We start from the raw sequence: 62653 nt of genomic DNA on the forward strand, positions 1-62653 counted from the left end.
ATGGGACAGGGCATAGCTATGGCTAGGAAATGCTCTTTCTATATCACTTCTTTAATCATGAAGGATGTCATTAATGCACTATTCTTATTCTTATTCTTATTCTTATTAACTCATTTGGAGTATCGTTCAATCAATTGGTCAGCAGTTAATAAGACAGAACTTAACAGACTTCAGTTAGTCCAAATAAGGCGGCTAGATTAGTGTTACGATGATCATACTATACCAGTATCGATAAAATGCATAATAAGCTTTTTTTGGCTTTCTGTACAAGCTAAATTACACTATGGCTTACTTTTATTTATAAAGAAAGCAATACTGTTAAACACACCACATTTGTTCTCTGCTCAGCTGCAGTATCCAGATGAAATACATAATCATGCTACATGATTTGCAACAAACCGAAAAATCTGTAACTCCTCAGGTTAAAAACAACTTTTAGAAAAACTGTTATACTAAGAGCATCTTTTAAGTGGAATAAATTGCCTTATGCAATTAGAGAACTAACTATTCCTAATTAAAAAAACATTTAAAAGCCTATTTAAAAAGTTTTTAATTATTGTAAATATTGTAAGAGGGTAATGTTGTGATTTGTTACTGATTTTTGTGTACTGTGCCTCAATGCTATTGATATTTGTATGCTTATATTTTAACAATTGTAAAACCTCACTGTGGATTTAAGAGCCAAATTATGTGGATATTTTCACATCTAATTTTGCCTCTCTTTCTCTCTCTCTCTCTCTCTCTCTCTCTCTCTATATATATATATATATATATATATATGTGTGTGTGTGTGTGTGTGTGTGTGTGTGTGTATATGTATATATGTTGTGCAGCACAAACTCACAGCCATTGAGGGAAAATACAAAATGCTGAGAGTAAGCTTGGATGTACGGAGCCCCGCAGGGGACATGAGAGAAAAAAAAATTAAGACGGACTTTTGCGAGATCTCGCAAAACTAACTCGGGATCTCACAAAACTTTTGCGAGATCTCGCAAAAGTTTTAGCCGCATTCTTCCCGTTAGCTCGAAGCTAACGGGAGGTCGAGACCTACTACAGCCGGGAGGAACACCGCTTTCCCGGCACATTGTGCCTCGACCTCCCGGTCAGCTTCGAGCCGGCGTCTGAAGAATGCGGCTAAAACTTTTGCGAGATCTCGCAAAACTTTTGCGAGATCCCGAGTTTGTTTTGCGAGATCTCGCAAAAGTTTTGCGAGATCCCGAGTTTGTTTTGCGAGATCTTGCAAAACTTTTGCGAGATCCCGAGTTAGTTTTGCGAGATCTCGCAAAACTTTTGCGAGATCTCGCAAGAGTCCGTCTTAATTTTTTTTTCTCCCATGTCCCCTGCGGGGCTCCGTATGGATGAAACAGTGCGCAAAAATAAAGATCTTCTCCAAGAGAAAGAGCAACAGCAAGAAAGATTGAATGAAGACAAAGTTATTCTCCAGGACTTTGAGAAAAAAAATCAAAAATTGTAAGAATTTTGTAATGAAATGAAGTCCAAAACAAGTGAACTGGAAGGAGAAAAGGAAAAACTAGAAAAACGGTGCTCAGAGATGCAGCGTGCGATGAATCTGAGGGCAAGAAACAACGCAGAGTTCATTAGGGGGATGTTGTTGGAATTCAACAACTTGAGGCGCAAAAACACTGAAACTGAGGCGCAAAAGGAACAACAAGAGAAAATACATGAAGACCTGCAGTGTAAGCTTCAAGAAATCCAGAAAAAAAATCAGCAGTTAGAAGACATACACAACAAAGCACAAGAGAGAAACGCAGACAAATCTAATGCAGGAGGCAACATCCAAGGAACTGAAAGAAAAGCTTGACGAAAAACAAGCAACATTAGAAGAAGTGGAGAAAAAATACCAGAAACTTGGGAAGCAAAATGCAGAAATAATCGATGAGCTGAAAACCCTGATCCTGGAGAAAAAAGCGTTGGTGGAAAAATGCCTGAAAAAGAAGAAAAAAGGCTTCTGCTAGTTCCGGAGGAGGGACACCTGATGTAGCCTCGTCTTTCTCCACCTCTGTTCACCCCTCAACCAGTCCCGGCAGTCGACTGCCCCCTCCTGAGCCTGGTTCTGCCGGAGGTTTCTGCCCGGTTAAAGGCAATTTTTCCTTCACACTGTCGCCTAGTGCTTGCTCAGAGGGGATTGTTGGGGTTTTCTTTCCTCTGTGTCTTTCTTTTGTTTTTAACTTGTTTCTTTAATTACTTGTTTAACTTTTTTTTCAACTTATCTAACAAAATAAACCAACCTTTATTGATCAGTACTGGAATGTATAGCAGTTGAAATTTTTAACAAATAAAGTTTTGTTGTTTTCTGGACATGTGCTGTGTTGGTTTAGTGTCACCAGTTTAGTCTTATAATTTTATAATCATAAGATCACATGGATGCACCCACCATCACGTCAGCTCCACCCAGGATTTGGATGGTTGATCCCAGATGTCTAAACTAATCTATCTTCATTATCTCTGCTCCATGCAGCTTCACTGCTACACCTGTCTCCCCATCTTTCACACATTTGTATTCTGTCTTCCTTCTAGTGACTGTCATTCATCTTCTCTCCAGTGCACACCTCTACATCTCTAATTTCACCTGCTCCACCAACCTAGACCCCCTTCAGATCCTCCCGTGCCACCTGTTCTTGGATCAATGGCTTCCTAACCAACCGGACTCAATCGGTCCGACCCCCCACCTCAGATCACTCAGGTCCCACACCCCCAGACTCACAAACAGCCTCTTCCCCCAGGCCATTTTGAACCCCCATACCCCACCCATGCCCAATCACCTTACCAATCTGAGCCATGGTCTAAGTAACCCTGATCACTCAGGCCACTCACACACAGACTCTATACTCAGACCAAGTCTTTTGCACTACTTCCAGGTGCTTTGTTGTCCAATATGTGTCTTTTCTATTGTGTGCCTTTTTCCTGTTGTGTATATTTCCCCAGTTTGTTATTTATTCCTGCTGTCTTACTATATATATTTTGCACTGCACTGTTGGCGTGGAGCACCCTCAATTTCGTTGTACATGTACAATGACAAAATGGGCTATTCTATTCTATTCTATTCTATTCTATTCTATTCTATCTACTCTCACTACAGATCACAATGCTGTCTGCAAACATAATAGTAAATAGAAATTCCTGCCCAACACCACCTGTCTGTCCATTATAATTGCAAACAAGAAGGGGTTTAGAGCTGTAGTAATCCAACCAAAACATGAAACCTGTCTGTCACTTCTCATGCACACTTACTATCTTTCTATCTACATACATGTCCTGCACCGCGCTCACATACTTCTCTGCCACTCCTGACTTCCTAATGCAAAACCACAGTTCCTCTCTTGGTACCCAATCATTTGCTGAGTGATGACTTTCTCTAAACTTCTCCATCAACACTTTCCTTCACTGCTGGCTTGGTGCTTGCTCTCTTTCTCACTTTCCACCTTTTCTCTCTCAGTGTGTTTGTGAGGAGGGGCTTATCGCCTACAGATTCCTGTCTGGCACACTTGGTTGTCCTCATCTAATCACCTACCTGCAGTTTTTAAAGCTAGACTCTTCCACCCCCTTCCTGCTACTTGTTAAATGAGTTATAATGGCAACAATGTTCATGCTTCTCAAATTTTCTACTTTTTTTGTGATTTACTTTACTTTTTGATTACTTACCTGTCTGCTTTCTCACCAGTGGCATCCCACTCAGTAGGGTTAGGGTTAGGTTCAACAGAATTTGCATTTGTGTAGCCTTCAACCAACGCAGAGGCTGCAGAGACACACTTGTGTAGCCTTCCAAAAAACCAGCAGCAGGTCACCTGATGGCAGTGGTGTGAAGCGTAGGTTGAATGCTGTTCAGTTGAACAGTTAGACTGTACTGGAAAGGGAACCAAAATTAATCACAAAAAGGAAGAAGCACAAAGTTTAAGGACCTAAAAAGAGAAGAGAAGCACAGATTACAGCTACAGCAGACAATGTTTGTATTCTTTTTAACACCAGGCTTTGCTGCATGATGAAGTTCTTTGACCATTATGAGCAGTTGCCTCTAAATAACAAAGAAATTCTTAATAAAAAGTCTTAAAAAAAACCCTTCATGTCCTAAAATGTACCAGTTTTAAGAAAAATATTACCTTTTTGAATTTGTTGGCAGAAAAACTGTGACAGGGCACTCTGCTCAAGGCCATCTTGACCCCAGCTGAAAGAAGTAAATGTATCTTCCTCTGTCAGCACCCCGCTACCTCACCCCCAGTCTACGACACTACTGCAGTTTCTTGTTCCTTTCAGCCCACGGCAGGCTCGGCTGTCAGCTTTTCTCATTTGAACTCATGTTCATTTCCATTTTGATTCAAGTGAATGTTTCAGGTCTTATTCAGCTAATTCATCCAGATCTCTATCTGACAGCAGTGTCTCATTTCCCATCAACCTACCAACCAACCTAAGGCAGGTTTGAAAATCTGTGCGCACAAATCCTAGAAGGGATGATTACCTGAGATCCTATAAAAAAAAACAGGTGTATGATTGACCTGAATTTGACAATAAAATTGTTTATAGCTGCAAACTCAAAGATAAATACGCTCTTATGCAGACATAGGAATTAGGGTGATTTAAAACCTTCATTTTCTGGTGCACCTTCTGCATGATAACTGCAATTGAGTTTCCATTTTCATCTAAGCAAAATAATACAGAAGGGACACTGTGTCAGGAACGTAATTCGGTGAAGTGCATGTGTGTTGAGTTAACTAAAACTTTGTTAAAAAGTTGTTAAATTTCACTTTTCACTGTTGCTAATATTATGAGATGCTGTAATCAGTAACCACTTATTCCAGTTCTGTAAAGTCCTTTATAAAGTGCGCCTTCAGGTGAAGTACAATTTGTTACTAAATTAAAGTAAGACTTTAAAGACCAAACTTGCAATAGAAAAGCATATTAAAAGTTAATATACATAATAAGCAAACAAAGATATTTTTGATTGGTATGTTAGCGGAGGTCTTTGGATGGTCAGCACCCAGAAAAGAGCCAGCAGTTCTTTTAGTTACTATTTTGAGTTTCGTTTGATTAGTGCATTTCAGACCCAGAGTTTGAACCTGTGAGTTCAATGTTAACTCTGAGCTACATTTTAATAGTCTTTTTGCACAGAGTGGGAATATGCTGAAAATATTGAGCACTTTAGTGCAGATTAGTAGGAGTGAGAAGAGCTTTTTTGTGAAGCTTAAACTTTGTGGCTAGCAGGATTAGGACCAAGATGCAGGACTCAGGAGAAAAGGAATAAACTCAAAACTCAGCTTTATTGCCAGTAATTCACAGGAAACAAACCGAAGCATACGCGGAGTAGAGCAGGAGTAAACAAACTGGAAACACACAAACTTAAGAGAGGACACGACAAAGGGCAATGGGAGACGCAGACAGTCTGTACACAAGGTAATGACGCTAGGAGAAAACAGGTGGGAAACACAGTGGGCAGAAATTAGGGGGTATGAGACAAAGGAAGTTAAATTCAATAAAAGGAATGCAAGAGAAAATAAATTAGGAGATAGCTTGCACTGAGACAAAGACTCTAACATATGAACTCCAGGCACAAATAACACATAGACACAAAAATACAAGAATAACATAACAAACAGAAGCCCGTCACTAATAAAGAACCAGAACACAAAGCCTTGACAAAACCCACAAAACTCAAGACATAGAAACCGTGACGATTTTGGTTGAACAACTATTCATCATGTTTTCTTGGTTAGGGGTAGAGAATTATCTGGTCCCCTTCTTTTTTTGTTAGAGAAACTATGATTAGAAGCTTTTGTTAGCGGTTCCATTTCTTGAATTTGTGTGTGCTGCTTGTCCTTTCTTATGTGGGAATAATGGGGAGTCGCAAAGTATGTCATATCTAGGTCCCAATCAGGCTGGGGACATAACGTAAGGATCGCCACACTTGAAATGTCACTTGTAGAGGCCTACACTAGATTTAAATTGATATGTTTCATTGATAAATACAGAGAACAGTGTTGGAAAGAGCTGCGATGAAGTAATACTGGTTATTTTTGATACTGCTGTCTCTATGCAACAAAGAAGGAGGGCGATGTGTGCGTGTGTGACTCTGACAGCCCATCTCACAGCTGGGATACCCAGTCCTCAGGAGTGTGGCGTTCAAGCCGTGGGGGCGCTGGTTATTTTGGGAACCACCGAGGAGGAAGTGCTTATTTTTGCCGCCATCCAAGCCCCCCACCACAATCACAGCCCACCTTCCCCTCACCCTTTCCCCTGCCTCCCGCCGTCTGACAGCTCCCCTTGTTAATTTGTGCTACCTCAATTAGCCTTCAGCGGGGAGAATAAAGGAAGTGGTCAGACAAAATCCCTTTAAAGGGTCTATTCATTGTAGACAAGGAGAGTGAGTGGGTTGGGAGGGTGGTGGTGGTGGTGGTGTGTGGATGGGATAAAAATACATCTGAGACTGAACGTGTGTTTGATGTTTGCACCATGCAGCAGCGAGGCGGTTCAACCTCTAAACGGGGAACTGGTCTTTGAAATGAGACCTGTGATGTCAAACGCCACTATCATTGAAAAAATCTATTATATATGTATATACACTATATACACACTACCTGAAAGTATTCATTCTTCTCAGAGAAAAATTATAACCCGGTGAATGAGCATTAGGTGACTTCAGGTTTACAAGCCAGGGTCCCTTGAGGATTTCACCTATTAGGGAGGGCAGGAAAGCAAGGTCAAAGTTGGATATTCATTATCAAAGTTGTAGACGTATACACTGTGTAAATTGGTGTGAGTCTCACCGTCTCATCTGCATGAAGTTTTGAAAAAAACAAAAAACAAACAATTTTTATATATTTGGAAAGTAATCAGTTTGGGACTAAAGAAAGGATGTGGAAGGAACTTAGAACTTAACTCACTGCCAGTTCTGGTTCATACGATTTGTTGAAACATTTGTTCTTATGCAAAAAAATTGCCATTAATGTGAGCAATCATAATTGTAACTATGGCTTACCCTCTGTAAAATGTAAGTTGATTGATAGAACTAGTATCTAGTACATAAAGCAGCCAAATTTCAGTCTTCCTGAGTCACATATCACAATTTTGTCAGGTTATGCTGTGCGAGGTGTGGTGGAAGATTGAGGACCTGAGTGGGGGATGTGTTAGACGAAGGTTAAATATAAAATCGAGTGTTTATTCCAGAAAAAGAACAAGTACAGTTGGTCCAGAAGGAGTAACAAAAATCCATAAGGCACAAGGAAGCACAGGGAAAAACACTGGGAACAGCACAGCTAGTGGGACGGCCTGACAAAGGGCGAGGGGAAACAATGACAATAAATACATGAAGTAGTGAGGAAGAGAAAACAGGAGAGGGACACAGCTGAACCTGATCACAGCAAAACAGACAAGGGAAGGGACTTAAGGGGACTTAAACATGCTATACACTGGTTACCAAAAAAACAGGAAATAACCAGGGGGAAAGTGACTGATGGAGACTTCACACAAAAGGGTGAACACTATATACAAAACCAGGGATCTTTGATGACAGCACAACAACTAATGCAGTGACCATAAATAAGACTTGCATATATATTAATCTTTTAATACCTGTGAATACTCACTTTCGGGCTGCTGTTTTGGATAAAACTGATTTCACAAAGTGGTTTTGGATACTACGCATGCCCAAAGAAACTTTCAGTTTAGTCATTTAGCTGCTGGTCATCCAGATCATGTTAGTCTTCAGTGTTTGAAATGAAGGCAGATGGACTTTTTTTTGGGTTCACCTCTTAACCAAGAGTCCCAGGTATTTAAACCCTAATGGGGTGGTCCCCTGAGATGTGGTCCTGAGAGCTAATCATGTGAGTCATTAATGGTCACATGAGCCAATGTGTAGCTCATTACCATCACAGGGGCCAAGTTGTGAGTCCTTTATGAAACACTGTCCTACCCATATGAAGGTCACATGGGTCAAGCTGTTAGTGGGAATTGAATCACATGGGAAGGAATCTTAAGACCCCAATGGATAGCTGATAGCTGGTGTCCTTGGTTCAGTAATGGTCATTCACTATGGACGTACATGACCTTCTTTACTCATGAGTAGTAATTGATATCCTTTAATGGTCACAGAGCGCTTTATTAGGAACAGCATATTAGTGTCTTAATGCCATGTATACTACAATCTTCTCATGATTAAATCACATCATTTTTGCAGTCCCCTAAAACATTAACCAGCAGTGGCAGCAGCAGCCTGGTAAACACAAACAGGTTGGGTCAGTGGATTCACTCTGCTGATGGCAGACTGTGACCTACCGTCTGCAGTATCAGACAGGAGCAAAGTTCAGAGTGGTTGGACTCTGCATTCTGTTCGGTGCAGGTAAAAAACAAAACAAACAAACAAACAAACAAACAAAAAAGAGGTTACAGGTGCCTTAGCTTTTCTGTCAGCTCTTTTCTGACCATTCTACTTTGACCTCTCTCATTCACACACGCATGCTCTGGAGCTCTGGTAATGAAAATCCCAGGAGGTCCTACAATCTGAGCCAAAGTACTGAGATCACATTTTCACCATTCTAATGTTTGATGTAAACATTAAGTGAAGCTTTTGCAGCTGTTTCTGCTTTGCACTGGTGCTTCATGATGGGCTTTAATTGCAGAAATACTACTACTAATACTACTGTACCTAATAAAGTGCTCAGTGGATACCCACATACTGTTCATCTTTCTTACACCCATGCACTTAATAACAAGACATTGCAGGTAACAGCTTATCTCCACGTTTTAACTTCTAAAGTCTTTTTTTGCCTTCCTGAGGTGAAGCACAATCACACACACACACAGACACACATCCGCACAGCAGACATCATTAAACACAAGTGACTGACAACTTGCTAATGTGTTACATAATGCATGTTCTTTGCTTTGCACTTCCATCTAAATCTGTTTTTACTGACAAGACTTTATGTTGCAACATGGAGCAACTCATGACAGGAACTCATGTTCACATTCATTTAGTGCCTTGAAAAGACAGACGCTGTTGTGGAGTGTGTGTTTGGGGAGTGCACGGTGGTGTAGATGAAGATAGAGGTTGATAGCTTTGTGATTGGGGCATTAGTAGCCATCTGTGACCTTACTTTGTGAAGAAGGCCCACAGCTGTGGATTATTTTGAGGTTGCTCTTTGTTGTATGTTTTTGGTATGACCATGCCTACAACAGTTTTGCCACAATGCTTTTTTGATGACAAATGAACAATAGCGGGACTGTTTATCACCACAAACTACTCTTTTTACTTTTTTCTTTCGTTTGTGCTTTCAGTTAAATCAACAAATCCCGGTCGAGTCTCTTAATTAGTCTGATAAGTGCGTATTGCTGCTTTTATCAAGCGTTAGACCAAATTGTGTTTATTCTAAATGTGTCTTCGGACCCAACTATAACGGCATGCTTTGGTCATCTGAACTATAAACCTCCCAAATCCCACTCGAACTAGCCGTTAAGACCTGGACTTTGAGCTACGTAATTTTTTAATGCAAATCCTGCCAGGTGAAGTAAAAAATAATGCAAATGTATGTAAGAACAGAATTAAACAGCCGAGTGTGCAATCTTTTCCAAGCTGTTTGAAAAGCCACATATCAGTATTTTACGTCACGTCGCTGCAGCCAGTGTTGGTGATTTCCAGTACTTTCAGATGTGAATCAGCACATCAAAATAAATAAATAATTATATATCTATATATATATATATATATATATATAGAGAGAGAGATAGATATAGATATATAATTATTAATTTCTCAGTTATAAGAAACCCTCAAAGAACACAAATATTTATGTGTAATGTGTGTCCCTGGATATTGATTTTTTTAAAAATGTTTTAGTCAGTTTGGCCTTAAAACTCAACAAGTTTTAAGAAATTTAAAAGATATTTTTGACTTTTTGCAAAATGCAAGCTGTTTGCATGAAAATTTGTCTGGCACATACATGATTGAGAACACAAGAGCTTTAAAATGATGTTGGCTGAGTAAAGAAAACATTGTTTTCTCATTGACTGGCGGTATATACATATTTCAATAAAATTTACTTAATATTTTAATAGCTATGTCACTTTTCCATTAGTGTCACTATCACTGTAAATTTTACAGATGCACATGAGAGAAGCTTAAAATGAGCTGGCAGTTTTTCATGACATTTACTAACAATAAATGTCATGAATGTCTGCTTTTAAGGGTTAAACCTCTTGTCTTCAGGGTTCCTGTCCTTAATGTCAAAATCTTTGTTTACAGCCACACTTTAATATTGTGGTATAACAGGAAAGCAGGTTTCATGCTGTATTTTTGTGCAGATAGTAACTAAGTGTGAGGCTTCCCCCATTTTCTTCCTCTCTCCCTTCAGGCTTCACTGGGCAGTCATAATCATCCATTATGTATTTTTCCATTAATTCTCAATATGTGTGTGCTGCCAGCAATAATCAGCTTCCGTGAGAGTTACATTCGTTTTCCATCTGATATAATGCTTAATTGAATCAAACTTTTTATGGATGCTGATTAGGACTCTGGAGACATTCTCAGGAGAGCAATACAAAATGCCAACACCTTGGAGAAGGCTGCAAATAACAATTAGCAACGTGCACCACTGAGTTAACTCATCATGAAAGGATTACAAAAGCTTGGATTACCATTAAGAAGATCAGATGTCTATCCAGTAATTTAAAAAAAAGACGTTTTTCATTCTGTTTATTTATGATGAAACAAACCTGATCAGCAGTATGAAGTTGTATTCATAGCGTTGATAGTCTTCCTATGATACCCACTCTGACAGCTAATGCAGGCTTTCTCCACATCATTGACAGCTGTAGTTTATGCTTAGCCAAAATGCTGACGATAGATGTTAAATTTGATGCACTAACAACCAACAACTCTGCCAGCAGTTGTAAACAAACTAGATGTAGAATATGGCAATGACTGCAAATTCATCTCCAGCACTGTCAAACAAACCCAGTGGTAAACCAACCACGGTTTTCATTGGTGCTGCATTTAAACTTAGATCTGAAATAGGCTTTAATTAGTTTAATGACCCTGGAGCATATATTCAGTTCAGTTCAGTTCAGTTCAATTCAATTCAATTCAATTCAATTCAATTCAATTCAATTCAATTCAATTCAATTTTATTTATACAGCGCCAAATCACAAAAACAGTCGCCTCAAGGTGCTTTATAATGTAGGGTAGACCCTACAATAATACATACAGAGAAAAAAACCCAACAATCATATGACCCCCTATGAGCAAACACTTTGGCGACAGTGGGAAGGAAAAACTCCCTTTTAACAGGAAGGAAGCTCCGGCAGAACCAGGCTCAGGGAGGGGCGGGGCCATCTGCTGTGACTGGTTGGGGTGAGAGAAGGAAGCATAAAAGATGGACGCAGCTAGTGACATCACCTGTAGGTTTCTGCAGTCTCATTTTGAACTCTCAAGATCAGATTGTGATTGAAAAGTATTTAGCTAATGAGTGTATGGTTCAAACCACAACTAATCCTCAATTTGTGAAGGTATGAGCAATGTTTACATAGTAAATTCACAATAGGAGCAAATAAGGACCACAGCATTACCAACTTCTAAGCTCATTTATGGAAAATCTTTTTCTTCTGATCCCTTATAATGACTTAATTTGAATTTAATTTCATCTGTTTCAGTACTTTTCCAGTGATCCTTTGAATAGCTTGATAACACTGATATGATATACAAAGTACCTGCAGAATTTCAGACACAGTTTAGTTTGACTTTAGTTCATATTAAATATTTAGGGACCTGGACACACGTGAAAAACAAATTTGTACTATCCCATTCTCTATAACCCATTTCTACTAATCCAGTACTGTTCCAGTACAGCCATCTCCTACTTTCTCTTCCTTCCTCTCTACCCGACTCTCCTCTCTTACCCTCTTCATCTCAAGCCTTCACTTTTCTCTCACATGCCTTCTTTCCGCTGTCAGTTTCCCTTTCTCTGAAGCTCATCTTCTGTGTGTATCTGTCTTTATCTTTTGTCTCCGTCTTTTCTTATTTTCCCCCAAACCTACTTTCATAAAACCATCTCTGACAGCACAAATATAAAAAACTTACCTCACCTGCTTTCCCCCCTCATTTTTCTCTGCTTTTCCCTGTGCTGCGAGAACTGAACACCGAATGAGTCACAGAGCAGAAATCCTAACACGAAGATAAAATAAGACAAAAAAAAAAAAAATCACTGTTTTTACTGCCTTGTGTAGCTGACACTCTTTTGCCATCTGCCTGTCGCCTTTTACTTCTTTCATTATTGAATTTACTTTTTTTCTCTCCTGTTTGACATAGTGGCTCCCAAATGCTTTCAATGTCAAAATTCCAACTCCAGTGCTGTTTTTAAAACTTAGCTTTTGTCTTAAAAAAGGAGAATCCCCACTACAGCATCTCACATTTTGAACATTGAAGACAAACAAATACACCAACTTTTAGGATTTTAGTAGTTATGTTACAACCACAGGAAATACTTATATGTTAAAGGTTAATTCTGGTAGAATTCAATGAATGTGGATACAAAACAGTAAAGGAATTACACAAATAAACTTGAAGGTTAAAAACAGAAGGGCAACACGGTGGTTAACACTGTTGCCTCACAGCATGAAGGTCCTGAGTTCAATTCCTCCATCATGTCGGGAACTTTCTGTGTGGAGTTTGCCTGTTCTCCCCGTGTTTGCGTGGGTTCTCTCCAGGTACTCTGGCTTCTTCCCACAGTCCAAAGACATGCAGTTAGTGGGGATAGGTTAATTGGAAACTCTAAATTGCCCTCTGAAAAGCACGTTACCATGACCTGAACTGCCAATATTGTCGCTATCAGTTATGATACAGCATTGGTTTTGGGTTATGTTCAGATATTTCACACAAATTACTTGATACATTTATTGCTTATTTCAGTATCTGTAAACATACAGCTACTCTTCATATGCACAGCTGCAGCTCCTCCAGCTGCTGTCTTTGTCTGTGCTGGTTGAAGCTGCAAGTAGATAGATCTAATAATAAAATGATTGCTGCATCTGTGGTTATATCTGCATTGCATGTGTTTGTGCATTTTCAACTGTATCACAATACAAAGGATTGTTACTAATACACCACAGTAATTCATGAATTAATAAAACCAGCACAACCATGTCACTGCACACACACAAACCCCTGCGAAAAGCTAATAATAAACCATGCCTCAGATATAGTGTTTACAGCTAAAGCATAGCCATGACTGTATTCACAATTATACCAAGCATGTCTCCCAGCAGACCTTGACAGCAGCAAGTTTTAGCCTAATAATGCACTGGAGCAATGCTAGCTAGAGCTAGCTTCATTAAGTTGTTCTAGTTATGTGTTCAACTACAGCGGTATGGTACTGTATCTAGATAATAACATGAATCATCATCATACTAATAATAAAAAAAAGGGTTTACAAAGTGCACTGACAGATGGGCAAAAGCAGAATACTCATAGAAAAAGCGTAAACAAAGAGCCATAAGAGTCACATGAGAAACACACACATGGACACACAATGAAAATTAAAAATGAAACACCCTTAAAAAATATTTTACATTTTTGGTATTACATAAAATAAACAAAGTAACAGATGAAAACCAGAGAGTACACACACATCAGTAACTACCTAAAATACTCACATGCCATCGCAAAAGTGGAAAGCTCGATCTCCTCAGGCAGATTTTTCCAAAGGTGAGGGCCTCCTTTAGATCTAATCCTTGACTTGGGAACAGCCAGGAGGGCGGCACCTGAGCTTGGTTCCAGACCATGACAATTTTTAAAGTGGTGAGTAAAATTTTAAAGTTGATTGTAAAGTGGGGAGATGCTGTCGAAGCGTGATGTGGATGTTGCTGTGGTAGGTCGCTGATTGGCTGAAAATAACCAGAACAGGAACAGGAGTACCAGCTGAGTTTACCACAATGACAAAAAAGCATGAGATACATACAGCATCCACAGACAGTTGTTGGAATGGACGCTTTAATTAGTTTTTTTTATCACTCTGCTTCACTTCAGCCCTTTGTATGTTATAACTTTACTCTTCTCCATTGCTGTCAAGGATCAAGAAGATGAACAAAAGGAGCCCACAGCCAATTTGTTTATGACACTTCCTCCTAGTGACAATAAATGGCTACAAGATATAAAGACAATCTGCAGAAGCTCTCCATAGTCTGTGCGTAGGACCACCGCAGGACCATGTTTCCCCCGCATGAAGCTGAGCCGCTGGAGTCTCAACCAGGTGGAGGCGAGAGTGACCTTTCATTAATGCCAGAGAGGAGGGAGTCGCAGAAGCAAGGCTGAGCAACTTTTCAATGCGTGGTTCAACCCTGAGAGCATTAATGTGGTTAAAATAAAACTCCATCATTCTCTAAAGACAATGAAAAATTTAAAAGACATTATGACTGATCATGGCTGAGATGCATAACAACCAGTCTGCCTCAGTGACTGATAAAAGAGTGAAACAGCTCTGCAGCAGTAACACTGATAGACTGACAGCTTGAAGAGAACTTAAATGCACTCGGGGTAAGTTGCACAAGAAGCCTTGTGGGCCATTTTCTTCATCATTTCATCCTGGGGAAAAACAATAAAACTACTTAAAAATGACTCAAAGAATATACCATCTGAATTTAAATATGAAAAAGAATCTAGGACAGCTCGCTCGCTTTCAATTAGCTGATCCAGCTGAACTGTGCTGAGAGTATTTTACTGAAACTGGAGTCAGTAAAAGGATGAGAGCAATAAAAGGATGCAAATGTAGAAAAGAGAAAATAATTTTTTATATTAAACTATAAGCATGTTGGTAAGAAGACAATCCTCAATTGTTTTAAAGAATGGACACATCAACGACACACTGCAGCTTTGCTTGGTTGATTATTCTCCTTCTGCTGTCTCCAAAGAGCAGAGTTCATGCAGTGATGAGGACTCAGAAGTAATGGATGTACAGCTCTGTCAGGTGATTTTCTGTCTGCGATTGATGGGAAGAAAACCTCAAAGCTGTCTGGGTCACCCATAAACTGCAAGTCTGACTGAACAGCATGAATGTATCTGATTTCCATTAGTCAGATTCTCAGTCTAATGTGATATTTTGTCCAAAAAGCATGACTCTGTGGTATTCCAGCACTTGCAGTGTTAGTGCATTTCAATGAGCGGTAGCAGCATTAAGATTCCTCTTCACTCCAGGGCTGCCCATGGGTACAAGGTGACACCACACAGTGATGTGGGTGGTATATGTTTCTGCGCGGGTGTGTGGGTGTGTGAAACTAGCGCTGTAACACAGAGATTGCAACAGCCAACGAACTGTAAAGGAGCACACAGCAGAGCAAATCCTAGCCTTATTTACTGGAACTTAGCCCAGTGTTTCCTAAATTGGACCAGGACAGGGCAAGGGGGGCTGCAAAATTTAGCATTTAGAATTTAAACTGAGTTCAATTGATTTTCATTTTCAAACGTAACAAAAAAGAGCAGGAAATATCAAAATGTAGGATGCTCAGGACGGTACCTGGCTGTTGTTTAGATCTCATTTTTGAATAAAAAGAATAGCAGAAACATTTAGCTAAATAATATTCATACACCATCAACTAGGGGAGGGTTTTTATGACCCCTCAGGTTTCTGCTCTCACTGCAGGTTTTGCAGAGTTTGCAGGCAGAGGCTGTTTTGGGCACACCTGCGTGAGCCTCCACACAGAGCTTAAATAAGCCTGCTATTAACATTCTCTCACTCCCTCTCTTTCTCACCTCCTGATTTTAGCTTTTTTCGGGGCATTTGCTCATCCCATTCATCCATCAACTATTGACGGTCCTTCTACTTTTAGTCCTCACACCTTGTGTTTATCATTGTTATTTATTACCTAAATTATGGTAATTAAAATGATCATTTGTATACTAATTTGTCTTGTCCCTACTTTTTGTCACTGGCTTTGTGACAACCTAATAAACTGACAACCAAATCTGTAAATTAGATATTCATGTGATGGTGTCTGTTTTTATTGCATCAGATTCACACCAGGCCGTCATTATGCACCAAAAACAGTCCTGAACACCTGAGACCAACATCCTGAAGCAAGAAAAAGAAGTGACAACAGACCATCGGCCACTACATCTGGTGAATGTAAACCTGAGGGAGAAAGCAAAGGCCACATCGGGTTTGTCACCCCACTGACAAGGAGAATGTTGGTAAGTGTCATACCAGCAAAGAAAAAAAAAGGTAGATAGCACACACCAAAAGACTGATCAACAAAATATAGAAGGGACTCTGCTTCTGTGCTTCTAAAGACGTCTGCCTGGAGTGGAAGTAAAAATGTCTGCAGGGCATTGTTGAAAAACCGTTGTGACAGGCATCTGCTGGAATTCACCGACAACTTTTGTTGCCAGATCAAGACCTGAAGTTATTATCAGCAGGGTATTAAGAGAGGAAAATGTTGAGGAAACTTAAATCATCCTGTAACAGAATGATGGGGAAAGACAAACAGATATGACGATCATGAAGGATTTTGTTGAAACATGCTACTCCCTCTGTAAACACTGGATCAGGTGATGCATGATTTCTGGTGGCTAGGTCACATATGTTTACTGTCGATGTGAAAGAAGAGCTTTAATTTCTGGCCAGAGTAAGTCAAAAGCAGTTAAATGGATGTGACAGTGATTCAGCTACAGATGGACTGTAACACAAACTAGGAGTTTTTTTTTCTTTAAAGGCAAATAAGTGGGAGACTTTAAGGTGTCTGAATCAGTCACCTGATGTCAGACTGGTGAAGCACCGAAACAGCTGCAGTAAAATATCATAAAACAATCTTCCAAAATTCAGACAGCGGATGATGATTAAATACGATTTTATTTGCAATAATGTCAACATTTGCTAAGTGTGACTCAAAAGGACCCAAACGCAGAAACAAGAAGAGGAGCTCTGTTCACAAAACCAATGAGCTAAATTCAACGAAGGAACAAATAAATATACAAAAAGCAGACTAGGATCGAGGGCAAAATGCACACAGGCGATCTGACAAAGACAGAAAGTCTATTATGAAAGACCTTCCCTTGATTTTAGCTGAACCTCCTTCCTCTTAGTCATTTCTAAGTTCATTCCTGTATGGCTGCTGTTTTACTCTCTTTAAGTCCTTGCTCACCACTGTAATTACACCACAGCTCCAAACATGCCCAGTAAGTAAACATTTGGTTCTCTTTGAAATGACTTTTGTGTGATGAGAACTGGTTTTTCAGCAACACCTGTACAGTTTTTAACAGATTTACATCTAAGCATTAGTACTTTTCATTCCTGAAGGAAGTGCACCAGGGTTGTAGTGAGCTCAGTAGCATGCTCATCATTTTTTTTTTCAATATTTACAGCATTGTGCACAGTGAGATCATCCCTCAGAGTGAGAGTGTTGCAACATATTTCCAGTGTAATTTCCTGGAGCAACTAAGAGAGAACATTAATGGTGCACACCAAAATGCCACTGTGCACATCCAGTTTAAGTACCCCTGTTTGGACACACTGGGGGGGATCCAGCAAACTGCAGATGCAAAAGTAAAATGCTGCTTAATGAGAGTTCTGCAAGTCCTGTTTTAACTTTTTGATCACATCACTGAGCCATGATAAAATGAGACTCAAGTGGAAATAATCCACAGGACAATGCCACGAAATAAAACAGCAAAGCATGAAAAAGGAAATGCAGTTACCACAATCAAAAGAAAGTCACTAGAACTGAGAAACCATAAAGAGAAACCAGAGGCAGGAAAAGACAAGGACAGTGAGGAGATGCAGGGAAAAGGTTAGTCCAAAGAAACACAAAGAAGCTCAAAAAGAGCACAACACCATAACAATCTGTATATTTCAGCTGCTTCCAGCTGCAAATACTACACTTGGAATCAACTCCAAACCTTTAATCTGTGTCATTTAGGAAGAATAATGAAAGAACACACAAATCTGTTAATGAAAAAGCATTTTGTCGAGTTGTCCATTAAACCTGATCTTTTGTTTGTTTTTTCAATGCAATTTATTTTTCTTGACCCCAGAATTAAAGCTGAGTCTACACTTCAACTGCATCTTGGGAAACCCATTGTGTAATTTACCAGATGTTAGACTTGACAGCTGTTTATTCTGCAGAATATCCTTTGCTTCTCATTAAAAATGTAAAAACAAAGGAGGAGAGAAAAGAACAGAAAAGAAGACACAGTAACAGCACTCCCTCAGCTTTCCCATAATCTCTTTAGCGCCACAGTTTTGGAGGAAGTACTCAGATCCTGAAATACTGCATTAACAGGTTATATGAGTCATGTGGTTTAACTATGATAGACATTCAGACACCTAATATCACACAAACGCTATCAGCTCGCACAAATCATTTACTCAAACCTAGAATCTGTTAAAAAAAAATACACTAAAGCTGTGAACGAATATTTACAATTTCATTTGTAATAGAATAATAATAATAAAAAAAATCACATTCATACATTTGTGAGAGTTAATATTTAATGCAACAAAGTAGTCTTGCAGTAGTCGTGTCCTGAGCGGCACATAATGTATAGCTCCTAATTGAGCACCAGCAGCACTGCTGTGCTTAAAGTCGGAACAGCTGTGAGGCATTGGTGCAGGTCTCTGTACCTCAGACATCACATACACTGCTGCTGGTGAAAGCAGAGAGATGAATGATTTATGACACTGTTAATGTTTGCACATCCATGAGTAATCGAGGGTCTGCTTGATTCTGAGTGACTTAAATGTCTCAGGCGTTTGTGTTCCCTCTGTTTTATTTTTTTGACACTGAAATAAATTTACAGCTAAACATGTATCCTGCAGTTTTACTCTATAATAAAAACAAACACTGTGCTGTTTGCTGCTGTCCACAGATGCAAATGAATCCTTAGTTTCAGGCTTAACCTTAGGCAGAGACAGATAACCTGATTATCAGTGTGAAGTCATTCGACACGGGTTCCTGTTTTCTTTTATATGTGTGAAATGTTCAATGGTAATACTAGGCTAATAACACACATCCCAATCTGTGCTCCCACATGCACATAACATGCAGTAGAATCTGTTTAGTTTCTCATAAATTAAGCAAATGTTTTATCTGCTTAATTTGTCATGGAATACTTTGGGAACAGACCTTACCTTGCTGTGGAAGTCCAACTATCCCATTACTTTTAAGCCTCTGAAAATTGGGGACTGTGTATAAAAATGGGTGTAATTCCTAACAGTCAATGCGATACTTTTACTAAAACCCTTGCTTCTTGATTGTTTCATTTAAAATCCACTGTGGTGGTATACAGAAGCAAAATGACAAGAACGAATAAGAATGAATAAATTATGGACCTACTGAATAATGCAGTTATTCTAAACTGAAAAAAACTTTTTGAATTGGATTGAACAAAACTATCGTCATACATCATAATGACACATAATTTATTTTATTTTACTTCATTAAATCATTGTATAATGCAGGTTGTGGGGATAGGTTAATTGGATAATCCAAATTGCCACTAGGTGTGAATGTGCGAGTGAATGTGAGTGTGAATGGTTGTCTGTCCTTGTGTGTTAGCCCTGCGACAGACTGGCGACCTGTCCAGGGTGTACCCCGCCTCTCGCCCTATGACAGCTGGGATTGGCTCCAGCACCCCCCGCGACCCTGAAAAGGATAAGCGGTAGCGAATGGATGGATGGATGGAAAATGCAGGTTCACACAGAGTCAAACAGAGAATAAGCATTGTCTATATATAATAGCACATAACACATTTATAATAAGATAACCTTTATTAGTCCCACACGTGGGAAATTTGTTTTGTCACAGCAGGAAGTGGACAGTGCAAAAGTTATGAGGCAAAAATTAGGATACAATAAGAATAAATACAGTACACAACTGTACAGAATAGAATAAAATAAAATACTATATACAGTAGAATAAAATAAAATAAATATACAATAAGATAAAAATAGAATACAAATGCTATATACAACTGAGTAAAAATACAACGATGACAGAAAAGAGTATTGCACTTAGTGTTATTGCACATGTGTGGATGTGTGTGTTTGATCAGTTAAAGTCTTTATTGTGGAGTCTGACAGCAGTGGGGAGGAAAGACCTGCGAAATCTCTCCGTCCCACACCGTGGGTGCCGCAGTCTCCCACTGAAGGAGCTGCTCAGTGCTGTCACAGTCTGCTGCATGGGGTGGGAGATGTTGTCCAACAGGGATGACAGCTTAGCCACCATTCTCCTGTCACTCACCACCTCCACTGGGTCCAGAGGGCATCCTAGCACAGAGCTGGCCCTTCGGATCAGCCTGTTCAGTCTCTTCCTGTCCCCGGCAGAGATGCTGCCGCCCCAGCAGACCACACCATAAAAGATAGCAGAAGCCACCACAGAGTCATAGAAGGTCTTCAGGAGTGGGCCCTCCACTCCAAACGACCTGAGTCTCCGCAGCAGGTACAGCCTGCTCTGCCCTTTCCTGTAGAGGGCGTCTGAGTTATGAGTCCAGTCCAGTCTGTTGTTCAGATGAACACCAAGGTACCTGTAGCTGTCCACAGCCTCAATGTCCATACCTTGGATGTTCAGTGGTTGCAGTGGAGAATGCTTGTGCCTGCGGAAGTCTACCACCAGTTCCTAATCTATATTTAGGCACTAGAGGAGACTTTTGGAGCCTTATGCCACATTTAGAGACATCTACCTATCATTTGCAAGTTGTTTCTGTGGTAACAACATGCAAATTAATTGACTAAACACAAACTGGGTCAGGCTTACATTTAAATGAAATGATACTAGAGTAATCAAAGTAGAGAATTTTCAACATTTGTTCGCCACGATACAACAAATACGACCAAATTATCAGATTTCCTCAGTGTAAGATGAGACTTTTAGAGCTCTTCATTAGAATTTAACCTGTAACGCTCGTGGACAGCTGGACTCACAAACACACATCCGTCACGCCACAGCTTTCTGTTTATTATGCAACACTAATCTGATGCCTGTGCTCAATAGCAGCCTTTGTGTTTCAGAGCTGCTCCTGAGATAAGCAGGTCCATAGAAATCCGTGGACTGCAAACAGCGCAGTACCATCAACTAAATTAAGGAAGTAACTGGTAATGCTCTCTGTGGACAAAGGTAACATTTAAACTACCAGTACAGGATTGAAAGTGTGTTATGAAAATAATTACATATACAGGGGCATTAATGACCCTGGATAATTACATGTCTACCTCAGCCTTTCCTATTATAATATCACTGTATCAGTATGTATGTATAATGCTGAAATAACATAGAAACCAAGTGTTAAATAATACTGAAATATTAGAACATTGTTTCACATGGAATCCTTGATTAAATAGTGACATTTCATCTGATAATGGTGCTTTGCATTTGAAGATATTTATGAGTTTTTCTCAGTTTTGCAAACAACACATAACTTTTGCTCCATTTTTCATATACCATAAAAATGTAGGCACGAAGACTCAATGAATAGTTTTTGGCCTGAAACAAATATAGCACGCATTGCCCTCTAGTGGCCCGAGATCACGCTGGATTTCATTTCATTATAACTTGAGCACATTTATCTGCATGTATATCAGTGGTGACCAGGTATTTACTCTATTTTCTCCGGTTGTGATATATTGCACATCTTCCCTTCTTTACATCTCTAAGAAAACAGCAAAGAAGAAAAAGTCTCAGAAATACAACACACTGGTTTCAAGAGATTCTACTATTTTTGACACCTATTGTTGTATTTCATTCTTCAGCACCCACTGCAACACTGACAAGGGTTACGCAGCAGAAATAATGCTGCGCCATGTTAGTCTTCTAATAAAGCTCAGTATACAAAGTGGTCGCAGCACACGGCACACATTTTCCTACGTGCTTGATGATAAATGGTAAAGCGTTCTGAATGCTGTAAGGCTCTACTTCATTGATGTCCTTTTCTGTACAATATGAGAGCTTGCTTCATCAGCCGTAAAGTATACATTTGACCATGAAACGATGCGGTGAAAACGAAACAAGCCTGCAGGGTGCTCTGGTTCCAATCCCAGCAGTAATGTGTCGGTCGCGACCGAAACGGATCTTTGAAGTGAACGACGCGATCCGATTCCTTGTTGGGAGTCACGGGTTTTTTTCTTTCTCTCACCCTCTCTGTCGCACTTTTTTCCACTTCACTCCGCTCGTGAGCCTTGTGCTTGCACTGAGCAGAGGGGGGAGGGGCGGTAGTTACACTGGCAGTAGCACAGGAACAGAGCTGGAGGGAGAGACAGAGAAAGAGAGCCAGGGACAACAACAAGAGACAACATCGTCACATTAGAAACGTAAAGTAATAATCCACAACTATTTTCATTTGCAGATGATAAAGGATTCAGAAAGTTCATTCATGCAGTGAATCCTATGTATGTAATTCCAAGCAGGAAAACACTCTCCCCAAAAAATCATCCCAGGCTTATATGACAGAAAATGTGCATCTTCTTTTTGTTTTGCATATTTTAATCCATGTTTTATTGTGTTGTGGTTTGCAGTGTTTTGTGTTGTTTCACTTTAAATTTGTTTAAAATGAAAAAGCAGAAAATTTAAATAGTTAAAAGTTGAATTGTAATGAGTTGGGTTTTGAGCTTTTTTTGAGCTTTTGTTACTTAGTGGCCATGCAAGCCAGGAAGTACCAATGATCGGATTTGGTTTGTGGTAGTAACAGGTAAATGAAGATTTTTAAACACTTATTTGTACACACACACACACACACACACACACACACACACACACATATATATATATCTATCTATATGTATGTATATGTAATACACAAACAATACACATTTGCTTTCTATTGTGTAATTTAAGTGATCCAGGTAGCTCTGTTTTGGAAGTTCAGTTAATGCTAGAAATGTGTTTTGGAGTTTGTACGCTTTGTCTCTAGGGACCCCCTTAAATATTTATATATAAACACATATAAATAAAACCACTTTTTTTTACATTAGTAATTCCTTTGTGCATAATTTTATATTGTTGTTGATAATGAATTAATTAAAGCAACAAAATAACCTGAAGATCCTGTTGGGAGTCGAAAGAGCCGACTCTTTTTAGTGAGTCGAGCTAAAAAAGCCAGTTCTCTAAAAAGAGCCCGAATTCCCATACCAGTTTAGACAGGATGGCTGAAAGTTGTGCCGTTTCTGGGAAAGTGACAGGCTTTCTTCACTCCCTCCGCGTGCGATGACGCATTCTCAATTACTGGCCAGACCTGAACTAGAAATCGAAAGTAGGTGAAGCCAGAAGGAACTGCCAGACTTTCTATTACCTGTGTCAAACCGGAGGTAAGCACACCTTTTTTCTGTAACTAGCTATACACGAACTAAACTCTTCAGCTGCATCTAATTTTTTTGTAGTTTGTTTCCACGGATTAAGACTTTAAAAAAAATATATTTATATATATATTTAGTATTACTACACGACCGATAAACTAGCAGTTTTGTACCAACAAGGTAATTCCCAAAGAGCTATTAGCTGAAAACAGGGTATATTTTATCATGGTTTGCAGCATGTCTTTGAAATATTTAGTAATCTTGACAAATGGAAGTTTTCCCAGACCTTGAAAATGATCAATATCAGATAAACAGTATTTCAAAGTCAAGGACCGAAGAGATGAGAGAAAATGCTGCCAAATTACAAACAAGAAATTGTTCTTTACTTTTAGTGCCTAGATTTAACATGAACATTTGTGCTCCTGTTCTCCTCCTTCTTTTGTATTCTTTCTCACAGTTGGATAGATAATGAAATAAAATGTCACTCATGATGGACAATTCCACTGAGAACCCCAGCAAGAAGAACAGCATGATTGAGAACCTTAGAAGGAGCTTGCGGCGTCGAACACGGAAGAATCCTCATTCACCTGGGGGCGAGGAAGCCAATGTCCTACGTAAATTACCTGCAACCGCAAAGAACTCAGACTCTGCGGCTTCACCACAGCCTCCGTCATCCGGTGAGTACCTTTGGTCTTCATCAAATCTTCTGTCAAACATAAGCACTGATGGCAAGCTAGATGGTCTTTCTCTTGTTTAGTCCAGAGGACTAAGCGTCCATGTTTCATCTGACCAACCAACAGTTTTACATCGTGCCTCAGTTTATTTTAAATGACGATCATATTCACATTTGGCTTCTTCTTTGTGCCACAGAGCTTTAACTTGCATTTCAGGACGTCACGGTGAACTATGTTCACAAACAGTGATTTCAGGAAGTGTTCCTGATGTCGTACAGTGTGCCTGTGACAGAATCACACCTGTTTATAATGCAGTGCTCCCCAATGGCCCGATAATCACAGGGATCTATTAGTTTTGGCCTGGTGCTTTGCAGCAAAAGATTTTTTCCTGATTCTTTAAAGCTTTTGATGATGTACTGTAGACGGTGAGATATTCAAAGTCTTTACAACCTTACATTGAGGAACATTGTAGTGAAATTGTTCCATGTTTTTGCAGATTGGTGCACCTGTGTCTCCCTAAGATGCTCTTTATACCTGTATAACTCTATATTGTCAGTACAAACACTGGCAATAAGAAAAAAAATGTACACTAGACTTGTGACACACTAGACCTACAAAGTTTCAGACACACATAAAATCCTAATAATATCCTCAGCAGAGGTAAAAACATCAAACAAAACACAAAAAGACTTATAAAACTTGTTATAATATGTCTGTTATGTTTGTTTGCTAAATGAAGGAAAGCAGAGAAGCTTTCCTCAGGGTTTTCCCTGATTTTTGTGTAGCCTATAGAAAAAAAACACAGCATAAACCATAAACCATTGTCCAATTCCTTTTGCAGTAGAGCATATCAAAATTTGTGTTACAGCAAGACTTTTCAGCCTGTGCAAGAGGGTGGAAGAAGCCACTTTAATGGTCTGTCCTCTGCTTCAGGTTATCTGATTTTGACCATTTGTTCTTGTTATCCTTCCCTTTGAGGTGAGGACTTGGGCTTGTTTGCCAGCCACAGGACACATGAACTCCTATGTATGTGAGACGATCTCTCTGCCAAAAGTACGCTATGCAACAGGACAATGATCTCATGCACTGCAGCATGAGATCATTCTTTGCATCCGTGGCACCCAGACTCTGGAATAACCTCCCCGTTCATATTCGCACTGCCGAGTCTATCCAGTCTTTTAAATTACGTCTTAAAACTTATTTTTTTACTTTGGCTTTTGATTCTGTCTAGTTGGCTGTTTTAGCTTGTTGCGTTGTTACCTATTGTTTGTTGTCCTCTTTTATTGTTTGTTTTAACTGTCTCATGTTTTTATTGACTATGAAGCACTATGGTCAACACTGTTGTTTTAATATGTGCTATATAAATAAATTTTGATTTGATTTTGATTTGATTTGATCATTCTGCTGCATCATTGCAGCAGATCTCATGCAAATCTACAACAGAATAGTGAAAGAAAGCAAAAATCAATGACTTGAATTGTCCCAGAAAAAGTCAACCTGAATGGAATCCTGTGGCAGGACCTATAGAGAGCATCATTGTAAAGAAGACTGGGGCAAAATTCCTCCACAGTGATGGGGGACTGATAATGTCACACCAAATCAAAACAACTCCATTTAAGACACATCATACTGGAACATAAAGACACTACAGCAAAATTTTACCCAGTGTTTAATTTCCGATGCTAAGCTTTTCAGCCTCTATCAAAGATACAGTTATACATTTCAGTTGTACACATTAGGTAATTTACCACAAGTCATGTGATTAACTCTAAAGCATCATCTGTTTTTCAAGATTCTGCCGATCAGTTTCACTTTTAGGTGCTGGCGCTGTGCTGCACCAGCCTGTTCTGTTTCCAACATGACTTTGCATTCTTCAGTTTGCATAATACAAAGCAATGTCAAAGCCATGGACACACAAACACCCACTAAAGGAAATTAAACTTCAGACTAATGTGTTATTGAAACTAAAGAGTCAGTTTTGCAGTTTTACTAATGTGCTCTTCTTCCCTCTCTGTCAGGTCTGAATGCTGGCTCTGCATCCACCTCTCCGAACAACAACCAGAAAAAAGAGGATGATGAGTTAGATGTTTCTCCTCACAAATCCAGACCACTAACACGATCAAACACAGGTGAAACTTCTAAACTTTAATACTAGATCATTTCTCGTGCCAAATGAAACCATTGGCACTAATTTGCTGCTGGAAAAGCCTCCACCTCATGTTGTAGGGTTTCCATCAGATTGTTGCATCTGGCTCCAAACTGCATTTGTTGCATTTGAACAAGTGCATTTTTGAGGCCCAGATCTGATGTTGAGTGACAAGGCCTGATTCCTTATATTTATTCCAGAGATGCTGAGTTTAGGACTGTATGCATGCTAGCCAGGTCGTTTTGTCATTGTGTGCTGCACTATTAATAATAAATAAATACATTTTTATTTATATAGCACCTTTCTAGATAAAAAGATCACAAAGTGCTTCACAAAGAGATGACAAAGTATAAAACAGAAACAGACAAAAGTTAACAAAATGCAATTCTAAAAAGATGTGTTTTTAGTTGTTTTTTAAAAGAGACCACTGAGTCCACAGATCTTAAACTCTGAGGAAGAGAGTTCCACAGTCGCAAAAACTCTGTCTCCCTTGGTTTTCAGCCTTGTATGCTGAATATCAAGTAGGCCCTGATCATATGATCTCAGGGACCTCCTAAGGACATAGGACTGTAAAAGTTCAGTGATGTGGGGTGGTGCTTGTCAATGAAGAACTTTAAAGGTCAGAACCAGAATTTTAAAATGGACTCTGAATTCAACAGGGAGCCAATTGAGCTGCATTAGCAACGGTGTCACATGAGAGTACTTAGATGTTTTGGTCAGAAGCCTTGCTGCAGCATTTTGGACAATCTGCAGATGCTCCAGGGAGCCCTTGCTTAGACAAGTGGACAGTAAAGATGTAGTGCAATCTCTACATTGCCAGTTTGTAGGATCATTGATTATGTTTGGCCATATGCTATGGCCGGATTTAAAAGGTAAAAGATTAAGGTAACCCGAAGCGAAGGACAGTTACAAGATCCTCTTAAACGGGGCAGAAAGGTCGGCTGCAGGGATCAGGTTTCTGAAGCTTTGCTGTATAAGCAGCGCCCTGTCGTTGTGTTAGTAACAGAATTTTGCAATATATTGAGGTGAAGGAACCAAGTTTGGGTGAGCTTTGAGATATGAGTTTCAAAATTCAGGTGTTGGTCAAAAATTATAGCAAGGTTTTTAGTTTTAGAAGTCATTAGTGAAGGGGCCGAGGTACTGACTCATCTCCTTACAGAAACTGCCTGGGCCAAGTACTAGAACCTCAGTTTTACTGCAATTGAGATGAAGTAAATTTGACTGCATCCAATTAGTAATGGCAGAGAAGCAGTCACTGCGGCAGGAAAGGCTGTTAAGGTTGTTGGGCTTGACATAAAAGTAAAACTGTGTAATCTACATAGCAGTGGTAAGAAAGTCCATTAAAACAATTAGTTAGATGGCCTAAAGAAAACTGGTCCAAGGACTGAGGCTTGGGTGCTTGAGGCTTCTCATATGAGAGTTGCAGATGAGGACATACGCTGATTCATATGAATTCTGAAGTATCTGCTCGTGTCTGTTTCCTGAATCCTGATCTGATGCCTTCAAATAACATTTTTTAACCTGGGCAATAATCCAAGCGTTAAGAGCATATTTAAAGTATGCAAAATGGCAAATTTGTGCAGTTATAGAATATTTCCAGGATGTAATTGATATCTTAACCATGTCCTCTATAGAGTAAATAAATATAAATATTCAGTCACAGTAGCAAAGCAATTCAATTGTCATGATGTGCTGTGTGGCAGGCACTGACTTAAACTAGAAGCCAGAATAACAAATAACATCAAGAGAACAAAACCATGAATAACCAATAATCAAGAAATAGAAATTAAACACAAAACACAGGGTAACACCCGGGACTGTAACAGCACTGACACAAGAAAAATGGTTTCTTTACAATAAAAGCACATGTGAAATTGGCCATATTATTAAATGCTTGTATTCAATTATGTGTGACACTTTGGACACCATCAAAAACAGTCCATTATAGTGGACAGAAATGATGCCTGCAGTCTGTTTTTCAAACTACATTAAACTGTGTGCTTTTCTCTTTCAGTAAGTAAGTAAGTAAAATTTATTTATATAGCGCTTTTCACAGATAAAAATCACAAAGTGCTTTACAACACAGGAAATGGGAATATAAAAACAATATAACAGTAAATAAAACAATGTAAAACAATAAAACTATAAAAACAGCATAAGAAGAAATTAATCAAATGCTTTTCTAAATAAAAATGTCTTCAACTGTTTCAGATCCCACTACGTCCACTTTTGATAATACTGTTAAGAGAATGAAAGAATCTTTTTATTTTAGACGGAAAAAGGACGAGGATAAAGCCACCTCAATTGAGGAAAAAGGTGGGAAGTACAAATATTTTTTATTTGTTGAACCTCATTTTAATATATCTGACAAAAGTTTCATTAGAATTATTTTTATTATTTTTAATTATGTGCATATAGTACATGTGCAGCATTCATTTCACTGTTTAGCAAGATTTGTTTAAATGTTTAGCAATAAATATCAAGAGAAACTTTTTTTGATCAGTTTATTTTGTTTTCCAAAAAAAAAAAAAATGTATTCGGGAACATTGGACATGTATTCAAATATTATAAAAGTCAGAGATCCAAAGTTGCAGTAGGAAACATAAAGAAAAGTGTTTTCCACAGTAAAATTGTGGAACAAAAAATATTAATGGCTATAAACTCTTCTTCCAACCAATCTTAGAAAAAATATTTCCCTGTTTCATCTTTAGGACTTGAAAACTTGAGAAGGTATCAAAGCAGTTTCACAGAGCCTGCATGATTCATCTATAAAATAGTGCTGATAATTTAAAAAGATTTGTCTTTGCTTTTGTCCACCAGTGACTCCTTTTGAGGAATACCTTGAAGGACAATACATGTTTGAAGCCACTCAAATGTTGATAGACAGGGAGAAACATCTTTTTGGAGAGATAACAAAGGCTGATGCACTTAAAGATCACGAGGAAGCAGTAAAAAAGCTTGCTGCAGACCATAAAGCACTTGAAGAGCGTATAGAGCAGACCGTGCAGCAGAGTCTTTCTCTCAGCAGTGAGGAAGAGGTGTCTGCTTTGATATCTGCAGTGAAAGCCATCAACCTTGAGGAAGAGCAGGACCAGCTGTGGAGACAAAATTCTCAAACTCCACCAACCTGGAGGCCCAGCGAGTGGAAGAAGCGCCATGACGAAGTGCTTCAAAAATTAGTAAGTGGGCGTATGGAAAATCCATCGAGCCCCACTGGTGATCAGGTGAACCAATCATCTATAGAGGCAGACATCCTGTCCATGGGCAGGCAGCTGAAGGAGGACGTGGAGTGTGTGGTGGAGGTTGTGAAGAACTGCTACCCACCAGAGATGGACATCTGTAACTTTTATGCAAGAGAGTACCATCAAACTTTCAAGGCCAGGCTCAGAAAGACTGTGGGTTCTGTGGATGACAAGGACTGCAGCTTCCTCCTGCGATGGGTGAAGGAGTTTTATCCAGAGTAAGCTACCAGTTCAATTATTGTTTGAAGTAGCATCTTTCTGTGCCTAAACATGATGATGTCTGTCAGTGTGAGGTCCTTCACTGATCCTTGAAGAATAAATACCTGAACAATTACAGATAGTTAATAATAATACAAATTTAACGGCTAATTTCTTGTTTTCTTAATGTGCTAAATAAAATGTCATTTTTGTAGACTAAACACAGCTTGGGTTGTTTATAGAAACTCATGTGTTATCTGCTCTGTGTACCAGAATCCTTGAAAAACCTAAGCTGGCCAGTAATATCAATACTGAAGCGCTGGGAAACCTGCTTCCTGACGAGTTACTGAAAGCTCTGGAGGAGCAGTACCTCAGCAAACAACAGGTAACACAGTGTATCTAAGGCGTGTATCCAGTTAATCAGTATGGTCATTGCAGGGCTTAAAGTGAGTTGTGTAAATGCAGCATCAAAGAGTTGCTGGTTTTGACGGATATTTTTTTATACATAATATTGTAGATGTAATTAGGGATGGACCGATCCGATATACAGTATCGGTATCGGTCCGATCCTGACCTAAATTACTGGATCGGATATTGAGAAATAAAAAGTGTAATCCGATCTATTAACTATCACAAAAGCACCTCACAAAACTTGGGACATGGCGTAACCCAGCTTAGTACTTTAGCATGTTGGAGCAGTAGGCGTCACTGGTTAGAGCGGAAGTTGTGTGCGAGACCTGTCAGTGGTCTGGAGTTACTTCACACTGAAAACATTTGGAGCATCGTGAGCCTCGCTATGTGCTTCCAAACCAGCATTTCATCAAACAGCAGTGTTGCAAGTTAAACAGTTTCGTGGTTCAAAAAAAAAAATTAAGAAAACACTTTTTTTCATATGTGTTTTAAGTTTTGTATAGAAATTACACAAAATTCAGTCTCAGGTTAAATGTGATACAAACAGCTTACACTGACATCCATCTTGATAAAAGATGTGTGTCATGAAGCCGTGTTTGCATCTGTTTGCACTGCTTTCCAGTCTGGATGTCTATTTATGTTCAGCTTTAAGCATAAAAGGGTCCATTATACAACCTGGTTTTTTTTTAGTTGTTGAATATAAACATTATTTTGTGCTGATATTGCACTTCTTTTATTTCAGAACCAAAGAGTTTTTGAAATGTGCATAAAATTACATTTTAAATTACATTTTGAATATTAGTTTAAATACTTCGATTTAAAGTTCTGCTAAAAGTTTAAATAAAAAGATTAGTATTGCTGAACTGCAAAATATTTTGGGTGCAGTGTATTTTTTGCATACAAGTATAATAGAAGAGCTTTAGTGTTTTGTTTTGTAAAACTTGAGTATGAACGTATAAGATATTAAAAAGACAGTTTTATTGATGATAAAATACACTTTATCAGATTCATATCAGTATCTGCTGAGATCCAAATTTATGACATCGGACATAAAAAAGTGGTATTGTGCCATCTCTAGATGTAATTATTACTGTCAGTAATTAAATCTTTACACATGAAAGCGGTTTAATAGTGGCAGCTGTGTGTTGTTGTGTGTTTAGAGCGACCTGATGATTTATATTGACCGAGTGATGGAAGAAGCAAAGAAAGAGTGGGATCAAGGAAAGGAGCCGACAAGAGATGATGGTTGCTACGTCAGTCCTGTGGCCTATGATGTCATCCAGGTAGAGTTGCTGCAACAACTTGATATAAAAGAGGCTGAAATTGATGCTTTTATAAAAATGTATTAATATAAAGTGAAAGGCGTCACTTGTGTTGGCCTGCTTTAAGGGTCCTTACAGTGAGTCTTGGACAGTGTTGGTCAAGTTACTTGACAAAAGTAATCAGTAACTAATTAGTAATTACTTCCCCCAAAAAGTAATCCCGTTACTTTACTGATTACTTATTTTCAAAAGTAATCAGTTACTTAGTTACTTTAAAAAAATGATTTACAACCTGAATAGGTGATAAAGTGATAGATCTTTCAGCCCAATTCTACTTTTTCTGCATAATCCATCATATAAAATGTAATCAAATGGAAAAGTCTCTTTTTGAAACTAGTTTTATCAGTTTTAATCTTTTAACTTTATGCATCAAGCAAACATTAAATTATATGCAACATTCTCTGACTGGAAGAAATTTGTTTAACATTTAAACCTATTTTCTGTATATTCCAGCACATAAAATAAAATAGGTTTTTGTGTTTACACTCAGTCTTTCAAATAAATGCAAGTGAAACACAGCAGAAAATAAATAAAATCAAAGACTCAGCGGTCCTGTTGCTCTATTTTCACCTGTATAGCAGGAGTGGGGCAGGTGGAGGTTTGCCCTGGTGCAGGTGTGTCGTAACGGTCAATGGAAGGATTTGGGAGTTCCACATTCCCGTGGCAGCGTACTGTCGGTGCTTGCTCGTAAGTTTAGGGGTTTTTTTCGCTGTAAAAAGAAGTTTTCTTCCCACGCAGTGAAGAGCGGACGCTAATGTTTTTGTCACTTTTTACGGAATCAAACTCAAAGTAAGGTCAGTACTTCCATGCTTTAAATGCTGCACGGTCATACTCTCTCCCGCCCTCCTTATATTATCCATTGTTGATCTGCACACAGTTGTTGCCACGAACGTCGCACTCGCTTACATCATTGTCATGAGACACTCTCGCAAAAAAAAATCCTGGTTTCAGTAACACAGTAACGCAGCGTGCTTACGGGAAAGTAACAGTAATCAAATTACCTTTTTTGCAATAGTAAACCCTTACTTTACTTGTTACTTGAAAAAAGTAATCGGATTACAGTAACACGTTACTTGTAACACGTTACTATCCATCTCTGGTCTTGGATTGGTTGACTTCTAATTGTTGACCATGATGAGAAGCTTTGAAAACATTGCTATGTCAGAACTGTGCAATAAAAAAATGTTGTGGTGAAATATTGACAGAACATTGTTTTGATCGTAGGAGGACAAAATGTGCAGACTGACATTTACTCTGTTATCCACTTTAGAACTTTCCAAAGAAGTGCTGACAAATATTTTCAGCCTGCTGCACATATTAACCAAACTGAAAAAGACTTTGAGAAACTTTGAGAAAAAGACTGACAAACAAGGAAAAGACAGTCATTTATAGAAACTCATTTACTGTCAGATCAGAGTCACAGTTTCAAACCCTCCCATGGTTCTGTAGTTTAATCACTTGGGTTTGTCACTAACATTGTAAAGCACTGGGTTTGGTTCCTGGTGTTTAACTGGATCTGAAAATTATGCTTTGGGAGCTTGAAACTGCCACTGATTTGTCAATACATTTGTCTTCAGTTGATCAACGGCATCGTGACATCAGCGCACAAAATTGTAGGAGACCGACACAAGGCCCAGAAAATAACATCCAACCTGACAGACTTCATGCAGAGGTAACAAGGCTTCACAAGGCTGTCTTTTAAATATTGTCATTTGAAAATACATTTTAGTTTTATGTTTGGTAATAACAAGATAATAGAAGTGAAAAATATTCTCAACCTTCTGCAGATATCAAAAATTTCATGAAAACGTCATTAAGCAGAACGAACCGCACAGCAAAGCTTTCATAAAGGCAAACCTCAGCTGTGTCGAACAGTTCAGGTTTGTTTCTGATCCAGTTAGATGGAAATTCAGATGTTACCTTCATCATAACAGGCGAATACGTCACTGTGAGCTAATGTGTCCTGTGTGGTCTTTCTAAAGTGACTTCTTTGAGAAGCACGATCTGTTCCCAGAGGATGTGCAGAAAAAATGTTTGCAGGTCCTGACTGAGATGAAACAGTCTGCCCACACTTATTTATTAACTCCTGTGCACAAGGTCCTCAAAGTAAGTTCTTTACAACTGCAGATATCAATAATCCTCAGGAATAAATCCTAATATGTTTTAATCAACGATTTTAAAACAATGTGTTATTTGTTCCTCACACAGCCACACTACCAGAAACTGGGAACCAGTAACTGGCTGAAGAAGAACACGTTTGAGAAGCTGCTGAATAGCACTGAAGAAGAGCTTCAAGAACTTCAGGGTTCGAGTCAGTCCTCTTACCAGGTAAAAGGAGGAAACTTTGTTTTGGATTGAATGGCCATTATTGCCTTTATTGCAAGTAAAAGGATTATGATGTGCTCTGACTACTTATATACTTGGGCTAAATTCAGGAGCTGATTGGTCAGCTTCACCAGGAAGTGACAGTGGAATATGTCCGAAGGCTCCTGAAAGGAAAAGTCAAATTAAAGAACACCAAAAAGCAGCAGAAGGCTTACAAGACTGTGAAAGAAAATGCAGAGAAACTCCACGAGCTGTTTGCCAAAATGGTGAGACTCACCTTCACTGCACACTTTAGCTGAGACATGAATAAAACCCGAAAGTGATCAGATTTCTGCTGAGCTCTGGAAAAAATAAGAATAAGAATCAGCTCAACTTCACATTTATTTGGTTTGGAAGTTTTGATTAAAAATAATTTGATTAAAACGATTTGTAAAATTGAAAAGGCTGTTCAGAGGAGTTGGCTAAAATGTGATCCTCCAAGGCTGGACATAATACACTCAATGGAAAACCAATGGACTCATTCCTTATGAACAAAAGTGTGACCTATAGAAAGTGATGGACCAAATGGTCTATATGTAAGTTACATTATGAGTCAAAGGCATGATTTCTATAAAAGTCTGATAATAACTTTAGACTGCAGAAACAATGTGCTGTCCTTATTTATTATTCTGATCCCCTCACCCCCACTTTTTTCCACTTTCTGCATATAAACCCCTGTCAAAAAAGATACATTTATAAATCTTGGGAAGATAAATGTATAAATATAAAAATGTGTAACTCAGAAATTAATATCTTACACACATTAGAGTTTTGGGAAACTTGCAGACTAAACTGACGTCACTGATTTGTCTTCACAGGGATCCAAACAAGACTGGTTAAAGGAAATCCTGACCAAGATTGCAGAAGTGCTAAAACTCCAAGATATTCCTGCCATACAGATGCAAATTGTTTTACTGGGATCTGCTTATCCTGACCTCAGGTAACTTTTGAATTGACTCAGACATTATTTACTTTAATACAAAAACATACAGAGTATAACTCACGCAAAACATAATGTGCTCTCCTTTTTTGGGCCTGTTGCATCAACTGTAACATAAACAATAAGGACAGAACTATATCATGATAAGAGGTTTGTGAGACATTAGGCCAGGATAAACAATCGTACTTTTCAGAGAGAGCTGAGGGAAAACAGGAAGCTGACTGAGCCAAACATCTTAATTGGTTTCAGATGTTTCTTTTTAGCAGGATGAGCAACATTCATGGAAACTAATATGAGAAACTGAAAGCTAAATAAAACATGCAGGCCTGAGAGAAGCAGCAGCAGCTGTGTGTAGATGAAGTCAATAATGCTGTTAATTAGAGTGAAAAGAGAGATTTCTTCCAAATGTGGCACCAGAAACCAAACTGTCTCGTTGTTGTCTTATTTCTAACCTTAAAGGAAAAGGAGAAAGGGAATCAGGGGACATAATCACTGCTCTTGATAGCACTCATATAAAGACTGACTGTGTGTCTGAAAGTATCAGCACCACAGAAATGTGTGATTTTATGGGGAGTTATTTGGTAAAACTAGTGCATGTCACGATCCTGGGTCATTTGACCCAGCGTTTTGAATTTTAATATATTTTGATGTTTATGGTTTATGTTTAAGTTCATGTAGTTATCTTTAGCTCATCTATTTTAGGTTGCCTAGGTTGCCCAGTACTAGTTTATTTTCTGTTAGATTCCCCTTGTGTCTTCGCTTCTTGTGTTTATGTCTCCCGTGCCCATCATGTGTTTCAGTAATGTCTTTGTCTCCCGTCTTCTCCTCTTGATTACATGTTTTCCCTCATGACCCTTTCCATCCGTCATGTGTTTTTCCGCAGCCATCATGTTCTGTGCTTGGTTACGGCTGCCTCATCTCCAGTTTTTTCCTATCTGTGTATTTATAGTGTTCCTCATTAGTTCTTCATGTTGAGTCCGCGTGTCTTAGTCTGTCATGTGTTTTCATGTCTGCGTGTGCCACGTCTGCATTATGTTTCCTGTTTTATTTTGCAGAGGTCTGGTGTCCCATGTTCATTGTGTTTAGGTTTACTTCCCCTGTGGTGTCATTATGTTCATTCTAATCAGCTGTTTCCCGAGTGTTTGCACTTCCCCTGATCACTTCCTGTGTGCATTTAGTCTGTGTGTTTTCATTCATTCCTCATCCAATCGTCTGTGATCCGGCCATGTCATGCCATGCCAGGTTTCCAGGGTTTCATGTTTTCATGTATTCGTACCAAGTTGTCACATTTAAGTTTTTTTTTTTCATGTTTAGGATATTTTATGTTTTCTTTCTAGTTTTATCCAATTTAGGCTTTTGTTTAGCTTCAAATAGTTTTTACACTTTTATTTTTGTACTGCTCGTTCAGCCATAATAAACGCTATGTTCTCTGTTAGAATCAAGTTTTGTTTGTGCGTGTCTGCATCAGCTGACTGTGATTGTGTAAACTGGGAGATTCATGTAAATTTAGGCACATATCAGTGTCACCAATAGTAGTTTCACCTACCATGTATTTAAAACAGAAATGTTTAATTACAACAGCATTGAGCCTTGTTGTTGTGATTTGGTGCTGTATAAATAAAATGTAATTGAACTGAATTGGAAATGGACACATTTTCCAACTCCACTTTTTCAGTACTTTAAATAGGTGTGGTGACGCGTTACTGACAGCTGTTAGTGTTTGCAGGAAGGATGTGTGTCAGGGGCAGAAAACTGGTTACACACTGAAAAAGACATAACACATTCAATAATACAGATCAGCAAATCAACTGTTTGATTTGAGACCTGCAGTCTTGGACTACAAGTTAAAAGAAATGAATTAAACTTGTAACCTTTGTATTGACATTTTTCTTATTCACATTGTTAATATCATTTATCAATCATCAATCATTGTTAATATCAAATATGCACCATTCATGGTGCATATATATTCATATAAACTAAGCTTGGCTGAAAACATCAGTTATTTTCTTGCATCTCATGGAATTTATACATTTTCATAAACAGTAAGCAAGTCAACTCACCAGTGAACTGACAAAGTGCTCAGACTTATTATTTGACGTACTTCCACTGATAGTCTTACTTCAGAGTCTCTGGTTTTGTAATGATAAACAGCGTATAAACATAATCATTAGGTCACATCTTTTTTTTTTTATAACCTTTTCTTCTTTCTGTCACCAACAGTGAAGAACATGTTTCGGCTCTGCTCAAACTCAAAACAAACCTCTCTAAAGCCGACATGAATACCATCACATCCACTGTGCTGGACACACTAAAAGAAAGCTATACTGGTGGTGAAACCCGGAGGTTTTTCTCCAATGTTGAAGTGATGAGCCCTTCATTTCCAACATGTATTACGTCATGCAGTGGATAAGATGAGTTGAATTCTAGTGCTTTCAGTCTGTCAGTAAGGATGTACAAAGTGGCTGCCATGGACAAGCCTGATTCTAATGTTACAGGTACTATAACAAACATCACACTGTGTGCTCTTTGCATGATGCTACAGTACTTTAGAACTTAATGACTCCGTATCTTTTAATATGTTAGATTTGTTAGATTAGATAAGTTAGATTTGTCTCTAAAAGACGATGTCACGATTTGTGAGGCAAACCGTGTGGAGACGAGAGATGTGGACCCAAATGCAGACAAAATAGATGCAGGAGAATGTTTAAATTGAAGACGAGCCTTTATTAGCACTAGAAAAGCAACTAGTGAGGGGAACAGTCACTAGCAAGGGGCACTAACAAAACCTACACTGGGAGAAGCTAACATGAAACCTGAAACAAAGAATAAGGAAACCTGAAAACTGGCAACACAGGTAGAGGAACGCAGGAAAAGATGAACAGGGGATGATATGCAGACGAGGAACAGAGGTTAACACACTAAATATGCACAGAAGACAACGTGAAAGCAAAACACTGAAAACAGGACACAAGACTCGCCAAAGTAAAACAGAAAACATGAGACAGTTCACAATGATGCAGACTACACACTAAGACATGGAAACAAGACAGACCTGGGAACAGAGGAAACATGAAGCAGAGACCCTATACTAAATCTATACTAAACATGAGGGTCACAGGAACCAAAAGCTAGAGGACAGGACAGTGACAGATGATAATGAAACATGATAACACACTTGAGAAATGTATTCACATCACATCAAAAAGTCCGTCATGTCAGTTTTGCAGCATTTGGCTGAATATGTATCCATGTACACCTCAGAATCCCCCTGCTGCTACTATCAGCAGTCACATCTAAATCAACACCAGTGGTCGGGTTACACTGGCAGCCAGTTTTCAGACTTTTTGTTGTGTCTCAGGGGAAATGATAATCAGCCTAAGTGTTGCTTTTTATTTACTTATTTATTATTTTTGAAAGATCATCACTTATGTGTTATTTGTTATTCCATTTTGTTAAACTTTCTCCTTATTTCTTGTCTTAGAGGTGCAGGCTTCTCTCTTAAAACATCGTCACCACGTGCTCTGCTTCACTTGGACGTAAACATAGTTTTGTACACAGAAAAATAGGAGTGAGGAAATGTGCATGTTTGTTCCGGATGCTTCTGATTTACTAACATATGCACCGTGGTGACAATAAAATAGGCTGGCATGTACGTTTCACAAATGGGATTTTGCATTTGATTTCTGCACAGGGTAAAAATATTTCCAGGCAAATATTAGAAAATGAGGCTTATTGTCTCCCCATGTTTCACAGATAATGTGGTCGTGAAATCAGTCACATGCTCTCTCCTTCTCCTGATTTTCTCTTCCCATGGTTCTGATACAAGTTAATCTTGGTTTCATCTTTTGAAATATAATTTTTCGAGAACTGTGCGTCTGTTAGATGTTTTCTGGCAAAGTCTAATCTGACCTTCTTGTTCTTCAGTGTAACCTCATGTTTGCACCTTGCTGTAAACTCTGTGTATTTACAAGACACAAGATGAGAGTTTTATGTCATGGTGGACTCAGACACACAGGCTTTACACCTAAACAACATTGATGACCCTGGATAATAATAACTCTGCTGGAAGTGTTTCCTAGTGTTCTATTACTGTATTAGATACTGCTGAAATATTAGAACCAAAGTCTTGTAACAACATGGATAAATAATACTCTGATGCACTGGAACATTGTATCACATGTAACCTTATAGTGAAGTTTTCATTTTGATATTATCTATTAGTTTTTCTCAGTGTTGTAAATAATACTATACTATAATATAAGGTACTGCTTTTAAAAAATGTACACAACCACTGAAAAAAGTCAGAATTTCTGCAGTAATTTATGTTTGTTTCTTGGTTTATGCAAGTTAGTATAGAATAATTCTTTATTTTTGTATTTATACAAGAATAAATAATAAATGGAAATATCATGTTTACAGTGAAGTAATAAAGTACACTCTTTAAAATATTACCCTTTGTCCTGTCATATTTGTTGTGTTTGACATCAGACACAAAAACGTGACATATTTCACATCAAAAGTATATATTATGTTAATCTGCTCATGTGTGTTAATTTGTAAAGGTAACCAGACAGATAACCATCAAAGTCAATTCATTTTTCAGATAAATGTATAATCTTATGTGTAGTATCATCATCATCATCATCATTATTATCATCATTATTATGATGATGATGATGATGCGCATAAAAACAGCACTTGGAAACAAATCTCACATATTTCTATCATCTTATTTAAAAACTCAATTGTACTTTTTTTTCAAAAAGGTATGGACAAAGACTAAACCCCTGCATGCATAACTACAGCACACACCAGCGGACCACCCTCTAGTGGACATAAATGTCCTAATGTCACTTTGGATTTGGTTTTAATGCAACTTGTGTACATTTACCTGCCAAACATAGAAACCATGTTGTAAATAATACTCAAACAGATATTCATGCGATTTTTCTCAGTTCTGTAAACAACACTTTCTTAAAAATTAAGTTTTGCTCCATTTTTCATATACCATAAAAATGTAGACACAAGACTCAATCAACAGTTTTCCCGAAACAAATATAGCACCCACATTGCCCTCTAGTGGACTGAGATCACGTTGCATTTGATTTCATTACTTGAGCACAATTATCCGCATCTATATCAGCGGTGACCAGCGTGAGAGGTTACAGGTATTTTCTCTAATTTCTCCTGTTGTGATATATTGCACAGTTTCCCTTCTTTAGACCTCTAAAAAACAACAGCGAAGGAAAAAAGTCTCAGAAGTACAACACATTGGTTTCGAGAGATTTTATCATTTTTGACACCTATTGTTGTATTTCTTTCTTCAGTACCCACTGCAACACTGTCAAAGGTTATGCAGCAGAAATAATGCTGCGACTTCAATGTCTCACCTGTAAAGTATACATTTGACCAAAACACGCCTGTAAGGTGCTCTGACTCACAGCTCAGACTGGATGACTGGAAACTGTCCCGTTTCTGTGAACGTGACACGCTTGCTTTTGCCCCTCGTTTGTGCGCCTGCTCTTTAAACGGTTAGTGACGTATGGCTTTCATAAATAAAGGGACGTTGCCCATTATAAATGTCACACCCTCTGACCTTGCCAAACCTGAACTAGTAATCGAAAGCAAGTGAAGCGGGAAGAAACTGCTGAAGTTCTATCACCTGTGCGAAACCGGAGGTAAGTACATCTTTTTCTCTTTATTGTAACTAGGTATGGTTTGCATACACGGAAAAAGCTGCGAGAGAAATCAGTCGGTCTCTCGCTCTCTCGCTCTCTGCACACATACAAAAACACACCCATTGCTATTCAGCGACATATAATTTCTTATCTCAGCATGGTGTGCAGCATGTCCTTGAAATATTTAGTAATCTGGACAAATTGAAGTTTTGCGAGGCCTAAAAACGATCAACAGCAGATAAAAAGTATTTGAAAGTCCAGGACGTGAGAGATGAGATTAAATGGTCCCAAATTACAAAAAACATGTTGCTCTCTGTTTTTCTACTTCAATCTATCCAATATAAAATGTTATCTCTAATATAGTTTTATGATGATCCTGGTGAAAGCCACAATGAATTGCTTAGTCAATAAACTGGTTCTTTATACAGCACTTATACAGGTTTTATTATGTAAGATTTTGTTCATTGAGGCACTTTCTCACAAATTACTATAACTATCATTAAAATCCAGATAAGAAGTAACAAAATAGAAATGCTTCATTACTTTACTTGAGTATTTATTACATGTTCACATTTGGGTAGATAATGGAATAACATGTCACAAATGATGGACAATTCCACTGAGAACCCCAGCAATGACACGGTGTCCACCAAGAGCAATGGATCCATCAAGAGCGATGAGAAGACGTCGACTGATGGTGGCATAAATGTGGGCATGATGGGGAAGTTTAGATGGAGAATCCGGCTTCCAACACGGAAGAATCCTCCATCGCCTGGTGACAAGGAATCCAAGTTATCACCAGAATCAGATGAATCTGCAAAGAAGTTGGATTCTGCGGCTTCACCACAACCTCCGTCACCCAGTGAGTACCGTTGGGGTTTTCATAAAATCTCCTGTCAAATGTAAACACAGATGGCAAGCTAGATGGTGTCTCTCTTGTTTAGGCCAGAGGACTGAGTGTCCATTTTTTGCAGATTGGTGCACCTCCGTCTCCCTAAGATGCTCTTTTCATACCCAATCATGTTACTGAACTGTGGGCATTAAACTAACCAGTTGCAAAATTTTCCTCCAGCTGTTCCTTGTTAGCACCACTTACTTTGCTGCCTTTCCCAACTTTAGGACATGTTGCTCACATTTGATATGTCTTCTATGTTCTATGCCTAAAATCTTAATTTACAGTATGAGTGTTTCCCAGCTTTCTGACAGTGCGGGTTGCATATATTTCCCTAGAGGACCCACATGAGTCATTCCTCTGAGATGTGGGTACTATTGTACCCACAATCTATCAAGCTGACTGAAGGCAGGCACCATTACATTTAGAAAATGTAGGTGCAGAAATGTGTCCCCCTGTCCAAGACATTAACGGTGATGTTTGATTTTAGGAGACATGCATTCACAAAGCTCCACCACAGCAGCTCACTCTGTTTACTTTTAAAAGAACAGTATTGTAATTGTAATGTATATAGTCATGTAGTTTTCTTTTCTTCTTTTTAAATGTCCTACAGGAAATTTGTAGTGCAGTAAAAATCAGATAAAGGTGACAGATTTACTTTGACACAAACATTATGTAGGAGCAGGTAATGGATAATAGATATTTATCTGTAATAACTGGACATGATTAACGTGAGCTAATTATACAATATTATACTACAGTATATTTCTAAATAAGACTCTGTATTGTCACTGATTTCTACAAATGATTCAAGTTTGATTCACAAGGTCCTGATTCATTTTGATTCAATTCGATTTTGACTCAGTCAGAAATATTAGAATTATGATCATCTGACTTGGATATGTACTGTCAAAAGAACCCTCTAAACCTTGTAGGGGCGATCGTGGCTCAAGAGTTGGGTGTTCGTCTTGTAATTGGAAAGTTGCCGGTTCGAGCCCCGGCTCCGACAGTCTCGGCCGTTGTGTCCTTGGGCAAGACACTTCACCCGTTGCCTACTGGTGATGGTCAGAGGGCCCGGTGGCGCCAGTGTCCGGCACCCTCGCCTCTGTCAGGGTGGCTGTGGCTGCAATGTAGCTTGCCATCACCAGTATGTGAATGGGTGGATGACTGAACGTGTAAAGCGCTTTGGGGTCCTTACGGACTAGTAAAGCGCTATACGAATACAGGCCATTTTTGTAAATTAAAAATATTTATTTGCATATCAAGAACGGATCCTAAAGCAGTTACAATATTTCACTTTGTATTTATTCTGTTAAGCCCCCAGGGTTTTCTGAGGTTCCTGATGAAAAATGACGTGCCCAAGGTTGTGTAAACTATCTAGGTATTAAAATAAAACTGACACTTGTGGGACTAGCAGAAATTAGGTTTCTTGTTGGAGGTCATTTTTGGTGAAAAAAGCGTCAGACATCACCATACACCGTACACAGCTGTAGACTGGTGTATAATAAGAAAGCGAATAAGGCAGAAAACACAGATTTCTTGTGGAAAACTGGTATTGAAGTACTCCACGCTTTGTGTTCCCTCTTTTGTGGAATCTTATCTGTTTTGTGGTTGTTGAAATGGTTTGAGAGCTTTTTAGTTGAGACTCTGACATACGTGGCAAAATATATTTATATTTAAAAATTGATTTAAGGATTTAATAATCAATCAGTATCGGATTATTTAAATTCAAATCGCTTTGAGTTTGGATATAGTTTTTTTACCCACCCATATTTCTTACTAACTTTCTTTAAAGATATAATGAATTTTAGGGTTAACTTGTAAAACATGATATTTGTATACAAACTAATGTCATATTTACTTGACCATATATATCATCGCCTATGTACCTTTATGTTGTCAGTACAAACACTGGCAATGAGAAACAGTGCACACACTAAAAATCATAGTTTTAAGCTTTTTGTCAATTTCTGACAAATAAACACATTTTAAGTTGGTATTGAAGATCTCAGTGGCTGTAAAGCAAATTTTAATGAGTAGTTAAGATGACCTCAGTCTACAGTCTCAGAATTCATTCCAAACTTTTCAAGCTACTGTGTTTGCAGACAGAATGATGTGCACACATGCACTATGAAAGACATAATTTCCTTAGAAAAATAAAACGAAACACAAGAAGACCGTTAAACTTGTTGGAACATGTCCGTTTGCTAAATGAAGGAATGCCTGGGTCATACATAAGCAGACAAGTTTTCCTCAGGGTTTTCCTTGAGTTAACATTAACTAGTGCTGGTAAAGATATAAAAACTCACCTCAAACTTTAAATACAAAGAAATGGAAGATGTAAAAATATTGCTCTTTTCCCCAGAAGTTTAATGTCTATTATATTTCATAAAGATATATTTATTTTTCCCCACATTAACAGCAAAATACTAGACTTTTCAGCCTGTGCAAGAGGGTGGAAGAAGCCACTTTACTGGTCTGTCCTCTGCTTCAGGTTATCCTTTGAGGCGAGGGCTTTGGTTTGCCTGCTACAGGATACATGAACTACTTTGTATACCAAAGTGTTTTACAGTCAAATGTGAAACCAGCGCTTGGCCCAAAGTACGCCATGCAACAGGACAATGATCTCATGCACTGCAGCAAATCTACAACAGAATGGTGGAAAAAAAAAGCAAAGAATCAATATTTTTGGCTCGTCCCAGAAAAAGTCCAGAGCTCAACCTGAATTGAATCCTGTGGCAGGACATTAATTGCTGTGACACCACAAAGACGAATGTGTTTTTGAAACTAGGGACTAAAGAGTCAGTTTAAAAGAGAAAACAGCTTTTACAAATGTCCTCTTCTTCCCTCTCTGTCAGGTCTGAGTCCTGGCTCTACATCCACCTCTCCGAAGAGCAACCAGGAAAAAGAGGATGATGAGTCAGATGTTTCTTCTCACAAATCCAGACCACTAACACCATCAAACACAGGTGAAACTTCTTAACTTTAATACTAGATCAATGATCCTGCATACTGGATATGTAGAGATTTACTTTCACATACAAATCCATCCATCCATCCCTGCACCCATCCTTTTTTGCTTATTCGGGGCCAGGTTGTGGGGGCAGCATCCTTAGCAGAGAAGCCCAGACCTCCCTCTCTCAAGCCACCTCCTCTTGCTTGTCTGGGGGAACACCAAGGCGTTCCCAGGCCAGCCAAGAGATAGAGGGGCCTCCTCCTGGTCCGACATGTCCAGAACACCTCACCCAGGAGGTGCCCAGGAGGCATCCTTGTCAGATGCCCAAACCACCTCAACTGGCTCCTTATGATGTGGAGGAGCAGCGGCTCTACTCTGAGCCCCTCCTGGATGGCTGAATACCTTACGTTATCTCTAAGGGAGAGGCCAGCCATCCTTTGGAGAGAGCTCCTTTGTATCTGCGACCTTGTTCTTTTGGTGACTACCCAAGACTGTTGACCATAAGTGAGGGTGGGGACGAAGATTGACTGGTAATCGAAAGTTTCGCTTTTACGCTCAGTTTTCTCTTCATGAACTCCAGGAAGGCCCGGTACTCTGAACTGTCATTCAGCACATAGAGGCTGACGACAGTCAGGACACGTTTCCTGACCCGAAGGCACAGGGAACATCCTTGCTCCAGGGCAGAGCCCCGGTAACCCTATCCTGGGAAGGGTAAACTGTTCCCTGGGTCTTCTCATATGGGTTTTTGAATTGCTCTTTATCTGGTGCCTCACACCTACCAGGGGACAAAAGCCCCCCAACATCATAGCCCCTGGGATCTCTGGAATACACAAACCCCTCCACCAGGGTATAGATCATTTATGCATGGATTGTTACCCTTACTATAAAAACTCCAAATGTCATCTGTTTAAAAATCGCTATTATCAGCTTTCATGTTTAAGAGCATGCAGTCATGAAAGAACAAACCAAAGTGGCTAAAATCTGCACACTTGCAAATGATTTTTTTCTCTGTAAAATGTTTATTAAAATGTTCTCCTGTCTGTGGAAAGTGGAGAAAACAAAAGACCAGAAATCAGGCCGTAGTTTGTTATTCAAAAACTATATTAAACTGTTTGCTTTTCTTTCTTAGATCCCAGTATGCCGAAGTTTGATAATACATTAAATAGACTGAGAGAATCTTTTCGTTGGAGACGGAAAAAGGAAGTGGATACACTCCCCTCTGAAGACTTGAAGGAAGAAAAAGGTGGGAAGTACAAATACTTTTTACTGTACCTGTTTTTAATTTTCAGTGCTTTATTTAAGTATTCCTTTTAACTTTTACTTTTTAATGCAAATATATCTCCTTTCTACTCCTTACGTTTTCAAATCAGACTTGCCAGGTGTAATGTATTTGAATTTTTTTTTTGCACGTGTGTTTTTATTTCCTGTCACTGTGCACCTTTAAACATCAAGCTGATGCCAAATTGCAACCTTATCCCACATAACAAAATTGGTATGGCTTAGATCTGGCCCACATACCGCAAAGAATGACGGCCCTTTGGTGGCCCAGATTTGGTTTGCCAGATGTAGCCCACACATGGGCCAGCACAAGGCCAGTTGTAGACAGTTTCAGCTCTGGCCCCAGATGTCAGCCTAATGTGTACCTTAATCAAGCCATGTAATAACAACAGGTGCCAGAACATGCAAAACAGTGCAAAAGTAACATGACAAAACTCTGTTCAGACAGTGAATGGACTGACTCTTATACAGCGCTTTTCTAGTCTCCCAGATTACTTAAAGTGCTCTATACAACATGCCACATTTAACAAACACTTCCTCTAAACTGAGTGTTTCCTATTTACTTTCATGCACATTCACACTCTTGACATGCAGACTGGAGGAGCCAGGGATCGAACCACTAAGCTTGCGATCAGTAGGTGACCTGCTCTACCTCCTGAGCTACAGCCACCCACTGTCAAACATGTGTAAACCGTCACTAGGTTTTGGATAAAGTGTACACTCACAAACCTGTCACACCTGCATTTGAAACGTTGGTTACCATAGCAGTATAGTATTGCAACATGGCATTTGGGTCTTCTAACTAAAATAGGAAAATAGGAACAAAAATAGTGCCATCATTGCCAGACCTGGCCCACATCTGGTTGACATACACCCTGCCATGACTCCAGTCAGTCAGAAGTGCCAGCTTGATGCCAGATCCGGGCCAGACCTGTTTTCTGTGGGCCTGGGCCACATAAACCAAACCACAATCAAGCCAGATGTGGCATGCCATCACATAAACAGTGCCATCTATGCCAGGCCTGGCCCATATCTGGATGACATATGTCTTATCATGCCAGAAGTCAGCAGTGCCGGTTTGATACCAGATCCAGGCCAGACCTGCTTGGTATGTGGGATTGGGCAGAACAATAACACATAAAAGACAATCTTATTAGAGTGTCCATCGCCAATCTTTATTGCATGCAAATCACACTTAGTGGGTAAAGTGAGTCCAAACAATCCAAAACAGCATTTTTGGTGCAGATGTTCATGAGTAATAATCGTGGTACTTCAGGATCTAGTTAGCGCTACAGATGACAAATGAATATCAAGAAAACAGTTTCTGAGAAGTTCATCACATAATGTGTGAACACAAGCCAGTGCACTGCAGGTCCCAGCCCTAGATAACTGGAGAGAGTTGCATCAGGAAGGTTATCTGGCATCAAATCTTTGCCAAATCAACCTGTTATGAGAAAATTGTGCTGTTACCAGCAGTGCTCTGCTTTACTCTCTGTCAGGTCTTGGCGACGACTCTTCAGCCACCTGTCTGGAGAATGAAGAGAAAAAAGAGGATGAAGAGTCAGATGTTTCTTCTCTCAAATCCAAACCACCGACACCATCAAAGACAGGTATTAACTTTAATACTAGATCAATGATCCTATAAACCGGCAATATTTAATTATTAAACTTCTACTAACATTTTTTTAAATATTTACATTAACATAGTCGATATTGACTAAAGTTTGAAAATGTATGAACAAAGTATGTGGACATTAACTTTCTCATGCTAAACCATGGGCACTAATCTGCTGCTGGAAAAGCCTCCACCTCTGGTTCAAGGCTTTCCATCAGATTGTTGCATCTGGGTGCAAACTGCAGGTACGAGTGCATTTTTGAAGACCACAGTTGATTTTGAGTGACAAGGCCTGATTGTGCTTATTCATTCCAAAGATGTTGTGATCAGGTCTCTGTACATGCTAGCCAGGTGTTTTGTCAAGAGCTGCTCCAGGCTCAGGAATGAACCTTTTAAATCAAATAACAGAGTTAGCAGACCTGATTGAGTGAGGAAGGCTGTTCCAGAGTTTGGGTGCAACAACCTCAAAATCACAATCACCTCTGGTTTTATAATCGAGCGAAGGACAGTAAGAGAGCCCTGGTTAGGGGATCGGAAAGGTCGGCTGCAGTGATCAGGTTTCAGAAGCTCTGCTGTATAAGCAGTGGCCTGTCCATGCAGAGGATTATCTGTTAGTAATGGAATTTTGCAATATTCCTGAGGTGAAGGAAACAAGTTTGGGTGAGCTTTGAGATGTGAATTTCAAAATTCAGGTGTTGGTCAAAAATTATACCAAGGTTTTTAGTTTTAGAAGGGGCCGATGTACTGACTTATCTCCTTAGAGAAACTGGCTGGGCCAAGTACTAGAACCTCAGTTTTACTGAAATTGCGATGAAGTAATGTAACAGATGCATGGCAGACCCAACCACATATTGCACACCTTTAATACTTTTCTTAATTACGGTTGTTGTAACTTCACACACGGCTGCAGCTTTTCAGCTGCCAGCCACACACACCAACAACCACCACATCAGGACTCAGTTCATCCCTCTTAAGCAGGTGAGGCGTAATTGCTGATGCAGCTCTAGTGTGTTAGCCTCCCTGCAGCGGCACCACAGACCACGCCCCGTAAATTTGAAAACATCCAAGTAGTAATGACAGAGAATCATTGATTGTTAACGTTGTTGGGTCTGACATAAAAGTAAAACTGTTTGTCATCAGCATAGCAGTGGTAGGAAAGTCTATTAAAACAATGAAGTAGATGGCCCATTAAGATTATACAATCATAAAAGAACAAACCAAAATGTTCTCTGCAGTGGTCATTATAGTGGACAAGAAAACAACAACAATTTTTTTGGCACTGACTTCAAAACAAAAAGCACTGCTGATGCTTGTCTGTGCAAAGTGGAGAAAACAAAAGACCAGAAATCGTGTCTGCAGTCTGTCATTAAAACTACATTAAACTGTGTGCTTTTCTTTTTTAGATCCCAGTATGCCGAGGTTTGATAATACATTTAATAGACTGAGAGAATCCATTCGTTGGAGACGGAAAAAGGAAGTGGGTACACTCCCCTCTGAAGACTTGAAGGAAGAAAAAGGTGGGAAGTACAAATACTTTTTAGTGTATTTATTTTTAATTTGAAGTGCTTTAAGTATTCCTTTTAACTTTTTGTTTTTTCTTTTTAATGCTTTTAGTGCAAATTTATCTCCTTTCTACTCCTTACATTTTCAAAACAGACTTGCTATGTGCAATACATTTGATGTGCGTTTTTATTTCCTGTCACTGTGCACCTTTAAACATCAAACTGATGGCAAATTTCAACCTCATTGGGCAGAACAATAACATATAAAAGACAATCTTATTAGAGTATCCATCACCAATCTTTATTGCATACAAATCACAAAAGATTGAAGTCATCTCTGCAGTCTGTTAATCAACCTGTCATTAAACTGTGTACTTTGTTTCAGATCCCAACAATACTTCTAAGAGAAAGTTTTCTTTTAAACAGAAAAGGGACGAGGATAAACCCTCCTCGATGGACGAAAAAGGTGGGAAGTATAAATATTTTTTTATTTGTTCAACCCCATTTAAATATACTTGATATGAGTTTAATTATAATTATTTTTATTATATTTAATTATGTGTATATAGTACATGTGCACCATTCATTTCACTGTTTAGAAAGATTTGTTTCAATGTTTACTATCATAGATATCAAGAGAAAAAATGTTTTGATCAGGTTTTTTTTCCAAAAAACTGAAAATAAAATTAATTTGGGAACATTGGACATACATCAAAATGGATATGTATTTAAATAGTTATAAAGGTCAGAGGTCCAAAAATCCAGTCGGAAACATGTTATAAATAAAAGTGTTTTCCACAGTAAAATTGTGGAACGAAAAAATAATAATGGCTATAAACTCTTCTTCTGACCTGTTTCATATTTAGGACTGAAAACTTGAGAAAGTATCAAAGCAGTTTCACAGAGCCTGGATGATTCATCTATAAAATAGTGCTGATAATTTAAAAAGATTTGTCTTTGTTATTGTCCACTAGTGACTCCTACTTTTGAGGAATACCTTGAAATTCAAGCCTTTTGTGAAGCCACTCAGCAACTGATAGACAGGGAGAAACATGTGTTTTGGGAGACAGCTGAGGCCAACAAGGAAGCAGTAGAAAGGCTTGCTGCAGACCATAAAGCCCTTGAAGAGCATGTATGGCACATTCTGCAGCAGAGCTTTTCTCTCAGCACTGAGGAAGCATCAGTGTCTGCTTTGAAATCTGCAGTAAAAGCCATCAACCTTGAGGAAGAGCGGGACCAGCTGTGGAAACAAAATTCTCAAACTCCACCGGCCTGGAGGCCCAGCGAGTGGAAGAAGCGCCATGACGAAGTCGTTCAAAAATTAGTAAATGGGCGTATGGATAATCCATCGAGCCCCACTGGTGACCAGGTGAACCAGTCAACTATCCAGGCAACTATCCAGTCCATGGGCAAACAGCTGAAGGACGACCTGCAGTGGGTGGTGGAGGAGGTGAAGAACTGCTACCCACCAGAGATGGACATCTGTAACTTTTATGCAAGAGAGTACCATCAAACTTTCAAGGCCAGGCTCAGAAAGACTGTGGGTTCTGTGGATGACAAGGACTGCAGTTTCCTCCTGCTATGGGTGAAGGAATCTTATCCAAAGTAAGCAATTAGTTTTTGTTTGAAGTAGCATATTATTTTTATACTGGGATGTCCTTTATTTATTCCTGAGTAATAAATACCTGAGCAATTACAAATACAGAGTGAATACAAATACATGGACAAATATTTATACACCTGTCTTTTAACTGCAAATTTTTGGTGGCTTTCATCCATCCCATCCATTCTCTTCCGCTTATCTTTGTCAGCATCGCCGGGGAGTGGGGGGTGGAGCCTATCCCAGCTACCATAGTGAGGGAGGCAGGGTACATACTGGACAGGTCGCCAGTCTGTCACAGGGCTAACACATAGAGACAGACAACCATTCGCACTCACATTCACGCCTATGGGCAATTTTGAATCACCAATTAACCTAACCCCACTAACTGCATGTCTTTGGACTGCGGGAGGAAGCTGAAGTATCCGGAGAGAACCCAGGTAAACATGGGGAGAACATGCAAACTCCACACAGAAAGGCCCTGGCCAGGTGGAAATGAACTCAGGATCTTCTTGCTGTGAGGCAGCAGTGCTAATCACTGTGCCACCATGCTGATTTCAGTACATTAAGCAACCATTTTACATAATTTCCTAAGTATTCTGATTCTGATTCATTTCTGGTGGCTTAATGCGCTATATTAAATTTTGATACTATTGACCATAATATTTTATCACAGCAATTAGAGCATGCTGTTTGTATTGGAGGTACTATGCTGCAGTGGTTTAAATAATATTTATCTAACAGACTTGTTCATGTCAATGTAGAGTTTTCTTCACACATTAAGGTTAATTATGGAGTTCAACAGGGTTCTTAGCTGGGACTAATTTCATTATAAGGCATAGCATTGTCATTACTACACAGACACACACCAATTAGTTAAAGAGAAATGCCTTAAAGACATAAAAACATGGATGACCTCTAATTTCCTGCTTCTAAAATCAGATAAAACTGAAGTTATTGTACCTGAAAAGCTTAGAAATATGGCATTTAACCAGGTTTTGACTTTGGATCAATTGGCCTTCAGTAACACTGTGAGGAACCTTGGAGTCATTTTTGACCAAGATATGCCCTTTAATACACATAGATTAGAAACATTCTGTCTTGGACTGATGCTGAAAAACGAATTCCTGCATTTATTACTTCTAGTATGGACTATTCCAATTCATTGTGGTCATGTTGTCCTAAAAACTCCCCGAAAACTTTCTAGTTGATCCAAAAAGCTTCCGGAGGAGTACCTACAGGGACTAGAAAGAGAGATCATATTTCTTCCATACTGGCTTCTCTTCATCGGCTAACTGTTGAATCCAGAATCAAATTTAAAATCTTTCTTCTCACATTAAAGGTCTTCAATAATCAGATCTCATCTACTCTTAAAGACATCTTAGTACCATATCACAGCACAGAGCACTTAGTAGAATGGAAGGGAGAGCCTTCAGCTTTCAGGCCCCTCTTCTGTGGAACCAGCTCCCAGTTGGGAATCAGAAGACAGCCACCCTACTTTTAAGATGAGGCTTAAATCTTTCATTTTTGACAAAGCATATAGGGCTAGATCAGATGACCTTGAATCATCCCTTAGTTATGCTGCAGTAGGTCTAGGCTGCTGGGGCCTTCCCCATGAGTTTCTTTTGCACTCACCTCTTTTCACTTTCTGTGTGTTTTTAAACCACTCTGCATTTAATCATGACTTATTATTAATCTCCACCTCTCTTCCACAACATGTCTGATCCCGTCTTTCTCTCCACACCCTCAAGTGGTCATAGCAGATGGCCGCCCCTCCCAGAACCTTGTCTTCCTGTAAATAGGGAGTTTTTCCTTCCTACTGTTTGATCATACAGGGTCGTTTGATTGTTGCAGTTTTCTTTGTGTTATTGTAGTGTCTTATCTTACAATATAAAGTGCTTTGAGGCAACTGATGTAATGTTTTGGCGCTATATAAGTAGAACTAAAGTGAATTAAACTGGAAATGACAAATGACGTGGGCTGTATCTGCTCTGTGTACCAGAATCCTTGAAAAACCTGAGCTGGCCACTAATATCAATACTGAAGCGCTGGGAAACCTGCTTCCTGACGAGTTACTGAAACCTCTGGAGGAGCAGTACCTCAGCAAACAACAGGTAACAAAGGATTTGTTGTCATACGTTTAGCTTGCTTTGCACTTTTTTAGAATGCTGTTCAAAAAAAGTTATAGTTTGTTTTATTATAGCTGGTAGAATATTGTAGATATAATAGTGACAGTGGTGTGTTGTTGTGTATTTAGAGCGACCTGATGATTTTTATTGACCGAGTATTGAATGAAGCAAAGAAAGAGTGGGATCAAGGAAAGGAGCCAACAAGAGATGATGGTTGCTACGCCAGTCCTGTGGCCTATGATGTCATCCAGGTAGAGTTGCTATAGAGTTGCTACAACTTGATATAAAAGAGGCTGAAATGCTTAGCTGGAATGCAGTGTCACCAATGCTTTTATGAAGCTTGAATAAAGATGTATCAACACAAAGTGAAAGGAATCACGTGTGTTGGCTAACTTTAAAGGTCCTTATACTAAGTTTTGCATTTTGTTTACTTCTTGTGATGGTTTGCTGTGTGGCAGGCAGGATGAAGGTCCCAAATATATGACTCACGAATCGAAAGATTTAACTAAAGGAGGCCGGCTTATTGTGCTGTTAAAAACTAAGCAAGAAGCTAGAAACATGAAACTCAGACTGGAAAACTAAAAAAACTAGAGACGATGCCAGAAGTGGAGAACTAAGATTTAATCAGGAACACAGGATAACACAGAGAGGGTAGTTAATGACACGACTACAGACAGAGGAAAACACAGGGCTTAAATACACCGGGGAGTAACGAGGGAAAGGGAAACAGGAGGAAAACAGCTGGGACTAATCTGACATAACGAGATGGACAGGAAGCAAACATTTTTTTTTTTAAATTAACAAAGGAAGCAAGACTGTCAAAGTAAAACAGGAAACAGGACACAGACACAGAGACGCGGACTTGACAAGAAGACGTGGCTGACAGGGGAGACGCTAGACAGGAAACTAGACAAGGGACGTGTAACACATGGGAGACATGGAGGCAAAACCAAAGAACTAGAAAACTCCAAAAGATATAACCAGAACTTAACAGAAACAAAGCATATTCATAACCCTAAACATAAACACTGAGTCACCAGACGCTGGACCATGATATTTCTAATTGTTGACCATAATGAGAGGCTTTGAATAAATTGCTATATCAGAACTGTGCAATAAAAAATTGTTGTGGTGAAATATTGACGGAACATTGTTTTGATCGTAGGAGGACAAAATGTGCAGACTGACATTTACTCTGTTATTCACTTTAAAACTTTCCAAAGAAGTGCCGACAAATATTTTCCAGCCTGCTGCACATATTAACCAAACTGAAAAAGACTTTGAGAAACTTTGAGAAAAAGACTAACAAACAAAGAAAGGACCGTCATTATTGTTCGGGTCATTTGTAGAAACGTATTTACTGTCAGATCAGAGTCACAGTTTCAAACCCTCCCATGATTCTGTAGTTTAATCACTTGGGTTAGTCACTAACATTGTAAAGCACTGGGTTTGGTTCCTGGTGTTTAACTGGATCTGAAAATGATGGAAGTGCATTGCTGTGTAAAGTGCTTTGGGTACTTAAAACTGCCACTGATTTGCCAATCCATTTGTCTTCAGTTGATCAACGGCATCGTGACATCAGCGCACAAAATTGTAGGAGACCGACACAAGGCCCAGAAAATAACATCCAACCTGACAGACTTCATGCAGAGGTAACAAGGCTTCACAAGGCTGTCTTTTAAATATTGTCATTTGAAAATACATTTTAGTTTTATGTTTGGTAATAACAAGATAATAGAAGTGAAAAATATTCTCAACCTTCTGCAGATATCAAAAATTTCATGAAAACGTCATTAAGCAGAACGAACCGCACAGCAAAGCTTTCATAAAGGCAAACCTCAGCTGTGTCGAACAGTTCAGGTTTGTTTCTGATCCAGTTAGATGGAAATTCAGATGTTACCTTCATCATAACAGGCGAATACGTCACTGTGAGCTAATGTGTCCTGTGTGGTCTTTCTAAAGTGACTTCTTTGAGAAGCACGATCTGTTCCCAGAGGATGTGCAGAAAAAATGTTTGCAGGTCCTGACTGAGATGAAACAGTCTGCCCACACTTATTTATTAACTCCTGTGCACAAGGTCCTCAAAGTAAGTTCTTTACAACTGCAGATATCAATAATCCTCAGGAATAAATCCTAATATGTTTTAATCAAAGATTTTAAAACAATGTGTTATTTGTTCCTCACACAGCCACACTACCAGAAACTGGGAACCAGTGACTGGCTGAAGAAGAACACGTTTGAGAAGCTGCTGAATAGCACTGAAGAAGAGCTTCAAGAACTTCAGGGTTCGAGTCAGTCCTCTTACCAGGTAAAAGGAGGAAACTTTGTTTTGGATTGAATGGCCATTATTGCCTTCATTGCAAGTAAAAGGATTATGATGTGCTCTGACTACTTATATACTTGGGCTAAATTCAGGAGCTGATTGGTCAGCTTCACCAGGAAGTGACAGTGGAATATGTCCGAAGGCTCCTGAAAGGAAAAGTCAAATTAAAGAACACCAAAAAGCAGCAGAAGGCTTACAAGACTGTGAAAGAAAATGCAGAGAAACTCCACGAGCTGTTTGCCAAAATGGTGAGACTTGATCTTTGATGCACACTTTAACTGAGACATGAATAAAACCTAAAAGTGGTCAGATTTCTGCTGAGCTCTGGAAAACATAAGTATAAGAATCAGCTCAACTTCACATTTATTTGGTTTGGAAGTTTTGATTAAAAGTTCTATAAAATTGAAAATAAAAAAGAGCAGCTGACTAAAATGTGATCCTCCAAGCCTGGATATAGACGAAATACACTCAATGGAAAACCAATGGACTCATTCCTGAAAAACAAAAGTGTGACCCATAGAAAATGATGGACCACTTTTTTCCCCACTTTTTCCCCACTTGCTGTATATTGTTAAAAAAGATTTTTACATTACACATTTGTATCTGTAGCATATAAATTAATATTATATACATAGATTTTACATGGAGCACAACATGGTAGAAATGAAGAAAAACCCTCCACTTAAGGACAACTGGACTGTAGTTACAAATGTATCAAATATCTGAACATTAGTTGATGACTATGTGGTGCATAAATAAAGACAATATTCACGAAACTGAAAGAACGTATCAAATACATCATTAATCTTGTCAAACTCCAGTGCAGTAGCTCCAGAATGAAAAACATCATTATTGCTATGTTGATTACAGTTTGGGGAAACTTGCAGACTAAACTGACGTCACTGATTTGTCTTCACAGGGATCCAAACAAGACTGGTTAAAGGAAATCCTGACCAAGATTGCAGAATTGCTAAAACTCCAAGATATTCCTGCCATACAGATGCAAATCGTTTCACTGGGATCTGATTATCCCGACTTCAGGTAACTTTTGAACTGACTGAAACATTATTTACTTTAATACAAAAACAACTGCACTTTTTGGCGATAGCTGAGGAGGAACAGCAAGTAGACTGAGCCAAACATCTCAGTTGGTTTCAGATGTTTCTTGTCAGCAGGATGAGCAACATTCATGGAAACTAATATGAGAAACGGAAAGCTAAATAAAACATGCAGGCCTGAGAGAAGCAGCAGCAGCTGTGTGTAGATTAAGTCAATAATGCTGTTAATTAGAGTGAAAAGAGAGAATTCTTCCAAATGTGGCACGGGAAAACAAACTGTCTCGATCTTGTCTTATTTCTAACCTTAAAGGAAAAGGAGAAAGGGAATCAGGGGACATAAACACTGCTGTTGATAACACTCACATATAGACTGTCTGTGTGTCTGAAAGCATCAGCACCACGGAAGTGTGTGATTTCATGGGGAGTTATTTGGTAAAACTAGAGGAAACTTGGAGATTAATGTAAATTTAGGCACATATCAGTGTCACCAATAGGAGTTCCATCTATTGTTGCATTTAAAACTGAAATTGACACATTTTCCACCTCCACTTTTTCCAATAGTTGGTGTGGTGATGTGACAGCTGTTAATGTTTGCAGGAAGGATGTGTGTCAGGGGCAGGAAACCGGTTACACACAGAAAAAAATAACAGGTTCAATAATACAGATCAGCAATTCAGCTGTTTGCTTTGAGACCTGCAGTCATGGACTATAAGTTTAAAGAAATGATTGAACTTGTAAGCCTTGTGTTGAAAGTTTAAAAAAATGTTGCAGAATCTTTTTTTTTTTTCACTTATTAACATTGTTAATATCATGTGGCATTAATGGGGTGATTTTGCACATTCATGTAATCTAAGGTAGGCTGAAACATCATCATCATCATCATTTGTTTGCATCTTACTGTCATATATGACTTTCTTCACCTGACAGTTTTGTTTCTCAATATCTCATTCTGTAATGACAAACAGCATATAAACATAATCTTAAAATACTTGGCATGACATCTTTTTTTAAACATTTTCTTCTTTCTGTCACCAACAGTGAAAAACATGTTTCAGCTCTGCTTAAACTCAAAGCAAACCTCTCCAACGTCGACAAGAAAACTATCAAAACCACAGTGCTGGACATACTGAAAGAAAGCCATACTAATGCTGAAACCCGGGCGTTTTTCTCCAAAGTTGAAGTGACGGGCAGTTGATTTGCTTTTCAGAATATCACTGACTGAGAGTTGGGTTGCAGAGCATCTGTCTTATATTGTTTGGTAGATAAGATGGGTTGAAGTGTTTTCAGTCTGTCTGTAAAAATGTTCAAAGTGAATGCCATGGGTAATTCCCCATGTTTTTATCTTGTTGTCTGTTAGTGTTTGACACAGTGAGTATCAGGTTTTTTTTTTTTCATTTAGTCATTTTTCATTTTTGGATGACCATCACTTATGTGGACTCACTTCCTCCTTGGACCTCAGACACTGTTATTCCATTTTCAAACTTTCTCCTTATTTCTTGTCTTAGAAGTGCAGGCTTCTCTCTTAAAACATCGTCACCACGTGCTCTGCTTCACTTGGACGTAAACATAGTTTTGTACACAGAGAAATGGGGGTTGAGGAAATGTGCATGTTGGTTCCGAATGCTTCTGATTTACTAACATATGCACTGTGGTGATAACAAAATAGGCTGGCACGCAACGTTTCACAAATTTAACAGTAATTTTTCTGTGTGGACTACTTGTGTATTTGTGTATTAGTCCGTGTATTAGTAAATGAGGCTCATTGTCTCCACCATGTTTCACAGATGATGCAGTAGTGAAAAGTTTTTCTCTCCTTCTTCTGACTTTCACTTTCCCATGTTTCTGATACAAGTTAATCTTGGTTTCATCTTTTCAAAGATAGTTTTTTCGAAACCTGTGCGAGGTCTTTTAGATGTTTTCTGGCAAATCTAATCTGACCTTCTTGTTCTTCAGTGTAACCTCATGTTTGCACCTTGTTTTAAACCTTGTTGTATACTGCTGAAATAATAGAAACCAAGTCTTGTAACAACATGGATAAATAATACTCGGAAGCGCTGGAATATTGTTTCACATGTAACCTTTAGGTAAATAGTGAGGTTTTCATGTTGATATTATCCAATAGTTTTGCGAGAATAGAACAGAATAGAATAGAATAGAACAGAATACTTTATGGTACTGCTTTTAAAAAATGTACACATCCACTGAAAGAAGTCAGAATTTCTGCTGTGATTTATGTTTGTTTCTTGGTTTGTGCAAGTTAGTATAGAATAATTCTTTATTCTTGTATATGTACCAGAAGATAAATGGCAATATCGTGTTTACAGTGAAGTAGTAAAACACTGTTTATAAATATTACCTTTGTCCTCTCATGTTTGTTGCGTTTGACATCAGACAAAGAAAAATGACATATTTCACATCAAATAAATAACATTACATGTTTGTCATTTTGTACAGGAAACCAGACATAACTGTGAAAGTCAATTCATTTCTCAGGTAAATTTATTTTTATGTGTATTATTATTATCATTATTATGTGTTTTGTATAAGTTGATTCAGATGTTTGGATTTTTTTTTTTTCACTTTTTGTGATTGTAGCTAAGAAAATGTAAACATTGTGTAACTGAAATGCATATTTTATAATACCAATAAAAAGCCACTATATCCACTAAGCACTATCAGCCTAATCCACTCACATTTGGTCATTTATTTGGACTGGAAATGTTTTCTTTTATTGAAGCAAATATCTGTAACGATGTGCATAAAACAGCACTTGGAAACAAATCTCAAATATTTCTATCATCTTATTTAAAAAAGCCAATTCAACTTTTTTTCCCCAAAAACATATGGACAAAGACTCAACCACTGCACACACAACTACAGCACACAACCCCCTCTAGTGGACATATATGTCCTGATGTCACGTTGGATTTGGTTTTATTACAACTTTTGTTTATTTACCTGCCTAACATAGAAACCGAAACAACAACACGAGAGCTTGTTTCTTCACCTGTAAAGTATACATTTGACCAGGGCTGGACTAGGACAAGAAAAATCAGCCCGGGCATTTTGACTAGAGACCGGCCCACCAGGTATCATAGGAAGAGCCGTAAAGTCTTTGAATGAAAACGAACACTGTTGTGACAGTGATGTACAGTCTTGTTGTTATATATGTATGATTTCTATACATTTTACATCAGATAAACATTTTGGTTATAAGATTCAGATAATTATTTATTAAAAGCCAGACATTTTAAATGAGAATAAGAAAGAAAAGTATTTTATTTGTGCCCCCCTCTCCCTGTTAATGCCCTACCTGGCCCCCTGGCAGAACTTTGCTAGACCCGCCCCTGCACAGTTACCAGCTGTCAGCTACTTAGCAAAGGATCCTGGTGTTATTTGTCTCTCTTAGAAACAGTTCATAACTTCCCTTCAACTCATTCATGTCACCTAAAAGGTAAACCTGTTTCTCCATCACAGCTCTGATGATTCAGTAAGGACATCTCCTGGTTTCATCTTCATGTTTCCCTCTCACCAGATATACAAACCGACATCATGACCAACAGCTTTTACAGCTGTGGCTCCAGCAAACATCAGCTGATACTAGAAATTAATATTAAATAAATTCTAACAACAGCTGATCAAGCTTAAACGTCGACATCCGCTGGTTTCCTCTTTCTGGCGCAAAGTGGGCGATAAATAGACGAGAGACTGGACTTGCGACAGAAAAGCCGATCAGCTGATCATTGATCAGTTTCATGATTGAAGTAGCAACAGGAGAGGGAGGGGAGAGAATGGGACAAGAAGAGACAGCTGACAGCGTAAAGACGCAGAATAAATCTAGCTTTGTGTCTATGTTTTATTTTTTTTACCGTCTAGCTGAAGTAGGGGACAAATCACGTTCCTTTTCACCTCAATACCATTTTCTTCTCTTTTTCTGCGATAAGATAGCTTTCAGAGTGTTGCCCAAGAAGGGGGGGGGGGGGGTCTAGCCCATGTCGATCAAGACCAATTGGCCAATCCACCACCTTTCATTGTTTATACCGTTCCAAAAAAACAAAAATGAAAACATCGGCCAGTAAAAACGAAAAATCTAGCTGTGCGTCTGACCATGAAACGAGATGTGACGTTCACAAAACAATCATGTAAGGTGCTCTGGCTCTAGAATACACTCTAGACAGTTTAGACTGGATGACGGGAAGCTGGGAAACTTTTGGGAAAGTGACACGCTTGCTTTCACCCCTCGTTTGTGCGTCTGCTCTGTAAACGCTTACTCTTATATGGCTTTCTCAGAGAAAGTAACGTTGCCCATTGTAAATGCGCCCCCATCGCGCGCCCCGGTCACACCCTCTTGCCAACCCTCAACTAAACCGAAAGCAGGTGAAGCGGGAAGAAACTGTGAAAGTTCTATCACCTGTGCGAAACCGGAGGTAAGTACATCTTTTCTCTTTACTGTAACTAGGTACGGTTTGCATACACGGACTGAATATCAATCTTGAAAATAAAACTGCGAGAGAAATCACTCTGCTGTCTCTCTCTCTACACACACACACACACAAACACACAAACACATTTGTGTTCAGCGACATATAATTTCTTATCTCAGCATGGTGTGCAGCATGTCCTTGAAATATTTAGTAATCTGGACAAATTGAAGTTTTGCGAGGCCTAAAAACGATCAACAGCAGATAAAAAGTATTTGAAAGTCCAGGACCTGAGAGATGAAATTAAATGGTCCCAAATTACAAACAACATGTTGCTCTCTGTTTTTCTACCTCAATCTATCCAATATAAAATGTTATCTGTAATATAGCTTTAGGATGATCCTGGTGAAAGCCACAATGAATTGGTTCTTTATACAGTACTTATACAGGTTTTATTATGTAAGATCTTATTCACTTAATTATTATTAAAATCCAGAGATGGGAAGTAACAAAATACAAATACTTCATTACTTTATTTGAGTATTTATTACTTTTTACATTTAGTGCATACATTTTAACATGAACATCTGTGCTGCTGTTCTCCTCCTTACATTTTCCAAACAGACTGGTTACTTAAAATTTAACAAACTTTGTCTTTAAACATTTCTTTTGTATTCTTTCTCACATTTGGGTAGATAATGAAATAAAATGTCACAAATGATGGACAAGTCCACTGAGAACCCCAGCAATGACACAGTGTCCACCAAGAGCAACAAATCCATCAAGAGCGATGAGAAGACGTCGACTGGTGGTGGCATAAATGTGGGCATGATGGGGAAGTTTGGAAGGAGCCTCCGGCTTCCAACACAACCTCCGTCACCCAGTGAGTACTGTTGGGGTCTTCATAAAATCTGCTTTCAAATGTAAGCACTGATGGCAAGCTAGCGATCAGTGCTTACATTTGATGTGTCTTCTATGTTCTATGCCTAAAATCTTCATTTACAGTATGTTTCCCAGCTTTTTGAGAGTGAGTGCATGTATTTCCCTAGAGGACCAGCATGAAAGCCTGTGTGAAGTCATTCCTCTGAGATGTGGGTGCTATTGTGCACACAGTATGTGCAGGTGGAAGGAGAAGTTGTGTGGGAAAAGTGCAGAAAGAGCAAAAAAAGCAATCTATCAAGCTGACAGAAGGCAGGCACCATTACATTTAGAAACTGTAGGTGCAGAAATGTGTCCCCCCCTCCAAGACATTAACGGTGATGTTTGATTATAGGAGACATGCATTCACAAAACTCCACCACGGCAGCTCACTCTGTTTACTTTTAAGCGAACAGTATTGTAATTTGTATATATTTATTTAGTTTTCTTTTGTTATTTTTAAATGTCCTACAGGAAATTTGTAGTGCAGTAAAAATCAGATGAAGATAGCAATGACAGATTTACTTTAAAACAAACATTATGTAGGAGCAGGTAATGGGTAATAGATATTTGTAATTCTGTAATAACTGGACATGATTAACTTTAGCTAATTATATAATAGTATATTTCTAAATAAGACTGGGTATTGTCAGTGATTTCTGCAAATGCAAGTTTATGATCATTTGTCTTGGTTATGTACTGTCAAAACCTTCTAAACTTTGTAAATTAAAAATATTTCCAAATTATGAACAGATCCTAAAGTAGTTACTTTGTATTCATCCTGTTGCCATGACATACACAAAGTGAACTAACTTTTTCTCTACAATTAAAAATTCAGTGTAAACTCTCTAGGTATAAAAAATAAAGCTGATAATTGTGACACTAGCAGAAAGTCTCTTTCTTGAACTTTCTTGACGGAGGTTTTTTGGGGGGGAAAAAAAGAAAAGCGTCGGACTACACTGTACACCGCTTTAGACCGGTGCATAATTAGCAAGGTAATGAGGCAGAAAATAAAGATTTCTGGTGGGAAATTGGTCTCAAAGTACACTGAGAAAGATCCACGCTTTGTTTTACATCTTGTTGCTGAATCTGTTTACCTGCTCTTTAACTGTTTGGAGTTTTATCTGTTTTGTGGTTGTTGAAATCCATATTTAAAAAACTGTTTCAGGATTTAATGTATTAATATCAGATTATTTAAATTAAATTTGATTTGAATTTGGAAATAGTTTTTTTTTAAACCCACCCGTATTTCTAATTAACTAGCAGCTCATTCTCTTTCTATTGATGAAACTTTCTTTAAAGATATAATGCATTTTAGTGTTAACTTGAAAAACATGATATTTGTATGCAAACTGAGATGTCATATTTACCTTGCCAATATATATCATCGTCTATATACCTTTATGTTGTCAGTACAAACACTGGCAGTAAGAAACAATGCACACAAGACTAAAAATCATAGTTTCTAAGCTTTTATGTCAATTTCTGACAAATAAACACACATTAAGGTAATATTGAAGATCTCACTGGATGTAAGGTAAATTTTAATGAATAGTTAACATGACCTCGCTCTACAGTTTCAGAATTCATCCCAAACTTTTGAAGCTACTATGTTTTCAGACAGAATTACGTGCATACATGCACACAAACACTATCAAAGACATAATCTCCTTGGCCGAGGTAGAAAACTCAAACAAAACACAAAAAGA

The 62653-nt window shown here is 38.7% G+C and overlaps 2 protein-coding genes across 3 annotated transcripts; both read left to right on the forward strand.

The window, feature by feature from the left end:
• The first annotated feature begins 23126 nt into the window (after nucleotides 1-23126).
• Nucleotides 23127-39022, forward strand: LOC146366342 (tumor necrosis factor alpha-induced protein 2-like). 2 transcript variants are annotated; one of them, XM_084915199.1, is made up of 14 exons: nucleotides 23127-23286; nucleotides 23732-23951; nucleotides 25967-26077; nucleotides 28306-28410; nucleotides 28915-29554; nucleotides 29808-29919; nucleotides 31106-31228; nucleotides 32845-32939; nucleotides 33055-33147; nucleotides 33250-33373; nucleotides 33476-33595; nucleotides 33703-33858; nucleotides 34450-34571; nucleotides 36795-39022. In XM_084915199.1, the coding sequence occupies exons 2-14, from the start codon at nucleotides 23753-23755 to the stop codon at nucleotides 36982-36984; spliced, it is 2190 nt and encodes a 729-aa protein (XP_084771325.1). In that variant the 5' UTR covers nucleotides 23127-23286; nucleotides 23732-23752; the 3' UTR covers nucleotides 36985-39022. The 2 variants fall into 2 exon arrangements, with proteins under 2 accessions (XP_084771325.1, XP_084771326.1); XM_084915200.1 differs by lacking the exon at nucleotides 28306-28410.
• Nucleotides 39023-40846: 1824 nt separating this feature from the next.
• Nucleotides 40847-57154, forward strand: LOC146366343 (tumor necrosis factor alpha-induced protein 2-like). Its single transcript, XM_084914187.1, has 16 exons — nucleotides 40847-41114; nucleotides 44003-44113; nucleotides 45230-45343; nucleotides 46878-46988; nucleotides 48397-48510; nucleotides 48881-48961; nucleotides 49470-50100; nucleotides 52098-52209; nucleotides 52353-52475; nucleotides 53782-53876; nucleotides 53992-54084; nucleotides 54187-54310; nucleotides 54413-54532; nucleotides 54640-54795; nucleotides 55467-55588; nucleotides 56644-57154. Exons 1-16 carry the CDS (start codon nucleotides 40847-40849, stop codon nucleotides 56798-56800), a joined length of 2532 nt encoding a protein of 843 aa, XP_084770313.1. The 3' UTR covers nucleotides 56801-57154.
• The last annotated feature ends 5499 nt before the right edge of the window (nucleotides 57155-62653 follow it).

Source organism: Perissodus microlepis, chromosome 19 (assembly GCF_051167445.1).
Source record: "Perissodus microlepis isolate ML-2025 ecotype Zambia chromosome 19, ASM5116744v1, whole genome shotgun sequence".
NCBI classification, from domain to species: Eukaryota; Metazoa; Chordata; class Actinopteri; order Cichliformes; family Cichlidae; genus Perissodus; species Perissodus microlepis.

Coding starts and splice junctions, on each gene's coding strand:
- LOC146366342 (XM_084915199.1), top strand. CDS start 23,753: ATGTCACTCATGATGGACAATTCCACTGAGAACCCCAGCAAGAAGAAC. Junction 23,952..25,966: donor ACCACAGCCTCCGTCATCCG/GTGAGTACCTTT, acceptor CCTCTCTGTCAG/GTCTGAATGCTGGCTCTGCA. Junction 33,374..33,475: donor CTGTGCACAAGGTCCTCAAA/GTAAGTTCTTTA, acceptor TTCCTCACACAG/CCACACTACCAGAAACTGGG.
- LOC146366343 (XM_084914187.1), top strand. CDS start 40,847: ATGTCACAAATGATGGACAATTCCACTGAGAACCCCAGCAATGACACG. Junction 48,511..48,880: donor AGACTTGAAGGAAGAAAAAG/GTGGGAAGTACA, acceptor ACTTTGTTTCAG/ATCCCAACAATACTTCTAAG. Junction 54,311..54,412: donor CTGTGCACAAGGTCCTCAAA/GTAAGTTCTTTA, acceptor TTCCTCACACAG/CCACACTACCAGAAACTGGG.